Source organism: Rhinoderma darwinii, chromosome 5, assembly GCF_050947455.1.
Source record: "Rhinoderma darwinii isolate aRhiDar2 chromosome 5, aRhiDar2.hap1, whole genome shotgun sequence".
In the NCBI taxonomy this organism is placed as follows: Eukaryota; Metazoa; Chordata; class Amphibia; order Anura; family Rhinodermatidae; genus Rhinoderma; species Rhinoderma darwinii.
This window is the reverse complement of record NC_134691.1, coordinates 142,440,087-142,512,175: the sequence shown is the minus strand read 5'-3', so window position 1 is coordinate 142,512,175 and position 72,089 is coordinate 142,440,087. Positions and strand designations below refer to the sequence as shown.

The 72,089-nt window shown below is 39.5% G+C and overlaps 1 protein-coding gene and 1 long non-coding RNA gene across 4 annotated transcripts; both read right to left on the bottom strand.

The window, feature by feature from the left end:
* Window positions 1–23,450: 23,450 nt before the first annotated feature.
* Window positions 23,451–51,451, bottom strand: LOC142651632 (uncharacterized). 3 transcript variants are annotated; one of them, XR_012847657.1, is made up of 5 exons: window positions 51,367–51,451; window positions 47,795–47,871; window positions 43,591–43,737; window positions 34,620–34,770; window positions 23,451–23,916 (listed from the first exon to the last, which is right to left on the bottom strand). It is a non-coding gene; the product is annotated as an uncharacterized LOC142651632 (long non-coding RNA). The 3 variants fall into 3 exon arrangements; XR_012847658.1 differs by lacking the exon at window positions 51,367–51,451 and adding an exon at window positions 48,593–48,661; XR_012847656.1 differs by lacking the exon at window positions 51,367–51,451 and adding an exon at window positions 48,593–48,644 and having other exon boundaries at window positions 47,795–47,903.
* A 494-nt stretch (window positions 51,452–51,945) lies between these two features.
* LOC142652511 (protein FAM200C-like) lies at window positions 51,946–54,298 on the bottom strand. Its single transcript, XM_075828162.1, has 2 exons — window positions 52,783–54,298; window positions 51,946–51,992 (listed from the first exon to the last, which is right to left on the bottom strand). The coding sequence occupies exons 1-2, from the start codon at window positions 54,296–54,298 to the stop codon at window positions 51,946–51,948; spliced, it is 1,563 nt and encodes a 520-aa protein (XP_075684277.1).
* Window positions 54,299–72,089: the final 17,791 nt, after the last annotated feature.

Sequence of the window (72,089 nt, the reverse complement as noted above, 5' to 3'; positions counted from 1 at the left end):
TTCGCTGGCCACTCCATTACAGATAGAATACCAGCTGCCTGCTTCTTCCCTAAATAGTTCTTGCATAATTTGGAGGTGTGCTTTGGTCATTGTCCCGTTGTCGGATGAAATTGGCTCCAATTAAGAGCTGTCCACAGGGTATGGCATGGCGTTGCAAAATGGAGTGATAGCCTTCCTTATTCAAAATCCCTTTTACCTTGTACAAATCTCCCACTTTACCAGCACCAAAGCAACCCCAGACCATCACATTACCTCCCCCATGCTTGATAGATGGCGTCAGGCACTCTTCCAGCATCTATTCAGTTTTTCTGCGTCTCACAAATGTTCTTCTGTGTGATCCAAATACCTCAAACTTCGATTCATCTGTCCATAACACTTTTTCCAATCTTCCTCTGTCCAATGTCTGTGCGCTTTTGCCCAAATTAATATTTTCCTTTTATTAGCCAGTCTCAGATATGGCTTTTTCTTTGCCACTCTGCCCTGAAGGCCAGCATCCCGGAGTCGCCTCTTCACTGTAGACGTTGACACTGGCGTTTTGCGGGTACTATTTAATGAAGCTGCCAGTTGAGGACCTGTGAGGCGTCTATTTCTCAAACTAGAGACTCTAATGTATTTGTCTTGTTGCTCAGTTGTGCAGCGGGGCCTCCCACTTCTCATTCTACTCTGGTTAGAGCCTGTTTGTGCTGTCCTCTGAAGGGAGTAGTACACACCGTTGTAGGAAATCTTCAGTTTCTTGGCAATTTCTCACATGGAATAGCCTTCATTTCTAAGAACAAGAATAGACTGTCGAGTTTCACATGAAAGCTCTCTTTTTCTAGCCATTTTGAGAGTTTAATCGAACCCACAAATGTAATGTTTCAGATTCTCAACTAGCTCAAAGGAAGGTCCGTTTTATAGCTCCTCTAAACAGCAAAACTGTTTACAGCGGTGCTAACATAATTGCACAAGGGTTTTCAAGTGTTTTCTAATCATCCATTAGCCTTCTAACACAGTTAGCAAACACAATGTACCATTAGAACACTGGAGTGATGGTTGCTGGAAATGGGCCTCTATACACCTATGTAGATATTGCATTAAAAACCAGATGTTTGCAGCTAGAATAGTCATTTAGCACATTAACAATGTATAGAGTGTATTTCTGATTAATTGAATGTTATATTCATTGAAAAAAAATTGTGCTTTTCTTGCAAAAATAAGGACATTTCTAAGTGACCGTAAACTGTTGAATGGTAGTGTACGTGACAGAAATTAGTTTCCTGTAAAAGAAGAATATTCACCTTAGCCCTCTTCAACAGAAAAAATATCTGGCTTCTTTTTGCAGGAGAATTACAACCCTTCACATTAAAGGAGACAAAACGTATAAACGGAGAGGACACTATGTCTGAAAAAGAGTGAGTGCAGGGAAACTCTATTTGCCCATGTACTGTACAAGCCAAAACGATAGAACATGAAATGGAGAAGAAACCGGGTTGAAAGCGGTGGAAACTTTTTAATATGAAGAGTTGCAATGTTAGCACCATTGTCTATGGGGAAAGGGGGAGGGGAATGTACATCCTGATCTACTGTATATGACGACCCTGATAAAATATTGAAGCTTGTAACCTGTCATAATAAGGTTAAAAAAAAAGGTAAAGTAGGAAACCTATAGAACACAGACCAACAGTTTTGGAGCAAACATGAAAACACATCATGGTAACATGACTTAGTTAAAAATTTTGGCCCACTCCTCTTTGCAGATCATCTGTAAATCATTAAGATTTCGAGGCTGTCGCTTGGCAACTCGGATCTTCAGCTCCCTCCATAAGTTTTCGATGGGATTAAGGTCTGGAGACTGGCTAGGCCACTCCATGACCTTAATGTGCTTCTTTTTGTGCCACTCCTTTGTTGCCTTGGCTGTATGTTTCGGGTCATTGTCGTGCTGGAAGACCCAGCCACGAGCCGTTTTTAATGTCCTGGTGGAGGGAAGGAGGTTGTCACTCAGGATTTGACGGTACATGGCTCCATCCATTCTCCCATTGATGCGGTGAAGTAGTCCTGTGCCCTTAGCAGAGAAACACCCCCAAAACATAATGTTTCCACCTCCATGCTTGACAGTGGGGACGGTGTTCTTTGGGTCATAGGCAGCATTTTTCTTCCTCCAAACACGGCGAGTGGAGTTAATGCCAAAGAGCTCAATTTTAGTCTCATCTGACCACAGCACCTTCTCCCAATCACACTCAGAATCATCCAGATGTTCATTTGCAAACTTCAGACGGGCCTGTACATGTGCCTTCTTGAGCAGGGGGACCTTGTGGGCACTGCAGGATTTTAATCCATTACGGCGTAATGTGTTACCAATGGTTTTCTTGGCGACTGTGGTCCCAGCTGCCTTGAGATCATTAACAAGTTCCCCCCGTGTAGTTTTCGGCTGAGCTCTCACCTTCCTCAGGATCAAGGATACCCCACGAGGTGAGATTTTGCATGGAGCCCCAGATCGATGTCGATTGACAGTCATTTAGTATGTCTTCCATTTTCTTACTATTGCACCAACAGTTGTCTCCTTCTCACCCATCGTCTTACTTATGGTTTTGTAGCCCATTCCAGCCTTGTGCAGGTCTATGATCTTGTCCCTGACATCCTTAGAAAGCTCTTTGGTCTTGCCCATGTTGTAGAGGTTAGAGTCAGACTGATTAATTGAGTCTGTGGACAGGAGTCTTTTATACAGGTGACCATGTAAGACAGCTGTCTTTAATGCAGGCACCAAGTTGATTTGGAGCGTGTAACTGGTCTGGAGGAGGCTGAACTCTTAATGGTTGGTAGGGGATCAAATACTTATTTCTCTGTGCACAATGCAAATAAATATATATAATTTTGACAATGTGATTTTCTTTTTTTTTTTTATATAATCTATCTCTCACTGGTAAAATTAACCTAGCCTAAAAATTCTAGACTGTTCATGACTTTGACAGTGGGCAAACTTACAAAATCAGCAAGGGATCAAATACTTATTTCCTCCACTGTATATATATGTATATATGGACAGAGAGAGTGTGTGTGTGTGTGTATATAGTGTGTGTGTTTATCTAGTGTGTGTATATATATATATATATAGTGTGTGTATATATAGTGTGTGAGTGTATATATATATATATATATATATATATATATATATATATATAGCAAAAGAAGATATGCGGCACTCCAATGAAGAAAATGGTGGTTTATTCAATTCCAATACAAAAGCGACGTTTCAATCCTACAATAGGATCTTTATCAAGCATAGTGACACATCTAGCATTACAAGCATATATAGGGCTGAGATCACTTTACATAATTGATCTCATTAATAAACAAATAAAGTGCTTGGTGTCAAAATCATTATCAGCAGATAATTTAAGGTATCAATAAACATATAAATATGATACATAAAGTGCTAATGTGCATCAACGATAATTGTGAACTACAATACAGCATACAGAAAACGTTAAAAACAAGTGATTAGGACATAATCATTTAAGCCTCAGCTGTGTCAAAATAAAGCATCACAGATCCGTTCACCAATCAGAACTTCAGGACTTCGTTTAACATGTCAGGTCATTGAAATCCATAGCGAAAAATAGCGATTAAGTATAACAGACTTTCGTCATTGTAATAGGAGGGTATTGTTGTTGATCCACACCTGGGTATGTGGATCTCTGCTCACTATTGCGTGTTCAGAACGATCGCACCCCCGAGGTTTCCAGAATCCACTGGCATCATCTTTATGTGCACAGGATATTCCGTCAACCACATACGTGTAACGGACCAATAGTACCTCTTTTAGCAACATAATATAAATACAAATAATATCACAATATCTCCCTGTCACTTATCACCAAAAAGGAGACTAGAAATAAACTCCATGTAAAAAGATATTTTATTTAATGTGTTCATAGGACAAAAAACTCGTAATATAGCAATATATAATGTCTGTCAAACAAATTCATTAGTATCAGATATAGATATGAAAGATCCCGAAGTTCTGTTGAGATTGGTGTTTGGATCTGAAAGAAAGAAAACAATATATAAATATAAAAAGTAAAATTTAGTGCTAATAGAAATAAACATATAGATAGATAATACCAATGTGTCATAAATTGTCATAAAAAGGAGAGCATTAGAGAACCTCAAAAATAAAGCGGAGAAGCGAAAGCATCACATGGTATTCCTATCTACACTGAATTCTACATTGAGGCCGGATGGTCTCAACGAGTTCAATGAGAATATCCATCTCAGTTCTTTCTTATGTAAAGCCATATGTCTATCACCACCATATTGTAATGGCGGGATATAATCAAGGATCATAAATGTAAGATCCCTTTCATTGTGTCCATGTTCTGAGAAATGTTTGGCTGCAGGCAAATCAAGTTTCTTTTTTCGAATCGAAAAACGGTGGTTATTTAAACGAGTTTTAAAAGCGCAAGTGGTCTCACCCACATATAAAAGGCCGCAGGGACACCATAGAACATATATGACCCAATCAGAGTCACAAGTAAAATTATGTCTGATGTTAAACTTATGACCAGTTAGTGGATGTGTAAAAGTGTTGTCCTTACACATTAATGAGCAGTTAACACATATGTGGCACGGGACATTCCCTGGTTTTAAAGACTTTAGTAAGGATTGTGACCCTTTTTTGCATACTGACACCCTAGTCTTAACCAATTGGTCACGAAGATTTTGTGAACTTCGATAAGACATTAGAGGATTATTTTTCAATTCCTCGATGTGCCCAAAACTGTTGCTAATAATAGACCAGTGTCTATTCACAATCCTGGAAAGATCTCCACTAGCTTCATTGTAAGTTGAAATAAAAGGAATACGTTTTTTTTGTTGTCTCTTTTGTGTGAGGGAATTTGCAGACTGGACTAGACTATCCCTTGTGACATTACAAAGCTTATTTTTATGAGATAGCAACAATGATTTAGGATATCCTCTCTGTAGAAAATTATTTGTCATGGTACTTAATGATTCATCCAAGTCTTCCTGTTTATCAGTGTTACGTTTGGCCCTAATCATTTGACTATACGGTAGGGATTTGACCATATTTTTTGGATGACAACTGTCAAATCTTAATAAAGTATTTCGATCTGTTTCTTTCGTATACATTTTTGATTTTAGTGTATTATTGTCAATCAGTACTGTGACATCCAAAAATTGGATGCTATCCATCGAATATGTCATAGTAAATTGGATATCTTCATCAATAGAATTAAGGAATAAGTGAAAGTCATTTAGTGTAGTAACAGTATCTGTCCAAATGAGGAAGATGTCGTCTATGTAACGCCACCACCTCAACACATGTGAGAAGTGGTGGGATACATAGATCGACATCTCCTCCATGGTGTCCATAAAAATATTGGCATAGGTCGGAGCCATGTTGGACCACATGGCCGTACCTCTCAATTGTATGTAATAGCTGTCATTAAATGAAAAATAGTTGGAGGTCAAAATGAGCTCCACCAAACACATAACGAACTCGCATGAGGCGGCATCATAATCTGAAGCCATCAATTTACGTCTCACGGCATCAAGACCATTACAATGGCTGATTGACGTATAAAGAGAGGTTACATCAAAGGAGACCAAAATAGATCCCTCCGGTAAAGTAATGGTTCTTAATTTTTGCAATAAATCGGTAGTGTCCCTGATGTAGGATTTAGAATTTATAGCAAAACCCCTCAATACTTTATCTACAAAGATGGATATATTACTCATTAATGAACCTCGACCGGACACAATAGGGCAACCCGGGGGATTAGTCAAACTTTTATGGATCTTTGGCAATAGGCATAAACAAGGAGTAACAGGAAATTCCACAATGAGGAATTTATGTAGAGATTGATCAATCGTCCCTTCTTCTAATGCTAAATTGATAAGTAATGTAATTTTATTTGTAATGTCTTGTCTGGGATCACCTCTTAATACCTTATAGACATTGATGTCTGATAATTGTCTATTACATTCCCTCATATACATAACCGTATCCATAACCACGATTGCTCCGCCCTTATCGGCGGGTTTTATCGTAAGATCATGGTTATGGATCAAATCCTCTAGTGCTGTGATGTCAGATGTGGTCATGTTAGGTTGTTTAAACTCATGATCATGTGTCTGAACCCTAAGCATATTAATGTCTTTCTGAACTAATTCTCTAAAAGTCGCTATCGCATGTGCTGTGACAGGAGGTTGAAACAAACTTTTATTAAATAATCCCAATTTATTTAGAGATAACATAGGAATGGTGTCATGAACCACTACATTTCTAGGTTGCGTATCAGACCACACCTTCAATTTAATAGCTCTAATGAATCTATACACATCCCATTCTAACTGAAACCAGTCAACATGTTGGTTAGGGCAAAAAGAAAGCCCTTTAGACAGTAACTGCAACTGCATGTTAGATAACTGACAACTAGAAATATCTACCACTATTTGGGCAGAGTCCTTTTGTTGCTGTCTTGTAATGGTTTCTGTCCCTTGTGGTATGCCAATTTCTGAAAACGGATTCTTCCTCCCTCTGTTTCTCCTGCGGCCTGCTCTTCTTGTATTCTTCTTTTTGAACTCTCCACCGGACTGGAATCTAACAAATCACCCTGTGTGATTCTTGGAAGATTTTTCAGGGAATATTCTTGAGTGTGTACATGCCTTTTATTAGCGAACTGATCCCGTGTTTTTCTGTCGCGTCTAGGGGCACCTCCCGCATAATTCAAGTGGTTATGCCACGTGTAGACGCGTCCTGATTGATAATCCAATTGATCACGATACCATTTCTTTTTCTTAGTTTCTTCGATATCCATCCTTACTCTATTAAGTGTCGTACGTAATTTATCCATGTGGGTATTGAATTCCTCCACCTGTATCAGTGTTTTCAAGGTACTCTCCAGCTCCTGCACCTTTTTCTTCAAAGCACCCAAATCTCTCTGTAGGAAGTCCATATTCAACAATATAGTTTCCAAAGCATATTTGCTGGCAAGTTGTTCGCGTTTGTTTCTAAACGCTTCATGTTGCATGTGCATGGTAGATTTAAGTTGGATTCTCATCCCACGTGGGATCATGTTGTTCTTATAGTACTGTCCGAGTGTAAGTAGATGAAGTTCAACGTTGATCAATCATTTTGATTCGAATTCCAGATTTCTCTTGATGTCAGTTATAGAAGGAACACTCAAAAATGATACATCACCCTCCGCTCCATTTAAAATTCTCACAATATCCTCCTCAGTAAAAACAGTGGTATTGGCTGAAGTCATCCCAACAGGTATATTCACCTGCTCCATAGAAAAAACGTTAAGTGAAGTTGAAATCGTGGTGCAAGCTAATAGGATCCAAATATGCAAGGAGAAAGCAGCAGCACTCACATGGAAATCAATGAACGGGTGCCCAGCAAAAACGTCCCGATCCTCGGACGAAATGTCAGATATAGCAAAAGAAGATATGCGGCACTCCAATGAAGAAAATGGTGGTTTATTCAATTCCAATACAAAAGCGACGTTTCAATCCTACAATAGGATCTTTATCAAGCACAGTGACACATCTAGCATTGCAAGCATATATAGGGCTGAGATCACTTTACATAATTGATCTCGTTAAAAAACAAATAAAGTGCTTGGTGTCAAAATCATTATCAGCAGATAATTTAAGGTATCAATAAATATATAAATATGATACATAAAGTGCTAATGTGCATCAACGATAATTGTGAACTACAATACATCATACAGAAAACGTTAAAAACAAGTGATTAGGACATAATCATTTAAGCCTCAGCTGTGTCAAAATAATGCATCACAGATCCGTTCACCAATCAGAACTTCAGGACTTCGTTTAACATGTCAGGTCATTGAAATCCATATATATATATATATATATATATATATATATATATATATATATATATATATATATATATATATATAGTGTGTATGTATATATACACTACCGTTCAAAAGTTTGGTGTCACCCAGACAATTTTGTGTTTTCCATGAAAACTCACACTTATATTTATCAAATGAGTTGCAAAATGACTAGAAAATATAGTCAAGACATTGACAAGGTTAGAAATAATGATTTTTATTTTAAATAATAATTTTCTCCTTCAAACTTTGCTTTCGGCAAAGAATGCTCCATTTGCAGCAATTACAGCATTGCAGACCTTTGGCATTCCAGCTGTTAATTTGCTGAGGTAATCGAGAGAAACACCATGCTTCCAGAAGCCCCTCCCACAAGTTGGATTGGCTTGATGGGCACTTCTTGCGTACCATACGGTCAAGCTGCTCCCACAACAGCTCTATGGGGTTGAGATCTGGTGACTGCGCTGGCCACTCCATTACAGATAGAATACCAGCTGCCTACTTCTTCCCTAAATAGTTCTTGCATAATTTGGAGGTGTGCTTTGGGTCATTGTCTTGTTGTAGGATGAAATTGGCTCCAATCAAGCGCTGTCCACAGGGTATGGCATGGCGTTGCAAAATGGAGTGATAGCCTTCCTTATTCAAAATCCCTTTTACCTTGTACAAATCTCCCACTTTACCAGCACCAAAGCAACCCCAGACCATCACATTACCTCCACCATGCTTGACAGATGGCGTCAGGCACTCTTCCAGCATCTTTTCAGTTGTTCTGCGTCTCACAAATTTTCTTCTGTGTGATCCAAACACCTCAAACTTCGATTCGTCTGTCCATAACACTTTTTTCCATTCTTCCTCTGTCCAATGTCTGTGTGCTTTTGCCCATTTTAATCTTTTCCTTTTATTAGCCAGTCTCAGATATGGCTTTTTCTTTGCCACTCTGCCCTGAAGGCCAGCATCCCGGAGTCGCCTCTTCACTGTAGACTTTGACACTGGCGTTTTGCGGGTACTATTTAATGAAGCTGCCAGTTGAGGACCTGTGAGGCGTCTATTTCTCAAACTAGAGACTCTAATGAACTTGTCTTGTTGCTCAGTTGTGCAGCGGGGCCTCACACTTCTCTTTCTACTCTGGTTAGAGCCTGTTTGTGCTGTTCTCTGAAGGGAGTAGTACACACCGTTGTAGGAAATCTTCAGTTTCTTGGCAATTTCTTGCATGGAATAGCCTTCATTTCTAAGAACAAGAATATACTGTCAAGTTTCACATGAAAGCTCTCTTTTTCTAGCCATTTTCAGAGTTTAATCGAACCCACAAATGTAATGCTCCAGATTCTAAACTAGCTCAAGGGAAGGTCAGTATTATAGCTCCTCTAAACAGCAAAACTGTTTACAGCGGTGCTAACATAATTGCACAAGGGTTTTCAAGTGTTTTCTAATCATCCATTAGCCTTCTAACACAGTTAGCAAATACAATGTACCATTAGAACACTGGAGTGATGGTTGCTGAAAATGGGCCTCTATACACCTATGTAGATATTGCCTTAAAAACCAGACGTTTGCAGCTAGAATACTCATTTAGCACATTAACAATGTATAGAGTGTATTTATGATTAATTTAATGTTATCTTCATTGAAAAAAGCTGTGCTTTTCTTGCAAAAATAAGGAAATTTCTAAGTGACCCTAAACTTTTGATTGGTAGTGTATATACACACATACATATATATATATATATATATATATATATATATATATATATATATATATATAGTGTGTGTGTATATATATAGTGTGTGTATATATCGTGTGTGTGTGTGTATATAGTGTGTGTGTGTATATAGTGTGTATGTGTGTGTATATATATATATGTATATATATAGCGTGGGTGTATATAGTGTGTGTGTATATATAGTGTGTGTATATAGTGTGTGTATATAGTGTGTTTGTTTATATATATATATATATATATATATATATAGTGTGTGTGTATATAGTATGTGTGTATATAGTGTGTATATATAGTGTGTGTGTATATATAGTGTATCTATCTATCTATCTATCTATCTATCTATCTATCTATCTATCTATCTATCTATCTATCTATCTATCTATCTATCTATCTATCTATCTATCTATCTATCCATCGTGTGTGTGTGTGTATATATATATATATATATATATATATATATAGTGTGTGTGTGTGTGTATAGTGTGTGTGTATATAGTGTGTGTATATATAGTGTGTGTTTATATATAGTGTGTGTGTATATAATGTGTGTGTGTGTACAGTATATATAGTGTGTGTGTATATATAGTGTGTGTATGTATAGTGTTTATATATAGTATATGTGTGTGTGTGTGTGTGTGTGTATATATATATATATATATATAGTGGGTGTGAGTGCAGAACGCTATAGCCGTTGTATTTATTTTACTCGTAGTTTAAACATGGCAGATTTTATCAATGGATTTCGTTGTGGAAAATCCGGAGAACAAGGGCTGGTCCACACGTATTGGAATTGCTGCAGACAATTTTTGCAGCAATTCCGCAGAAGCTATCAGAAATTCCGCGGCGGAAAAAACGCACCATTTCCTGCGTTTTTTTGCTGCAGAAAATGGTGCGTATTTTGCTGCGTTTTTCTCAATGTTGGGGGATGGTGACAACTCCTCTGAAAAACGCAGCAATTCAGTCCTCTTTCCGCAGCCAGGATTGACATGATGCGGTACGAAAAATACGCACCGCAGGTCAATTTCTGTTCAGAAATTTGAGGCAGCGTGTGGACGGGATATGATAAATCTCACCCACTATGCTGCTACTGTATTCTGCGTATTTTCTGTCCGCAATTCCAGATGAAAAATATGCAGCAATTCCGTTACATGTGGACAAGCCCTAATGCAGTAGCAGCAGAGTGGATGAGATTTAAACAAATCTCATCCACAGGCTGCGTAAATGATAAGCGGAAAAAACAGTTATATTCTGCTAGCAGTAGGTTAATATTCCAATACCACTTTCTTCCTATATTAGAAGTAAGTCTCTGCTCACACTGGACACAGGTTTCAATTTTTTTTATTAGATTCATGGCAAATATGACTACTTAGATTGTAAGGGAACTCTCCCCTTTTGTTTCAATGATATTTAATTTGCTACTTTTATGGGCAGGGAACTCTCTCCTTTTGTTTTGTTTGTTTACTTGTTTTGATTGTCGTTTTACTTGCAAGGTGTTGCGGAATATGTTGGCGCTATATAAATAAAGATTATTCTTATGACGCATTCTGATATATCATATTGAGTTAAATTGGGTCTGTCAGATTTCCTTTTTTTGTACTTGGCAGAATAGCGCAGCAGACTATGCTACTCTGGCAATCATGCGCTACCGAAACATGATGGAATAAAGCCATCAACCCAGTGTGAACCATTCCCGAGGAACCAACATTACTGCACTGTTCGCTTCCTTACACTAAGTACTTGCTCCTGGATAAAACATTTATGGTTGAAACCCAAATAGAAATATATTTTCTACAGTTTCTACCTTATATTTGTGTAATAACCTCAGATGTTTTTAATTTTGATACACACAGTTGAATATAAAGAATTTTTCATGCTTAATATTTATAGTTCCATCTAACAGAGAAGAAAACCAAAATGTTTCTGCTCTATTTTCCAGCCATACAAGGCTACTGAAATGTTGAACATCTGGAGTGTATGTGATGCCTACCCTACCTATCAATTACCTGTCAGCTCTTCAGGGGAACTCTCGCTGGCCTACAGGCTATTACAGTAGCACCATTAGTGACTTTTGCTTTTCTGGGCTGTTTCCAACCCTGTCTGTAAGTCTCACTCCAATGTGCTCTAGAGACTAAGATTCACATAGAACATTCACATATTTTATTTAAAAGAACAATGCCTTGACAGTAGAAAAAAAGCATTAAGCCAGAACTGATGTAGCACCGCACAGATATCATATCCTACACCACTTTTTACATTTTATGTCCATCTTTCTTCGAATTGTTAAAAAAAAACTGCTGTTTTACTTGAAACAATGTTACACGCCAACGGGAAAACTATGTTTTTCACTAATGCCTATTTGTGCTGGAAGTCACTATTATAAGTATTTCTTTGAGCTCTTTGCTGACTTCTGTTATATTTCACAAAGGTGTATACAGCTTGAGGCTTCATGATCACAATCATACTGAGGATCTGTATAATAGTATTGGTTTTTCCATAGGGTCATCAGCTTACTACCGTATCAGAATACAGTAGCATACAGAGATTTTGTTTTATGCAGCATGCTTCATTGAATACTGTATATTAAACTACGGTAAGTTCTTTTATGTCAATGCATCTAGGGAAAAGCTTGGTTTGTGATGCAGGCCACAATACGGTTCTGTTTTCTGCACCATATTATGGGTCGAAAATGCACATGATTTGTGCTTCAGGCCTCACGCACACAAACTTCTCATGTAAAAAATGACTTGATTATCTATATCTAAAAATTTGCTGCCAATTTTTATGTGAAGGATAATTTGAATGGATTATCAGGAGTTCGAAACTTTTTTGTTTATTTTATAAATATGGCTGTTTAGTTCTCACACCATTCCATTGACGGAAAAATAAAAAGTTATGACACTTGGTACGCGGGGAGTGAAAAGCAAAAACGCAAAAAATGGCTTCGTCCCGAAGGGGATAAGCCTTGTGTCAGATTTTCAGTAATAGAAATCTCTCTGCAGTGCCAAAGGTGTCTGAATTGTCTGTATTGATAATTAGTGGTGGTCCAAGGTCACAGATATCACCAATGTGATCTTCTCAACGGTACATATGATATATCTGACAGAAAGCTGTCCCCTGTTTTAGCCTGCCATAAGCTTTTGCAAAATTCTGTTGTGCCATCAAAAATAATTGTGCCAAGCAAAAGTGCCCCTGATAGTAATCCTTAATACTAAGTGGCTCAAAATATAATTTTGGTAAGTAGATAGTGCCCCTAATAGTAATAAGCAATATAAAAAGTTAGATGCAGGAACAGCAGGGACAGTCCGATCCCCTCAAAGGTACACAAAAGTATGCAAAAGCGGTAACAGCACACAGACTACAATTCCAAAAGCAACCTGCAGGTTTATTCACCACATGTGACACGCGACGTTTCGCTCTCACTGTGTAGCCTTTATCAAGCGATTACAAATGAAGTAGTGCCATATATATGTATATATATATATATATATATATATATATATATATATATATATAGTCAGTGCAATGCAATTACAATCAACTAGTTCAATAACATGAAATCTTAACAATACAGTATGACCATCCATATTGTCTCACAATCAATCCATATATTATATAATAAAGTGACAAGTGCATCAAAGTGTGTTATTCAAAAATCATTAAGAAATACCATAATGTGTATGTGCATTCAAATACAAATAATGCAGACTTAGTCTAAGACTTCAATGCAGAGAACAAGGATTATCAAAAGGCGCATATCTGTTTACTTTCCATTGATACCTAATATGGCGTTCCGTTGCCAGGTGATACGTCTGACACTACAGTGAGGGAGCCCTCTACCTTCCCAAGCTTTTTTACTGTGGGGTCAGTACATAAACGCGTATATATGTATCAGCTGGTTCATGGCATCTTGGACAGTGTTGTCAGTATTGCAGAATAAACGTTATTTTACAGTACTAATTGAACACCTGGCCACGATCTACTCGGCACTCGTTGGCGATCTACTCGGCACTCGTTGGCGATCTACCTGTTAATCGCAATCGACGGGTTGCCAACCTTTGCTCTATAGGTTATGGCATCTCAAGTTTCAATGTGGGGACCTTTTCTATCCAGTCTTTAGCAACCATTTTAAAATTGTACTAAGCCTGAATTCGGTTGAACATTTTAACCAATATTTCAATTTAGCAATTTCAAAAACAATTTCCATACAAAATCTATTTTCTATTGTACTTGCTTTGATTTATTACCTCGCTTGCTTTGATTTACAGTAATTTGCATTGGTTTAAAAAGGATTTTTAACCCATAAAAATTTAAATGCCCATATATTAGTAAATCATAAGGTATGCAGATGCTATTTTTTTCATCATGGACAACCCCTTTAGCAAACTTTGACTGCAAATTATAACTTCCGATTTACTCATAAATGATCATGTTTAAGAGGAAGGTGGAGATCCTCCTTGAGGTTCACACGTCTTTTTAAGCCAAATTTTTCAATCTTTTCCCTCTATCACTAACATGGGAAGTCATTCTAAATACTGTGTTCCATTTGTATTCTATTTTTTTCTCATTGCCAGAAGCAGTTTCAGATTTTTAGGTTATTTTGCATAATCTTCCCTGTTACAACAGATGTGAAACAGAGTTGTATGTTAGAAGTTGACTAATATTTTAAATCTACAAGACTTAAAATGTCAAATTCTACTTTGTTTTCAGGCTGGAACCACCTAGAAGATTGCATCAAACAAATGAGGATAGAAATGGAGTGAGTCAGACTACCACAGATGTCATGACGCAACATGTTGAAATGAACTGGCAGTCACCAATGAGCAGCTGGATCTTATTTACAGTACTAGCTAGTACTGATCACTTTATTATTAATTTCATTAGTCCATTCTCAGACTTTTCATGTGGGAAGTCCGTTTAGCATGCAGCAAAAAGAACATTTGTACAGAATGTTTATTGTGGGAAACTAGTAAGTAAACAAATTACAGTAGCTCAAACTTATTTTCTGGAAATTTTAGAAAAAGAAGTCCCATTTCTGAGATGATGCTTAAAGAGGCTCTGTCACCAGATTTTGCAACCCCTATCTGCTATTGCAGCAGATAGGCGCTGCAATGTAGATTACAGTAACGTTTTTATTTTTAAAAAACGAGCATTTTTGGCCAAGTTATGACCATTTTTGTAGTTATGCAAATGAGGCTTGCACAAGTCCAAGTGGGTGTGTTTAAAAGTAAAAGTCCAAGTGGGCGTGTATTATGTGCGTACATCGGGGCGTTTTTAATACTTTTACTAGCTGGGCGCTCTGATGAGAAGTAACATCCTCTTCTCTTCAGAACGCCCAGCTTGTGACAGTGCAGATCTGTGACGTCACTCACAGGTCCTGCATCGTGACGGCCACATCGGCACCAGAGGCTACAGTTGATTCTGCAGCAGCATCAGCGTTTGCAGGTAAGTCGATCTTACCTGCAAACGCTGATGCTGCTGCAGAATCAACTGTAGCCTCTGGTGCCGATGTGGCCGTCACGATGCAGGACCTGTGAGTGACGTCACAGATCTGCACTGTCAGAAGCTGGGCGTTCTGAAGAGAAGAGGATGTTACTTCTCTTCAAAGCGCCCAGCTAGTAAAAGTATTAAAAACGCCCCGATGTACGCACATAATACACGCCCACTTGGACTTTTACTTTTAAACACACCCACTTGGACTTTTGCAAGCCTCATTTGCATAACTACAAAAATGGTCATAACTTGGCCAAAAATGCTCGTTTTTTTAAAATAAAAACGTTACTGTAATCTACATTGCAGCGCCTATCTGCTGCAATAGCAGATAGGGGTTGCAAAATCTGGTGACAGAGCCTCTTTAAGATGGCTTTAAGAGCATTCCAAGCTGAGCAAAAACAGCTTCCATTTTCAAGGATAGGGTTTGAAGGACTGTACTTGAGCTACAAGGACTAATAAAACCACCAAAGTTTTTTCTTTAATTTCTTTTTTTTTAATATTTTGTCTTCTTCCGTCAGTTATTATAATAATGGTCAGTGGCAGTCACTGTTCTGGCATCCTAAGATACGTTCACACTAAGGTCACTTTCACACAACAGTATTCTGGTCAGTATTTTGCATCAGTATTTGTAAACCAAAACAAGGTTCATAACACATTAGACGTGCAAATCCATTTAGGCTCTGTTCACACAGAGTTTTTTTGCCACTTTTTCTTACACGGAAACCGAGTCGGAAAATGCGCCAAAAAACGTCCGAAAACGTCTCCCATTGATTTGAATGGGAAGCGACATGCCCTATCTTTGGGCGTTTACGTCTCTGACCTCCCATTGGGAAGTAGAGAAAGCGTTTTTGCTGCATTTTTGCCCACGGCACTCAATGAAAAACGCCACGAAAAATGCAGCAAACGGCGTGCAGGCAGATATAAATCTGCCTCAAAATTCCAGACGGAATTTTGAGGCACAATTTTCAGCCTGCAAAAAACTCAGTGTGAGCATACCTTTAGGCTGGGTTCACATGACCTATTTTCAGGCGTAAACGAGGCGTTTTACGCCTCGAATTCCGCCTGAAAGCACGGCTCAAATACGTTGGCAAACATCTGCCCATTCATTTCAATTGGTTTGCCGATGTACTGTGCCGACGACCTGTAATTTTACGCGTCGCTGTCAAAAGACGGCGCATAAAATAACAGCCTCGTCAAAGAAGTGCAGGACACTTCTTGGGACGTAATTTGAGCCGTTTTTCATTGACTTCAATGAAGAACAGCTCCAAATCACGGCCGTAATTGACGCCTCGCAAAACGTGAGTACGAGCAATTACGTCTGAAATGCAGGAGCTGTTTTCTCCTGAAAACAGCTTCGTAATTTCAGCCGTAATTGTCGTTACCGTGTGCACAATCCCTATTAGTTTTTCTGTTTATGTTCCATTTCTGGTTTTGAATTACAAATACTGAAGCAAAATACTGACCTAAAACTGCTGTGTGAAAGTGGCCTAAGGGTAAATTCACACGTGGCAGATTGTGTTGCAGAAACTTCTGTGACTGAAAATCAGTTCCATTCATCTGAATGGGGTTGTTTTTGCAGGAGGTGCATGGATTTCTGAAAGTTCCATTCAGATTAATTAAACTTATTTTCAGTTTCAGTTTGAATCCACCCTAAGGCTGGATTCACACGAGCATATTACGTCCGTAATTGACGGACGTATTTCGCCCGCAAGTCCCGGACCGAACACAGTGCAGGGAGCCGGGCTCCTAGCATCATAGTTATGTACGATGCTAGGAGTCCCTGCCTCGCTGCCGGACAACTGTCCCGTACTGTAATCATGTTTTACTGAGAGAATCTAATGAGTTGAACAGCCGGGAATGGAGTATGTTACAGCTGACAACCGCTGCTGATGGCGTGGGATTAGCTCCTGAGTACATTTACTTGGGGCACAGATTCATTGTGACTAGATGTTTTCCTACTCCCCTTTAAAATGTAAAGTAAATAATATTACTATGTGCACACACCGATCAGTGGTACCCGGAGATGAATAGGAGTCTGGAGCAAGGAGGGTAAGTATAAAGGCCGTTATCTATTGAATTAATCCAAAAGATAACGCACAAATACTTTTTTTTTTAAATGTGTAGGGGGGCCCCTTTGAGCCTCCTGCACTTTCTTCACCTGGAGCAAGTGCCCCAGTAGCCACCCTAAAGCTACACCCTTGGTTATGTCCCTGTATGTGTTGTTGAGTGTTTATTCTTCATTTTACACTGCACTAGGTATAACACAATGTATCCGTTTTGCCCAGGGTGTTCCTTTACATGTACATTTTACACTAAAGGGGTTGTGCAGGCATGGTATGTTTTTGTTAACTGATGACCTATCCACAGGATAGGTCACCAGTATATGAGTATATAGCACAGCTGCTATGCAGTGTACGGAGCAATCCGCTTCCTGCACCGAACATTACATACAGTGCACAACAACCGGTATCCAGAGTAAGTTGGAACAGCTGATCGGTGCGAGGTCTGGGTTGTCGGACACCCACCAATCCTATACTGATGACCTACAGATGAAGCCAAGTTTATCTTCACTCTAATAACTTGCTGCAAAGTGATATCACACAACAAAAGCCATTGAAAAAGTCAAATAAACTTTCTTGACACTGTATTTAATGCGTTAAAAGCCCATATAAAGGTGGCTACATCTGTATCCTGTGGATAGGTCATCAATATTAAAAACTGTCCCGTGCCCGGACAACTCCTTTTAGTAGGTTCTTTTCACATTGTGTTTAGGGTATACATCGGAGGTACACGTAGGAAAGGCCTCCTAACGTATATCTAGGACAGATGCCCCCGTGCCATAAAGTTGCATACGTCACCCATAGAACACCATTGTAAAATAAACGTATATTGTGCAATATATACATTTTCTTTGCATTGCACGGCTGCATAGGATAGCGCAGCAGGTATCGCTTTCCCATACAGCAAAATCAAACGTACCATGGTATACCAACCCGGCATGTACCAAAAGGTCACTCTTGACATCTGTCTGCCCCATAGGGTTCTTTGCACATGTGGTGTACAATGGCAGTGTCGATAAACACTAATACAGAATACACAATTTCCCATAACTTTGTTAGATAATTCTAAATGTATAATATGTGCAGCAGTTTCAGGATATTCTGAGATCAGCTATTAAACCATAACAATGACTTTCCTAGTCATCGGTAATCACAACCTACCCCAATGGAGTAGTTATAGTAGGTACAGAGGTTGCAGTCACAGCAAGGCATGAGGGAGGCTGATGGACCTTCTATCATAAAAAGTACAGCATGGTCGCTGGGTGGACTCTGGTAGAGATTGCACTTCAGGTACCTCAGGCTACGCTGCCTGTTAATGATAACATAATGCTGCTCTGCCTGCAAAAAACAATTCCCATCACACGCTTGTTACGTCGATTCTTTAGCATTTTTTAAAACTTCCCTGCAATTGCAAGAAACTTTTATTAGAACAACATATCCCTGCTGCTTATTGTGCATCTTAACATGTCAGGATTACTGTACACTATCTGGAGACAGGAAATCATTGTACATTTAATCTTACATCTAAGAAAACTTTCCTTCATAATAATTCCTGTAATGATGTGAAGATTAAGATAGCATTTCTATATTAGGTGAAAATTGTCATAATAAGAAAAAAAAGTTCCATGTAACGTTCATATTGCATAATTTATCGCTTGGCTGGGTCCTGGGAATTGAATTTTCTAGGTTTTAGGTCAGGTCATGCGCTTAAAGTAACCTTAGCCTGAGTTAGATAAAGCTGATTATAGTGACAAATTTATGTATTTGTAGCATAATCTTGTGCCTGTCACATATTAGAATGCTTTCACACACACAGATTTCTGACCAATCAGAGCGATCTTACAAATTTGGCCTTTCAGATGTGGTTTACACACTACAATAATTTTGACTGGCAGACAATATTTCGTCATATCAGTTCCTGGGCTGTTAAGCAGATTTCAATCAGATCGATTAGCCATTTACACACACCAATTAGATTGATATTGGTTTGATTGGACAGAAATTGGTCAGATAACGGTATATGTAAAAGTTATATTATGGTAATAAAAGTGAATCTATACACCCTTTTGTATCCCAAAGTTTGCTTTGTCAGCGTTTTGCCAATGGGCGAAGCAGAAATACAAATCTACTGTATAGTTCAGCATTTCAGCCTCCATTGACTTATATGTGGTAAATAATAGAAAACTTGCCCGTCAGTTAAAACGCTGACGAGGTAAAAAGATTTACTCATCTCTAGTGATAATAAAATAATGTAATTGAGCATGTAATGTAAAGTAGACAGTCACTGTATACAGCAAAAGTAAAGAACGATTATCTCAATTGGCATAAGAACAAATGTGTATTGAAATATATTACTTCATTTTTCTTAGTTTTTCTGTTAATTCGAAAACAGGTTGTGGGTAATGTAAATATATATTCATGTGAGACATATATTTTTTCCTCTTTTCCATACATTGATAATATACACAAATTATACAAAATAACAAGAGGTTTGTTTAAATCCCTTAGAATTTGGCAATTGAAAACGAAATGTTGAGGCAACAGCTATCAAGCAGAAGGCAGCCAGAGTCTGTGAACAGAAAACTAAGATCAACAGCCAAGCTCATTAATAACATAAGAGACCCTCATGCTGTTCGAAGAAAATTCTCAAATGTAAACAAAATGAGGATCCTATGTAAATGGAGCGGAGAAGGTGACACGCTTATATTGTACTTCATTCGAAAATTACAATCTGTATCAAATTGACTGTAGTATGTGTATTTCATGTGTATATCTTTTTATGTAAGGCAAAAAAAGAAAGGCACAGCCTCTGGATAAGGGGTGCACATCCTCACGGGAGCCCCCGAGTCCCACAATTATAGAAAAATTCAAGTATAAGTAAAAGTGAAGGTCTTTATTTGCCCACATGCAACTCTTTAGCCCAACTCCATGGGGCCATTATCAAGCAGTGTCACATACAACATGTGCTATATCTCTTACTCAATTGCATTCAGAGATTTATCAATCATATATTCAAAAACGAAAAAATATTATGAACAATACATGACAAAAAAATTACAGTCAATACATAATATGCCATTGTTTATATGCTTAGTAGTGCTTTAATAAGTGTATAACAAACATCAATACAGTTTAAAAAAAATCTATATTTCATTGATTAAAAGTGTATCATAATTCATTAACACCATCTGTATACAATTAGTCGACATATACCGTTATAAGACTCACCCATCCATGGAACCCCATTGCAAATCACCTCACATCATGTGAAAATTGGAGTCTCAATTATTCCAATTATTCCAGCGCATGCGCATAGGTGCCGACACACTGCATAATAAAGAAATGTCAAAAGCTTTAATCAATTCCCCACGTCCACAGTGCGTAGGCTCCGGAGACTAAACGGCGAATCACACTACCGTCACTCACAAGATCGATGAACCAATCAGTTAAAAGAATGCCGTATCACGCATCCACTACAGTAGTATCTAAATAGAGTGTACATCTGTATAATAGTAACACTATTGGGCTTATCATTTTATTGTCATTTTAACTGGGTGCCAGGGAATATATAGAGCTAGTTGGGCTGAAACGTTGCATATGGGTGAATAAAGACCTTCACTTCTTGTTTAAGCGGAGGATAATAATTAGCCTTCCGATAACAGCAACAGGGGGTAATTTGGCTGCCGAACCCAGCACTAAACATTGAGCAGCAATATTTTAAAATAACAAAAAAAAATTAAAAAACATCTGGAGCAACTACAGTTGACTAGAAGTCATCTGTTTAAATGTGAGTATTTTAGAAAACCTATTTTAAAATACCCTTTCATGGCATTCGGAGTTAATAGTAAGGGGTCTTTGTTTGGGACATTAATTAATTAGCCAGAACCAAAAGTGGCTACAACGAGAATCCATCTCTATCTCTCTCTGGAGGACCCAACATGGACTGCAGTGAATATGAAATCTTGCTGTTGGATTCTCCCAATGATTACAGCTGATTCATGGACATCCCAGTATTGGGTCAAACTGTGATCATTTTCTCTTTGGGGATCACTTCTAAGAAATCAGCATTGTAAAAAGTGGACAAACCCTTTAAGTAAATGCAACTGTGTCATGTAAAAGGTGGCATTAGACAATGTGTCCTCGAACACTGTTTTGCATCACCTTTTGGATCCATACACAGTGCTACATTCATTCAGATCTTGTTATTTCTTAGTAGCGATTTGCATTTTATTTTTAGATTAAATGTAGCTGGCTTTCATGTAGACTTTGTTCCAGACTATTACAGCATATGTCTTCTTAACATAATGACTGTTAGTAATGGCAAGGAGCCTAATATTATCCTGGTTCTGTTTATCTTTTCATCTTTCCAGTGCGACGTTTACTAGTGGCGTGTAGTCGATACCTTTCCCAAGCCACTGACTGTGCACTTCAGCGCATCCTTTCTAGGTAGAACGTAAAGAGGTTCATTTTACTCTATCATCCTTTCATCTTCCCTGGCAACTCCGGCTGTTTTTATGTTGTTTCGTTTCATACACTTGAAAGGAAAAAGGACATACAAGCTTTTCGGTGAAGCAGGTCCAATTTGGCACAGAAAGTAAAATGAAAACCAGAATGCAATTTTGTAAAAGTAAATAATACCAAGTCCTTTGTAATTTGTCATAGAACCAATTAAGTTTTATTGATTTATACTTGTGTCTCTATTTTATAAGACAATTGATTTTGTGCTTCAGGAGTTTTTTGTATTCTTAAATTGTTCCTGATTTTTAGCTATTTGGAGATGTTTTGAAAGCGCTGTCATCCGATAGAAGAAAACTTTATCCAGACTCATACATCCAAGTGGGTGTTATTTTCAAGTTGTTATAGACTCTGTTTATTCACCATGCCCATATCATTGTATAACTCGTATGAATCGCTGTTTAGTTCTCTAGAAAAGCCGGTTGTCAATCCTGCGAGAGCTGTGTCGGTGGTCACCCATCCAGTTTGTTCTTCAAGTTGATGTAAATGAGAAACAGCTGGAAAAAGGCTTTTAAGAATTTGACAGGAGAGGATAACCCATGGTCTTGATATACAGGTTATCTCTAATTTAGTGAGGCGGTGAGAATGCACTTAAAATAAAGAATATCCCTTTCTCTCTCTGGTAAATATTTATTTTATTGCAATACAATGCACCTACAATAATGTTGTAAATAGGCATATATTTCCATCTATAAACATTATCGGCAGTCTGACTAGTCATTCGCTATTGCCTGGCACTGTTGGTCTACTATGCAACTGGTGAATTATGTACCAACAGCCTTAGGGCGCATGCACATGGAGAAGCCACATGTATTGCCTTCTGTGGCGGGACATAGAGTCGTTATTATGGACCCTTAGGCACTCTGTATGCAACTGTATGATGCTTCCATAAGGCATCATATAGGGAGTATACCTGCATAGTACAACATGATGAAACACATAAAATTGTAGGAACACAGGTGCCAAATTGTAGTTCTCCCCAACACAGATCAGTAACACAGTATTGTGAATGAGCCTTATTGTTATATTTCTTTAACCCTTTAAAGTGAAACTGCCAGCAACTTTATGCTATCCTCTCTGAGGGCAGAATATAGCAGTGACAGATTTCAGCAGTCTGTGACTTATGTCTGATAATTATGTGATTTTTGTCAACTTGCATTTTAAATGTTGCAGCATTCGCATCTGGCTGGGAGGAAGGAGTTTGATGTTTCCATGAGCTGCTGCTCCCATCGCCAATGATTGCCAGGTTTCTCCCTATTAGGCTAGGTTCACATCTGCGTTGTGCAATTACGTTGTTCTGCTCCGTCAGAGGAGCAGAACAAGGGAATAACGGAACCAATGGTTCCATTGCACAACGGACACTGCCAGTTGGCGAAAAAACCCAGTGACTTTAAAGGGTTCCTTCGGCTTACCGTCGGGGTGTCCGTGATTTTTCCTGGTCACAATAGCTCAGTATGTTGCGCAATTGTCTTCGGTAGACTCCGGAAAACCCTGCTGGATGTGCAATGGAGGCCCCTAACGGAGCCTATGATGCAGATGTGAACTGAGCCTTATTGTGCAAAGGGAGAAAGCAGTCAATCATCGGCGGCTGGGTGGGGAGCACGACAGTTCATGAATACGCTAAACTGCTTGCTCCCAACGGGATGCAAGCGCTGCAACATTTAAAATGTTAGTTAACAAAATTCACATAACAATTAGACATAAGTGACGGACCCCTGTGACAGGTCGCTTTTAAATCTATCCTTTCCAGTTGTTTTTTTTTTAACAAAAATTGCATGTAAAACAACATGTGTACAAGGCATCAAGATAAGAAAATGGAGGACAATATAATTATAATACAATTTAATGTAAACTATATGTAAAAATACTATTTATATAATTCTGAAAAATGAGAACATTGAAGGCAGTATTAGGCATCAGCCCCCATCATTTATTGTTTCCTCCCAGGTCACAATCAGATTTGTATAAAGCAACATGTAAAGTTAAACAAACAGGAAAGTAAAATGCGATTATCAATTCCCACAAACTTAAGCATAAGATTACTGAGTATCAAAGTAACAAAACACAGCAAATGATATCTAATGTCTAAGTATAGTATTGTCATTCAGAGGGAAGATCAGAAAATGCTAAAATTGTCTCTGGGTATTTTGATTGTTTTCATCCTACTGCACAACTGGCTTTCATCCCAGCATACTTTCCACTCTTCCCAAGTGGTCTTCACAAGTGTGCCTTTAAGTAGTGTACTGATGAGCCAAAAACCACCTAAGTAAACAAAGAGAATTAAAGGAGTGAGTAGAAGAGTTACAGGAAAAGGAGAAAGACTTTCAAGGCCCGACTAGAGTCAGAAAGTCTAGACTCCAGATGTGACTATACAGCAGAAATGAATTTTAAAATGGACCTAATGCATTTATCTGCCAGATGTCACAAGGCCCAGAAATAAATCCTCAGAAATGGTGACATAGTTGGCTCTGCACTTTCCAAGACATTTATCTTAACAGTTATGATGTAAAAAAAAAATGTGGAAAAGCATTAGATCGTTCTCTGACATGAAGGCCAAGAGATACCAAGAGAATCATTGTGTAAAGTCTCCAACTCTTTATATTGTGTACAGCATATAGGAACAAGCTGTGAAAAGGAGAATAATTGTGGTTCTTGATGGTGACATTTGGCAATCTTATATTAACAACTGTCTACATATGGAAACTAAGCTTATATTAATAAGTTTTGCTGAAAATCCAAACGTATTAAAATGTACTGATGGTTTACAAAGATGATAGATAGATAGATAGATTTGGAATGCTGCCTAATTTGTCTAGGTTGTTGGTCCTGACCCCGGTAGGCTTGCACCCATCCATTTTTGGCGACTGTGCGGCTGTTTTTTGTATAAAGATAGATAGATAGATAGATAGATAGATAGATAGATAGACATTTAGCCAGATGGTAGCATCATATGATAAAATTCATCACTTCATGTCATAAGCTTATTGTTATGACACAAGGGATGCAGTTGGGCACCAGTCACAAAGTGAATCAGCTGTACCATTTGCATTTACTGTAGTTATAGTAACACCCAGTGCCCATTGCCTGTTTTGGGGGCCCATACTGTGTATCTGTGTAAACAGAGGCACAAGCAGGTTTTTTGCACAGTCAATACTCCACTAAAATGGGCTCTTTCACCTTTGCTAGTGGTCGGTGTTCATAGTCACTTAACGACCCCTTAACGACCGCCAATACGCCTTTTCACGGTGGCCGTTAAGGGTACTTATGCCAGAGCGCCGCCTTTTCACATCGCTGTGTCATAAGCCCGCCACGGGTGTCCTGTGCCGGCTAAAGCGGGTGTCGGGTGGTCTAGAGACAGCCGGGCACCTGCTGTAATGGGCGGGATTGATTTCAACATCGATCTCACCCGTTTAACCCCTTAGGTGTGGCGCTTAATAGCGAGCGCCGCATCCAAGTGGTTTTGGAGGGAGGGTGCTCCCTCTCTCATCCCATCGGCACCCTGCAATTGCAATCGCAGGGTACCGATGGCTTCTATGGCAGCCAGGGGCCTAACAAAGGCCCCCAGGTCTGTCTATAGTGGATGTCTGCTAAGCCATGCCCGAGGCATGACCTAACAGGTGCCTGTCAGTTTTACACTAACAGTCAATAATACGCTGCCATACAGAAGTATTGCAGTGTATTATAAAAGCGATCAGAAGATAGCATAGTGAAGTCCCCTAGTGGGACTAAAAATAAAGTTATCAAAAAGTTGAATAAAGTTAATAATAAATAAACAAAATACTTTAACCCCTTAGTGACCAATAATACGCCTTTTAACGTTCGTCACTAAGGGGCCTTAGGCTAGGCTGACGCCTTTTCACGTGAGCCTAGTCTAAGGGCTCTGCTGTCTGAAGGCCGTTTAACCCGTTAAATGCCGCCGTCAATAGCGACCGCGGCATTTAACTTGTTTACAGAGGGAGATGCGCTCCCTCTGTCACCCATCGGCGGCCCGCAAATGCAATCGTGGGTCTCCGATGGGTTGTCATGGCAGCCGGGGGCTTGATAAAAGCCCCCAGGTCTGCCCTGGGCATATGCCTATTAGGACGCGCCGGAGGCACGTCCTAATAGATTGCCTGTCAGATTTACACGGACAGGCAATAATGCTCTGTTATACGAAGTATACCAAAGCATTATATCAGCAATCTGAAGGTCGCACAGTAAATTCCCCTAGTGGGACTAATGAAATAAATAATAAATGTGAAATATAGATTATTAATAAAAATGACAGTAAAAAAATAAATAAAACCATTTTTTTCCATAAAAAGTGGTTTTATTTAGTAAAAGTGTAAAAAATCAATAAAAGTACACATATATGGTATCGCCGCGACCATAATGACTCCATTAATAAAGTTAGTATGTAATTTAAACCGCAAGGTGAACACCGTAAAAAAACAACGCAAAAAACAATGGCGAAATTGCACATTTTTTCCTTTGCCCCCCAAAAAAGTCATAATAAAAATGAATCAATAAGTCCCATGCACCCCAAAACAGTACCAATCCAAACTACGTCTCGTAAGTGCAGAAAACAAGCCCAAAAAATCACTACATTGATGGAAAAATAAAAAAGTTACGGCTCTTGGAAAGCGACGATGCAAAAACAAATCATTTTAGTTCAAAAGACTTTTTATTGTGCAAAAGTCGTAAAACATAAAAAACTTCTACATATGTGGTATCGCCGTAATCGCACCGACCCATAGAATAATGGTACCATGTTATTTACGCCGCACAGTGAACGGCGTCAATTTAAAAACGCATAGAACAATGGTGGAATTTCAGTTTTTTTTTTATAATCCCCCCAAAAAAAGTTAATTAAAGTTACTAAAAAAATTATATGTACCCTAAAATTGTGCTATTAAAAAGTACAACTAATCCCACAAAAAACAAGTCCTAATACAGCTATGTAGACAAAGAAATAAAAAAGTTATAGCTCTTTGAATGCGACTATAGAAAAACGAATAAAATAGCTTGGTCATTAAGGCCTAAATTGGGCTGGTCACTAAGGGGTTAATATGAAAAAGCAAAACAAAATGTAAAACATTACACTTATTTGGTATTGCCGCGTCCGTAACGACTCCACCTATAAAGCTACTTTGTTATTTAACCTGCACGGTGAAAGCTGTAAAAAATAAAATAAAAAACACTGCCAGAATTGCTGTTTTCTGTTCATCGTGCCTTCAAACAAATTTGATAAAAAGTGATCAAAAGGTCGCATGTACTCCAAAATGGTACTAATAAAAACTAGAAGTCGTCCCGCAAAAAACAAGCCTTCATACTGCTGCATCGGCATAAAAATAAAACAATTATGGATCTTAAAACATGATGAAACAAAAACAAATAATTTTGAAAAAAAAGTGTTTTTACTGTGTAAAAATAGTAAAACATACAAACTCTATATAAATTTGGTATAGCCACAATCGTAATGACCCACTGAATAAAGTTATTATGTTATTTATACCACACGCAAAAAAAGAGTGTCGAAATTTATGGATTTTTTTTCCATTACCCCGCAAAAATGTTAATAAAAGTTAATCAATAAATTATATGTACCCCAAAATGGTGCTATTAAAGACCTTATACAGCTATGTCGACGCAAAAATAAAAAAGTTATAGCTCTTGGAATACAACCATGGAAAAACTTAAAAAATAGCTTGGTCATTAAGGTCTAAAATAGGCTGGTCATTAAGGGGTTAAAGGGGTACATTAGTGTTTTGTTTTCTTTTGTATTTAAACTTCTTGATCTGTTAACTGCTGCAGTGGATAACTTGTGTTCTGTGTATTGGTATTCTATCGTATACACCGTGGAGGTCATATAAACATAAATGTGAATATACATATTAGTCTAACTTCGCATCTGCGTCAGATGATCCAGGTCAAAAATATGGAGGGATGGTTGGAAAAGGGAGGATCCTGTAGGGCGCTGCTGCATGGCTGTTTGTAAAATCCAACAATGGTAGACGGAATGATAAGAAGATATGTTTATTATAAAACAATAATGGCAACGCGTTTCAACGCTGTACTAGCGTCTTCCTCAGGCCATTAAAGTTAAATACAAAAAGGGTTTCTTATATATCAGCGGGAATTTGGGTACACAGGAAGGAAAAAGGGCCAAAAGGGGAAAGGTCAAAGGGTGACCGTGACGTCAAAAATAACATCTATATCAGGAAATTTAAAACAAGTTAATTATATAAAAAACTAAAAGGAATAAAAACCATCACTGTTACTTTATAGGAAGTTACATACAATAGTAAAAGAATGCGTCTATCAAACATGGTTTAGAAGATCGACGGAGGGGATCGATGAGACCCACACTTTAATCTATATAGACATATATTGTTGATAAAAACACGAATAGGGTGTAAAAAAAATGTGGGATACAATATAAAACATAATAAGTCGCTGAGTATGAAATGTAAACATATAAATGGATGTTATGAAGGGAGAGCGTAATATCGCTGATTGCTGTATTATTGTGGCAATATAAGTGAGCATCTTTGTCACTGGTATCAGTAAAGCATATTGAGTGAATAAGAAGATTTTTTTATTATTGAGGAAGGATAGAATTACTATGAATAATGGTAGCATACAAATGGATGTTATGAGTGGAAAGGGCGATATCGCTAGTTGCTAGGTAATTCAAGCTACGCTGATAGGCGTTTCCGTAGTTTAGGCAACCACAGCAGCCCGTGGTATAGGGTGCCTATTGCTTATTAGATAGATTAGGCTGAAAAAAGGGGGGACTGTTATTGCAAGTAAAGATTGATGTAAATGTTGGTGAATAGTTTATTGGAAACATACGAATTAGTCTTTAGAAGTGAAAGCAGAACTATCAAGCTGCTTGGGAGACGTTAATTAGCGTCTCCGTAGTCAAGGCAACCGCAGAGGCTATCACGGGGGGAAGGAGTTAGTTTTCTACACTGTCAGGGGAAAAGGAAGAAAGTTGAAGAACGGTAAGTCATAAAGGAATTATTCTTTGTTGGTGCAGGTTCATATGTTGCAACATACGTTGTATGATGTTGTTCCCGTACGTGTGATTATCCAAAAAAGACAGATAAATTCAAAGAGCCATTGGAATATCAATTTTAAAGGGATAAAGCTGTGTTTATACATATGGGATATATATATATATATATATATATATATATATATATATATATATATATATAGCAACAAAAGAAAACAGCAGCACTCACTAGAGAAGATGCACAGGTGCCAAGCAAGCCATCCAGATCCAAGGACTAGGTAGTATATAAAAGTAGAGATCTTGCAGCACTCAAAGTGCAATTGCTTGATAAAGGTCCTATTGTTGGACAGAAACGTCGCTGTTTGTTGGCTGAATAAACCACTTTATTTTCACCACTTTGAGTGCTGCAAGATCTCTACTTTATATATATATATATATATATATATATATATATATATATATATATATATACATATATATATATATACAGTGAAGGAAATAAGTATTTGATCCCTTGCTGATTTTGTACGTTTGCCCACTGTCAAAGACATGAACAGTCTAGAATTTTTAGGCTAGGTTAATTTTACCAGTGAGAGATAGATTATATTTAAAAAAAAACAGAAAATCACATTGTCAAAATTATATATATGTATTTGCATTGTGCACAGAGAAATAAGTATTTGATCCCTTTGGCAAACAAGACTTAATACTTGGTGGCAAAACCCTTGTTGGCAAGCACAGCAGTCAGACGTTTTTTGTAGTTGATGGTGAGGTTTGCACACATGTTAGATGGAATTTTGGCCCACTCCTCTGTAATCATCTGTAAATCATTACGATTTCGAGGCTGTCACTTGGCAACTCAGATCTTCAGCTCCCTCCATAAGTTTTCGATGGGATTAAGGTCTGGAGACTGGCTAGGCCACTCCATGACCTTAATGTGCTTCTTTTTGAGCCACTCCTTTGTTGCTTTGGCTGTATGTTTCGGGCCATTGTCATGCTGGAAGACCAAGCCACGAGCCATTTTTAATGTCCTGGTGGAGGGAAGGAGGTTGTCACTCAGGATTTGACGGTACATGGCTCCATCCATTCTCCCATTGATGCGGTGAAGTAGTCCTGTGCCCTTAGCAGAGAAACACCCCCAAAACATAATGTTTCCACCTCCATGCTTGACAGTGGGGACGGTGTTATTTGGGTCATAGGCAGTATTTCTCTTCCTCCAAACACGGCGAGTTGACTTAATGCCAAAGAGCTAAATTTTAGTCTCATCTGACCACAGCACCTTCTCCCAATCACTCTCAGAATCATCCAGATGTTCATTTGCAAACTTCAGACGGGCCTGTACATGTGCCTTCTTGAGCAGGGGGACCTTGCGGGCACTGCAGGATTTGAATCCATTACTGCGTAATGTGTTACCAATGGTTTTCTTGGTGACTGTGGTCCCAGCTGCCTTGAGATCATTAACAAGTTCCCCCTGTGTAGTTTTTGGCTGAGCTCTCACCTTCCTCAGGATCAAGGATACCCCACGAGGTGAGATTTTGCATGGAGCCCCAGATCGATGTCGATTGACAGTAATTTTGTATGTCTTCCAGTTTCTTACTATTGCACCAACAGTTGTCTCCTTCTCACCCAGCGTCTTACTTATGGTTTTGTAGCCCATTTCCAGCCTTGTGCAGGTCTATGATCTTGTCCCTGACATCCTTAGAAAGCTCTTTGGTCTTGCCCATGTTGTAGAGGTTTGAGTCAGACTGATTAATTGAGTCTGTGGCCAGGAGTCTTTTATACAGGTGACCATTTAAGACAGCTGTCTTTAATGCAGGCACCAAGTTGATTTGGAGCGTGTAACTGGTCTGGAGGAGGCAGAACTCTTAATGGTTGGTAGGGGATCAAATACTTATTTCTCTGTGCCCAATGCAAATAAATATATATCATTTTGACTATGTGATTTTCTGTGTTTTTTTTAAAAATATAATCTATCTCTCACTGGTAAAATTAACCTAGCCTAAAAATTCTAGCCTGTTCATGTCTTTGACAGTGGGCAAACTTACAAACTCAGCAAGGGATCAAATACTTATTTCCTTCACTGTATGCAGAAAACAAAAGGGATATATATATGCAGGAAACAAAAGGGCTTTTATGTTTACAGCATTACTTACTTTAAATGAAAGCTTATGCATTGCAATCAGGGTGGCGTGGAGCTTTTATATGGACTGACAATTGGATAAACATCAGTCTAAGGAAGATTCAGAGATGTCGTTGAGACCTCGTGGGTAATGTTTGCAGCTTGAATATCCAATAGTTCTCCCTTTGTTTCAATTTATGAAATCTATTGGGAACATCAGATGAAATGTGTTCAATAGGGGTAATATTTATGGTTTCAAATTGTCGGTTGTGTGTGGAAGCACAGTGTCAGGAGAGGCTATGTTTAACGTATTGACGTTAAATCTGTGTTTGTTGATTCTGGTGCGTAAACATTGTGTCGTTCTGCCAACATATTGTTTTTATGTTCATTTCCAGGTCAAAAATGAAAGAAATAATAGAGCAGCATGCTGCGCTATTTTTTCCGGTAAAATGAGGGACATCCTGACGGAAACTCTATGGAACCCATTAAAGTCAATGGGTTCCGTCAGACGTTGTTGATGTCCGTAATGTAATATTTCTTGCACTTCCATTTTTTTTCTCTGTTCCTTTGACCAAATAGAAAAATATAGAAAAGGAACACAGATGTGAACTCAGCCTTATCCATTTTACATGTTATAGCCACATGAAAATAAGGCAAGGGCTCGATGGCAATTCTCATTTACTACAACTGTAACTTTTATTGTTTCTCTATGAGGGTAAAAGACGAGTGTTAATCGCAAGAGTTCCAATATAATTGTAAGTCATCTAAGTCTTGTTTTGATGCAATTTTACTGCAACTGTCACAAATAAAATTGAATTAGAAATTTGCGCACATCATTTTTTCTAACTAAAACCAGATAGTAAAACATTTTCTTTATTTCTAATTTGTTTTTATTTTCTAATAATAATATTTTCTAATAATATGTTTAAATCTATTATCTGTGCATGATTATGGGGGCAGCCATCTTGCCCAGCAGGTGCTCTGCTCGATGTGCTTTACAGCAGCCACATAGACTATAGGAACCCTTGCACAGGAGGGGACCATTTGACTTCTTTGGGAGAGTTTTCTAGGCATGCTCTCTGGGTGTTGTTTCCCAAATGGTGTCACTTTTGGGGGATTTCCACTGTTTTGGCACTGCAAGAGCTCTTCAAACCTGACACGGTGCCTAAAATATATTCTAATAAAAAGGAGGCCCCAACATCCACTAGGTGCCCCTTTGCTTTTGAGGACTGTTCTTCAGTCCATAAGCACGCTAGGGCCACATGTGGGATATTTCCTAAAACTGCAGAATCTGGGCAATAAATATTGAGTTGCATTTCCCCCGTAAAATCTTCTGTATTACAAAAAAAAAAAATTAAAAAGAATTTTAAATTTGTAAATTTCACCTCTAATTTGCTTTAATTCCAGTGAAACATCTAAAGGGTAAAGAAACTACCTAAATGGTATTTTGAATACTTTGAGGGGTGCAGTTTTTAAAATGGGATGACTTATTGGGTGTTTCTAATATATAAGGACCTCAAAGCCACAACACAACTGACTGGCCCCTGTATAAATAGCCTTTTGAAATTTTCTTGAAAATCCGAGAAGTTGCTGCTAAAGTTCTAAGCCTTGTAACGTCCTAGAAAAATAAAAGGATGTTCAAAAAAACGATGCCAATCTAATGTAGACATATGGGGATGTTAATTAGCAACTATTTTGTGTGGTATAACTGTCTGTTACAGATACATTTAAATTTAGAACAAAGATCATTTGTGCAATTTTTTGCAAAATTTTGGTGTTTTTCACACTTAAATACTGAATGTATCGAGCAAATTTTGCCAGTAACATAAGGTCCAATGTGTCACGAGAAAACAATCTCAGAATTGGATAGGTAAAAGCAGGCCACTGTGCAGGAAGGGATAGGAGGGGATTTGTGTGCATCAGCTATATTGTCAGTGTTGGTGTTTTATACCAGTCCTGTCTCAGATGATAATAAGATGTCTGCTGAGAAGTGATCTCTACAGAACAGGAAGTGTCAGTCAATTATGGGAACTAAGTGGAGTGAAAACTGCAATATTTCAATATTTTTTTTTAAATCTAGATAATAACATGGAAAATTCAAAAAAGTCAACAAAAAAAATATTTAAATAATGTCATTTTCTGATGATACATTCCATTAAACTCCTTGCTGCAGCAGACATTTTTCATTTTTTTGAATTTTTCTATTTTTCCACATTTCCGCAATTCAAATGCCATAACTTCTATATTTTTCCGTCGATATTGCCATATGAGGGCTTATTTTTTGCAAGATGAGTTGTCGTTTTTCACTGCGCCATTTTGTTGTACCATATAATGTAAAAAAAAATCTTTGTGGGGTGGAATGGAAAAAAAGATTCGTTTTAACATTCACCCTGCGGCAATAACGACATGTTGTTCAATTTTTGTGGAAGACAAGGGGACCAAAAAATAGCATTTCTGTCTGTTTACATTTTCTTATTTCACGGTGTTCACTATGTGGGTTAAATAATGTTATATTGTAATAGTTCTGACTTTTACTGAGGCGGTGATACCAATTATGCTTTCTACAGTACTTTAGTGTAAAAATGGGAAATGTTTTTTTTTTTTTAACGTGTAATATTTTTTTGTAAATACAAAATATTTTATGAAACTGTTTTTGAAATTTTTTTTTATTAGTCCCCCTAGGAACTAGTATTTCACAGGATACTGTGATACTTATGTGTTTATTACCACCTCCTTTTAAGCCCTGCCTCTGGCAGGGCTTAATAAGTGCACAAAGAGGGCAGACCTGGGGCATCTAAGTGGTAAAATGGCCAGGATATGAATTATCTTTGATCCCAGCTGTTGCAGTGAGGTGTCAGCTGTAACAAGCTGAGTCTGAAGCGGGTACAGTCGATTATGACGTAACTGTATGTCAAATGTCAGAAAGGGGCTTATAGCCGGGATCCCAGGTCACTCTAAGTGATATAGCAAATTTATATCAATGATGCCTAACTTATGAATATGTGTGACGATAGGGCTTCAGTCTTCTTCTTTAAAGATTATAATTTAATCCTCATTTCATTCCTCCAGTTTTCTTCTAATACTTTGCTTCTAAAGTTCAAAAATAGCATAATGGCTTGACCACATTTAAAAAATGAATGTCATGTCAAATGAATTTCTACTTAATTTTTCTGTAACTCAGTCTACATGCAATATCTGGCATACATAGTTTCTGGTAGGCTGAGCAACTGACAGAGAAATTTCAGGGGAAAATTTATGTGAACAAAATATTATCTCAAGATGTATCATGTTAAGGCAGTGTTATGTAACATTCACACTACAGATGTCTCTAAAAAGACTGCACATAAACATCGTTTCAGAGAATACTGTGCGATATATCAGCTGTGATTACATTTACAAACAGCCAGCATAAACAGTTGTTTAATGCAGGCAAGTGCATGAAGATATGTTGGCAGGCGTTTGAAATAGAATTTGATGTTAATAGAAATAGAAGTAGTCAAAAAAAAAAAGTCAACACACTTTAAGTATCTTTTCAAACACTTTCCTTTACTGTTTTGTTTGATTTTGAGTTATTTTGGGATATTTCACTATTTGCACACATTGTTGATTTCAAAATTTTGCTGGTTGGTCTGGGATATAGACAGATGTTTATCGCCAATCAGCTGACAGACATGTGATCTAAAAGCTGTGCTTTAGGGGTATGTCAATACTGTCAGGATATGAAAAATTGAAATCCGCTTTAGATTTTGCTAATAATCCACTTTCGAAATTCACAACTGAAAGTCTGATTATTGCCACGGATTGGCATGCGGATCCGCACAGGGATTAGTTGAAATGGACAAATACCTGAAAATAAGATTTGCTTCCCTGGAGTCATAAGGGACTAGTTGGCATCAGATGTTTTCCAATACCGCGATCTTGAGGACTCTGATTATGACAGCTCCTCAGTTGCTGCTAAACCCACCAGCGACCATTATATAAATCCGATCACTCGCTCCTATAATAAAAAAACACAAAGTAAAGCACAATCCCCAGTACTTAAGTAGCTTGCAAACATTTAAGCTAATGTAAAAGAAGTCAGACACAGGGTAGAAGCTCTGTAAGGGGTGCAGACAGCCATAATTCAACACAGTGAAGCACCGCATAATAACCTGACGTCACAGCAGAAGCAGGTCAACCATGCCTTCCTCATCCTGGAAGACCAGGAAAACAAGAGCAAAAGGAAATACATTAGATTCTGTGGAATTCCAGAATCAGTGGCGAACGAAGCTCGGAAATCTGTATCATACAAATATTTGGCTTTCTCCTAGGGGCTGTCCACGCCATTTCAATAATCATCTAATGCATACACAGAGTCCTGTGCTGGAAGCCTGCTCCCACAAAAGCTCCCAAGGGATGTCATATGTTGCTTTCTCAGCAACATAGGCACCTTGGCCATTCTACAAAAAGTGGGGGAAGTATTGGAAATCTCTCATGAGGGGAGCAAAATTAAACTTTATCAAGTCCTGTCTACAAGTACCCTTGCCAAAAGAAGCATCTTAAAACCCCTAACTGTTGCACTCTGTGTTAAATGACACCCAGTGAGATGGTTATTCCCTTTTCGGTCTTGCTACATCCAAAGATGGACGTAAAATCACCATCAGAAGGCCTTGAGACCTGTTAAAAGTCTAGATGACACTGGATATTACACCAACGGAAATTTCTTCATGGCTTCCAACCCGACTTATTAGGGTATGCTCACACGCAGTGTTTTCAGACGTAATTTAGGCGTTTTACGCCTCGAATTACGCCTGAAAAAACACCCCTAATACGACTACAAACATCTGCCCATTGCTTTCAATGGGTTTTACGGTGTTCTGTTCCCACGAGCATTAATTTTACTCGTTGCTGTCGAAATGCGGCGCGTAAAATGACGGCTCGTCAAAAGAAGTGCAAGACCCTTCTTGGGACGTTTTTGGAGCCGTTTTTCATAGAATCTATTGAAAACAGCTCCAAAAACGGCCATAAAAATGCTGCAAAAACGCAAGTTGCTCAAAAACGTCTGAAAATCAGGAGCTGTTTTCCCTTGAAAATATATGGTCAGTGATGTTGGCAGCAGTGCTGGAGTCCCCCGGCAGAGCATTAGCAGAGATGTGAAACCCCTGAAGTCACTGACCATATATGGACAGTGACGTCGGCAGCAGTACTGGAGTCCCCAAGCAGAGCATCAGCTGATGCTCTGCCTGTGGACTCCAGCATTGCTGCCAACGTCACTGTCCATATATGATATATATTCTTATAGAAAAAACGGTACCATTGTAAAGCACTGCTAACATCAAAGAGGGATCCAGGTAAATAAAATTGACAGCTTTATTGGAAAAGCAAGAGGCTACGCGTTTCAACACCGAACAAGCGTCTTTATCAGGCCAAGTGAACAGAACAATAAAATGACTATCTTATATAGTCAGTGTGGTGATATGTAAAACTCTTGACAAAGAAAAAAACCACCCGGAACCCAACCATCTGTAGTGATTGTCGGTAATGGAGCAGCCGCAGGCTGGTATTATCAGGCTGGGAAAGCCCAAAAACCATGGCCTTTCCAATCCTGGTAATGCTAGCCTGCTCCTGCTATGTTGTATCTGGCTGGTTATGAAAAATATGGGGGACCCCACGTCATTTTTTAAATAAAAATAAAAAAATCCTAAAAAAAAGACGTGGGGTCCCCCCCATTTTTCACAACTAGCCAGATACAACACAGCAGCAGGATGGGTAGGGCCACCATTTTTGGGCTTTCCCAGCCTGATAATACCAGCCTGCTGCCGCCCCAGTACCCGACCGTCGCTAGCGATATAGAGGCATCCAGATTTAAAACCGTTTAATGCATCTCCTGGGAGCTTTATCAGCGCATACATTATATTGATAGAAATACTGTGGTGTGATAGGCTGCCTAAGAGCGTCCAATGCAGATGTGAACACAGCCCAATGCTGACAATAATAATAAGGCTGTATTATTACATCTATCACCAATGTGGCTACGGCTAACGGTTTGCTGACTCAGCCTACTTGTGCTGGCCCTACCCACAACATGGGGCTATGTTTAGAGTTTTTTCCAGGGCCACTTTAAGCTCCCAATCCGCCCCTGCTAAGGTAGTAGTAATGAAGTTAAAAAATACACCAACACAGAAAAAATATTTTATTGAAATAAAAACCAGGATGAGAAAGAGAATAAACCAGTATTATTTATATGAGAAGTGCATGCAGGAGCATGGGGTTATGCAAGTAAAGTCGCTGATGGAGAGATGGGATTGTTGGTCAAATGACTTATAGATCTAATTTCAAATTAATGCTAATGTTAGGATATAGAGGAGTATTGAGCTCTTTTTTTTTTTTCTTCTGTTATGTTTCGTGGCTGTCTATGTTGTTTTGATGTTGTTTTGTATGATACAGGGAGTAGGGTAGGGTAGGGTAGGGTAGGGAGAGGACATCTTTAAGTCCACTTGAAATATGTTTGTATTTTTTATAATTGATTTATAATGTGAAGATTGTAAACTAATTTCTGACTTTATAAAATTATAAAAAAAAGTCCTTGGATCTGACATAGTCCATGAACCGATCCTGTAAAAAAACACACAAAAAAATATAAGTAACACTAATAAGTAGAAAAGCATGCTTACCTTCCTGGGTCTGTGACAGTAAACTATGCGGTGACAGTTTTAAGCTGTAATTGGTTAGTTTACATTACATGATCCAAGGTTACCTCAGTTCATTGGCCTACTTTTAAAAGTAGGACAATGTACTGATGTAACTAGCGGGTTGTAATTTGCTCCAGTCAGGAAAGGGGGCCGCTGCAGGAGTGTTTTGTTTTTTTCAAAAAAATAATAAACTGTGACCTGATCAATAACAGGGGAAATGGGCCCCAGTGTTCATGTGGGGGGACAGGGCCGCCATCAGGAATTTCAGGGCCCCATACAGCTAAATTTTCTGGGCCCCCCTACCGTGGCACCGCCTGTTAACGGTACTCCGTCCAGCACTATATCATGCTACCCAGGACCGCCATCAGGGAGGTATTAGGGGTACTGATGTGAGGGGCCCGGCCAAACCTAATTGAAAGGGGGGCCGGGCGGGAGTTTGCGGGTGCGCACGATGGGTCGCGCGGGCGGTGTTTGACGGCCCCCATGACGAGAGGGGGGGGCCCGCAGCTCACGACATTCTTTTGGTGAAAAAAACGGGCCCCATTGCAGGGGCCTGTTTTTTTCTACCAAAGGCAAGTCGCGACAGTTGCCGGGCCCCCCTTTCAATTAGGTTTTGCCAGGCCCCTCACATCAGTACCCCTAATACCCCCCTGATGGCGGCCCTGTGGGGGGATGGGGAGGGAATGTTAATGGGGTAGCACTGAGCATTTGTTTTAGGGTAAGTTCAGATGTAGCGTAAACACTGTTGATTTTCCGCAAAGGATTTCACTGCAGTGTAAGGCACCGTGCAGTTCTGCGGGAGAATTGCGGCCCCATTCATTTCAATGGGCCCATGCAGACGGCCGTGGTTTCCACACTCCGTTCATTCGCCAGGAGCCTGGACCACAAAAAGATAGGACATGTCTTATTACAGCCGTATTTTGCGGTCCAGGCTCATAGAAATGAATGCACACGGCCACGTGCACGACCCGCGATTTGCGGACAGCCCGCGGATGACACTCCGCGGCCGTCCGAACCGCAAATCACGGCTGTGCACACCACTATGGTCGTGTGCATGAGGCCTAATATAGTATCAGCGGATGAGATTTGAATAAAAATCTCATCCACACACTGCATAAAAAACCCGCTGAAAATGTGCGTTTTTTTTAATCCGCAGCATTGAAAAGTTGCGTTATCAGGGGCCTCAGCACTAAAAGTGCCTAGGGCAGCACCAGCTCCAAATACGGCCCTGGCTGTGTCCCCTTCTATGTTTTCCCTCACAGAGGCACTGCTGTGCCGGTAAAAACAGTGAAGGGGTTGCAGTGCTAGATAAGGATCAGTGAGGGTCCCAAAGGTCTTACTCCCCTGACCACAAAGTGGTGGCCCACTAAGCGATATGCCACCACTTTATAAGATGGGAACACCCCTTTAACTTTTATTATTATCAATAGGTAAAACTCTATTGATTAGACCAAGGTCTGTAAAACCTTATTGCATTTTTTAGTCTTTGGACAGGTGGACTGACAGTATACCTCCTTTACACGCTGCATCTGGTCCACAGAGTACACCGTATATAAGTAGCTTCCTCCAAACCTCATGGTCACGCACTGCAGCCAATCACAAAGCTTTACATCACTACCTCCTCCCCTTAGATCTATATTTGTTAATCTGTCAAAATCAAAAAAGAAAGGGCCTCATGGTGCAGAAATTCCAATAACAATAGAAGAAAACTATACAGGTGTAGGTGTAACCCTCACCTGGGATGGTTGTGCGATATCCAGGCACAACTCTGATTACACGCAAGGAATGATGTAGTTGCAGCTGCTGAACAACATTGGCTAGGAAATCCTGAAGAGGGCTGCAGATTAGTTCACTTAGGCAAAAGGGGGCATATAGGCTCCAGTGCTGTTAAAGAGACACTGAATAGCGCCCTATGTTCATACAGCATTCCCTATAGGGCGGAATCCCCATATATGGACACAGTGATATCAAGGACTTCTGAAGCTGAGTCCCCGGCGCTGTGGCTGGTGTTTCCGTTCCAGGAGAAGTCCCTGACTTCATTGTCCATATATGGCCATTGAAGTCAGGGACTTCTCCTGGAGCGGTGGCACTATCTACAGAAAGGTAGGGGGGTGCTATGTAAAAGGGTCCTGTGTAGAACTACCTACAGGGGGCTGTGTGGCATAACCTACAGGGGGCTGTGTGGCATTACCTATGGGGGGCTGTGTGGCATTACCTACAGGGGGCTATGAGGCATTACCTACAGGGGGCTGTGTGGCATTACCTACAAGGGGCTGTGGCACTACCTACAAGGGGGGCTGAGTGGAACTACCTACAGGAGGGAGATGGCAGTATCTATAGAGTGCAGTGTGTGGCATTATCTACAGAGGGAAGTGTGTGGCAAAAATTTTACAAATAAAATTCATGCAAAACGGGTCAAAATCGTCCGTTAAAAACGGAAACACGGCCCGAAACAGAAACGGAATGGATGCAAAATGGATGCAAAACGGCCAAGAAAAACGGACCAAAACGGCCGTTTTTATCGGCCGACACTCGGACCCTGTCGTGTGAATAGAGCCTAAGAGACAGCGCAAGCATGCAAACATCTGTGTGCACAGATTGAAATATTATGCTGTCTGTATCTGTCTCTTAAGAAACATATGTATGTATAGCAAGATAATCCAATGTCAAGGTAGATCCTTAGTCTTTACTGTTTTAGTGATCGTAGTCACTCTGTATCTCCATTCAACAGTTAATTTGTATGAATGACCTGTAAGGATGTAAGGATCTGTCTGTTTACAGACTCCAGTCCAAATTGATGTTAGATTAATTTCAATATCAGGCATTCAGTCGTTTTAAACACCGCCGTCCATTCGGATACATATACATATGGGTTGCTGACAATAGACCTCTGCAATATTTCCTTAACTTTGCTGCACGACTCCTCTACCTCTCCTCTCATTCCTTAAATGTTTTGGCTTCGTTCACATCTGCGTTGGAACTCCATTCATGGGTTCCGTCTGAGATTTCCGTCAGGGGAACCCATGAACGGAATCCACACTTAAACAAACAGAAACCACAGGTTTCCTATTGCATCACCATTGATTTCAATGGTGACGGATCTGGTGCAAATAGTTTCCGTTTGTCTCCGTTGTTTAAGGGTTCTGTCGTTTTGACGGAATCAATACCGTAGTTGACTGCGCTTCTCATTCCATCAAAACGACGGAACCCTTAAACAACTGTGACAAACGGAAACCGTGCCGACCCATGTTAGTCGGGGGCGGGCGGCACTCGCCCCATTTACGAGCGTACTGACAGGGTTTAAATAGCCCTGTGTCGTACACTCAAGAGTGCAGTCTACCTCCCTCACCACTCCACCGACGAGGAGCAGCTGAGTCGTGCCTCCCACACCACCAATGGAGCTCACCTCTCCAGTGGGACCTCACCCTCCACCAACGACCTGCTCCTGTCTCCTGCTCCGGCTTCTGTCTCCTGCTCCAGCTCCTGTCTCCTGTCTCTGGCTCCTCATCACAACGACACACTAAGTATCAATTGTAGCCACAGCTACTCTTAACCCTCTGTCTCTCCCTGTCTCCCCTTGTTGCCCCTGAGTTTGCCCTTGAGTTCAGTCCCTAGTTAACCCTTGCTGCCCCTGAGTTCTATCCCTAGTTAACCCTTGCTGCCCCTGAGTTAACCCTTTCCCACCTGCCTGCACATTACCTACACCCCTGTTCCCGTTGTTAACCCTTTACCAGAGTATCCCCCTGTTAACCCTTTACCTGATTAACCATTAGTGTACAGGGACAGGTATATTTAGAAGGGAGTGGGACAGAAATAATGAGCGTGAATGTATTGCAACGTAACTTATATGTGTGTTTAGGTAAGTGGGTGGTGGTATAGATTAGGATTGTTATACCTTGTTTATACTGTACCACGTATAGTGTTAGTGTATTCTGTACACACTAAGTTATTATGTGTATTGGGATACACTGATACTATACTGTGATTATTTACTGTGTTTGGTGTATTTTTATATCTAAGTGTGATTACTATGTTAATAAATATTACCCTTATTTATTTACAATCGTATTCCCCTACTGAGTAGCAGAGCAAGTAGACGAACGTTAATACAAGAAAAAGGGTAGGGGAACGAGGCATAACCCTAGTGACCCTGATTATAAAGGAGGTAGTAGTGGTGGGCGACACGAGTAAGTGAACCCCGCTATTACCCCACCCACTTTTACATTAACATACTGAATATCAAACAAAAATGAAAGACCATTAATTTCACTGTCAAATCGTCGTTGTATATTTGAAGAAGGTTTTATTTATATTTGAAGAGTTTTTGACTGTATTGTTTCTATGTTAATTCTTCAAAATTTTTGTTGTAAAAGAATAATATTAAACAGAAGAGAAATGATTACATAATCAGTTCCTGCAATGTGTCCTTGGCATCAGCTGTAAGATTTCTAAGCACTTAATTTATTTGATTTCAGTACTATGTTTTTAAAGGGTTCCATACCCAAAAGCATATCATTTAAATTTTATTAAATTGAATATGAACAACTACATTTTAATTGCCTCTTTTGTATTCCTTCTGCTACATTTGTGAAGTTATATCTTTTGCATTATGACTAGCTATTCTAATAAAAATATTTTCTTGTTTAATAGCTTTACTGTTTTGGTGATTACTTCCAGCTTCTATTGTTCTCTGATGTCATTCTAATTTGAGTAATTATAAAAAAATATATTTCTGTCTTAACTGATCAGTCATATACTAGGCCTTCATTATTTTACACAAATTAGTTGTTTTTTTTTGTAGACTATGTAGGAAATTAAATGTCTTGTTAAATTTCGTCCATGGCTAATATTCATTGAAGGGACCTTTTTGTATAATGTTGTGTAATTAATATGTAATAGTACATATGGAGCATTTCTGTTAAAAGAACCCCAAGTTCATACATTTGATGAGTAAATCCTGCATGACAGAAGTGAAGATAATTACCCTTTTTTTTCAAAAACTAACCTTTTTTTAGCTTTGTTTATTAGTATGTAATATGTAGTAGATTTTGACAGCTGTAATGAATGAGAGTTAGGGCACATTCAGATGTGGCGGAATTGCTGTTGAATTCTGCTGCGGACAGTCCGCAGTGGAATTCTGCAGCAGCCGTTTTTACATTTGTTTCTATACATTCTTAGGAAACTTAGTTCAGACGTTGCGGAAAATAACTGTGTGGAAATTAGGCTGCGGTGCAGAATTTCCCCTCCGCAGCATGCTCATTATGTTGCGGAGAAGCAGCGGAATTTCACTGCGGATTTCAGCATTTGCATTGCAAAAACTGAAATCTGTGGCAAGTCCGCTGTGATATCCACAATGCCTGAATTACCTGTCAAATATGAAAATGTTGCTGCAAATTCGCAACGAATCAGCAGCAACATTTTCGGCGGAAAAATTCCGCCACGTCTGAACATGGACTTAATGGTCAGAAAAGTGTCATTAAGACTAAAACCATTTTCAAAATAAATAGAGTCAGGGAAGACAGGGAAGAAGCATAAAATGGTATTGCTATCTTGCCTTATTAAAGTCTCCAGCAGTACAAGCAGTCCAGTAGAGCTGTCATATGTCAATAAATCCTAAATCTCTAATGATAACGAGATGACTGCTGACACTGTCCCAGCCTACACAGCAAAGCTGAAAAGTGGGCTGCTGAAAACAGGAAACATCCGGCTACAGCGTGTGCACCTGTGGCTAGTGTAAAAACTTAAATATTTCAGAATTTTTCCCATGGTCACATAAATAAAAAAATAAAATAAAATATATATATATATATATATATATTTATAATAATATAAACTTGAATTAAATAATATTTTTGTTTTAGATGATCCCTTTAAGGTTCTAAATATTTTAGTTTCCTGCCGTCCTTCAGAAATAGAACATCACACTCTCTCCAAAATTCTATATATGTTCTAAAAACAATACACAGTATATGTGATTTAAATAACATTGAAGTAAATGTAATTTACTCAAATATATTATACTTTATTCTTCTACAAAATCTGATATGTAATGTCTTAAAGAACTTGTCACGTCCTTGAATGCAGTTGTGGCTGCCCTTTGGGTCTACAATATACTGAGTGATTCAATCACCAACTGCACTGACTACCTTGAAGTTCCAGCTACTGATCACAGTACATAATGCCACTCTGTGGCATTCCTTATTTGCTTCTTAAATCACAGCGCCAATTAATTTTTCCAAATCTCTTGATGCAATTACAGTCTTTGTGTGAAGTTTCAATCCGCTTATGGAACACTAATGGGAAAAAAAGAACATTTTAATTATGTGTGTGTTTCTGTGTGTGTGTGTGTGTGTGTGTGTGTGTGTGTGTGTGTGTGTGTGTGTGTGTGTGTGTGTGTGTGTGCGTATCTTTGTGCTTTATGTTTAAAGCATTGCAAGTTATTCACATGATATCTAGTAAATCAGAACATTATTTAGATGTATTTTACCAAATCCATTAGGTTTCTTAAAGAGGCTCTGTCACCACATTATAAGTGCCCTATCTCTTACATAATGTGATCGGCGCTGTAATGTAGATAACAACACTGTTTTTTATTTTGAAAAACTATCAATTTTGAGCAAGTTGTGCATAATTTTAGATTTATGCTAATGACTTTCTTAATAGACTACAGAGCGTGTTTTACCTTTTTTATCAACTCGGCGTTGTAAAGAGAAGTGTATAACGCTGACCAATCAGTGACCAATCAGCGTCATACACTTCTCTCCATTCATTTTTAGCAGTACTCGCAACACACGCTGTGCAGTCACATACTCCCACATTAACTTTACCGAAGTGTCTTGAGAGTGAATAAACATCGCTTTCAGCCAGGTCGCTATGTCTATTCATCACTCCCGACACTTCAGTAAAGTTTCTTGGGGACTTACTCACACAGCACAGCGTGATCTCGTGAGATCACGTGTGCTGTGATTCACAGAAACTTTACTGAAGTGTCGGGAGTGTGAATAGACATTGCGTCCTGGCTGGAAGGAATGTCTATTCACTCTCAAGATACTTCGGTAAAGTTAATGTGGGAGTATGTGACTGCACTGCGTGCTCTCGCGAGATCACGCTGTGTTGCGAGTACTGCTAAAAATGAATGAAGTGAAGTATATGACGCTGATTGGTCAGCGTCATACACTTCTCTTTACAACGCGCACTTGGTAAAAAAGTAAAAACACGCCCAGTTGTCTATTAAGAAACTAATTAGCATAAATCTAAAATAGGTGCTCAAAAATTATCGTTTTTCAAAATAAAAACCACTGTTTTTATCTACATTAGAGCGCCAATCACATTATGTAGGAGATAGGGCACTTATAATGTGGTGACAGAGCCTCTTTAAATTCAACGTGACCTTATTCTTCCTGCTATCATGTTAAGATGCTACTTGATCTAAGAAAAAATCCCTTGGGATTTTATTCAGCGTTAACAAAGTTAATTTATATCATACAGTCAATACAGTGCCATGGGGCATAACAAATCATCTTGGGGCCACATGATGTCCACACTGTCATGCACGTGCATTTCCTTCTGCAGCTGGTGTTGTTGGGTCTGCGCATAGGGCGGTCGCCCGCTCACTTTTTGCATCTTATAGAGCCAGCCCGCACACCCAAATACTTCCTCAGCCTATCCTTGTAAATCCCCAGGTATATTATTCAGCTTCAGTGGACACACCCTGCCTAAGCAACTTTGGTGCAACATAGTTGTGTTCTGGGTGCTGACTTGGCCTCCAATTTCTCCAGATCTCAATCCGAACAAATAAGTTCTATCAATGGAGGCCCTACTTCGCAACTTACACGATTTGCTGCTAATATTTTGGTGCCAGATCCCACAGGAAACCTTCAGAGATATTATGGAGTCCATGCCTCGATGGGTCAGAGCTGTTTTGGTGCCATGAGGGGACCTACAAAATTTTAGGCAGGTGGTTTTAGTGTTATGATTGATGTACATACAGTGAAGGAAATAAGTATTATATCCCTTGCTGATTTTGTATGTTTGCCCACTGTCAAAGACATGAACTGTCTAGAATTTTTAGGCTAGGTTAATTTTACCAGTGAGAGATAGATTATATTTAAAAAAAAACTGAAAATCACATAGTCAAAATTATATATATTTATTTGCATTGTGCACAGAGAAATAAGTATTTGATCCCTTTGGCAAACAAGACTTAATACTTGGTGGCAAAACCCTTGTTGGCAAGCACAGCAGTCAGACGTTTTTTGTAGTTGATGATGAGGCTTGCACACATGTTAGATGGAATTTTGGCCCACTCCTCTTTGCAGATCATGTGTAAATCATTAAGATTTCGAGGCTGTCGCTTGGCAACTCGGATCTTCAGCTCCCTCCATAAGTTTTCGATGCGATTAAGGTCTGGAGACTGGCTAGACCACTCCATGACCTTAATGTGCTTCTTTTTGAGCCACTCCTTTGTTGCCTTGGCTGTATGTTTCGGGTCATTGTCGTGCTGGAAGACCCAGCCACGACCCATTTTTAATGTCCTGGTGGAGGGAAGGAGGTTGTCACTCGGGATTTGACAGTACATGGCTCCATCCATTCTCCCATTGATGCGGTGAATTAGTCCTGTGCCCTTAGCAGAGAAACACCCCCAAAACATAATGTTTCCACATCCATGCTTGACAGTGGGGATGGTGTTCTTTGGGTCATAGGCAGCATTTCTCTTTCTCCAAACACGGCGAGTTGAGTTAATGCCAAAGAGCTAAATTTTAGTCTCATCTGACCACAGCACCTTCTCCTAATCACTCTCAGAATCATCCAGATGTTCATTTGGACACTTCAGACGGGCCTGTACATGTGCCTTCTTGAGCAGGGGGACCTTGCGGGCACTGCAGGATTTGAATCCATTACGGCGTAATGTGTTACCAATGGTTTTCTTGGTGACTGTGGTCCCAGCTGCCTTGAGATCATTAACAAGTTCCCCGCGTGTAGTTTTTGGCTGAGCACTCACCTTCCTCAGGATCAAGGATACCCCACAAGGTGAGATTTTGCAGTGAGCCCCAGATTGATGTCGATTGACAGTAATTTTGTATGTCTTCCATTTTCTTACTATTGCACCAACAGTTGTCTCCTTCTCACCCAGCGTCTTACTTATGGTTTTGTAGCCCATTCCAGCCTTGTGCAGGTCTATGATCTTGTCCCTGACATCCTTAGAAAGCTCTTTGGTCTTGCCCATGTTGTAGAGGTTAGTATCAGACTGATTAATTGAGTCTGTGGACAGGAGTCTTTTATACAGGTGACCATTTAAGACAGCTGTCTTTAATGCAGGCACCAAGTTGATTTGGAGCGTGTAACTGGTCTGGAGGAGGCTGAACTCTTAATGGTTGGTAGGGGATCAAATACTTATTTCTCTGTGCACAATGCAAATAAATATATATAATTTTGACTATGTGATTTTCAGTTTTTTTTTAAATATAATCTATCTCTCACTGGTAAAATTAACCTAGCCTAAAAATTCTAGACTGTTCATGGCTTTGACAGTGGGCAAACTTACAAAATCAGCAAGGGATCAAATACTTATTTCCTTCACTGTATATACAGGCATACACAGCACGCATACACATAAATGACATAAACACAAATGTACATACAGAAACAAACACACATACATACCCAGACACATATGCAATAATAAAAAGAATTGTAGGACATTTCAGATTTACATAGTATAGTGTTAACATTCTTAGCGGCCTCAAGTACAGGGACTGAAATGACACTTGATATTGATTTTCTTTTCAAATTGTGGTTTTAGTATTCCAGGTGCGGCTGCAGGACTCTTAGGCTAGAATCACACATGCAGTTTTTGTGAAAGTATTTTTAACCAAACACAGGAAAGGATACAAAAGAGAGGAGAATCTCCTTTATACTTTTCATTATTTCTTTATCCCTTCCTGACTTTTGGCTCAAAAAACTGCATTAAAACTACACTAAAAACTGCATGTGTGATTCCAACATTATTATGAACTATTACCCAAAAGGCTGAGAATGTTTCAAGGGATTTTTCAGCAAAATAATTGAACTTTGTCTTGCAAACTAAAAGTATTTTTATATTTCTTTATTGTACATAATTTTATTTGTACATTCAGCTAAACTGAAGCCCACCTAAATACCAGTTCACTTAACATGCAACGGGACACACCATATTACTGTATGCAAGTGATTCTTCTCATTGCCATGTGACAATAACTACGCCATGTAGCATTATGTGTAATGTGTTCTACATAATGTCATGTCCTGCATGAGTATTTATACACCACAGAACTATAAAGTTGCAATTATAGAATTTTGTAATTTGAGTACCAGTTGAGGTCTTTAGCATTAGGACCCAATCCAGATTCCTGCGTCTGCCAAGTAGAAAGAATTCTGTAGCTCCAAAACTAGATTTGTTAAGCACAGTAAATAATGAAACCTAATTATTGATGAGAAAACTTAATATTAACAACATGGATGGTAGTAGGAATATATTATATTTTCTGTGGAAGGGAAGAAAAACACACACAAAATAATAATAATAATAATAATAATAATAATAATAATAACAATAATAATAATCATGATAATAATAATAAAAAAAAAAAAAAGGTAATTGATTGATTTAGATTGTTAAAGTGGATCTCTCATTATAAAATACTAACGCTATTCAAGGGCAGCATATTATAGACACAGGTCTCCTGTACTTGGTTCCTTGTATGTCTTTCCCTTTTATTTATTTCGCACCATAGTGGCTCTGTAAATAATTCTGATGCTGTAGTAATGAACCTATGTAATTTCACAGAGCCAATAGTCACAATGGAGCACATTGACTTATAATGGGTGCCTCAGGATTCCATCGGGCTTCCAGATGAAGGCTCTAAACACTTGTGTGAACACTCTGTTCCCTAGTATGAACAGAGCTTAACATTTTGATAAAAGTCAAAAACATTATTGTAATCAAACAGCACAGAGGAGCTGCACAAGGGAAGCAATATTAATAGCCCACTAAGGAAAATGAAGGAACACAGTTATGGACCCCCGAATTAAAAAATACCAAACTTTTTAATATACAAAAAATTTCAATTCTTCTCTAGTCCTCCGTTGAAGACCTTGCACAGTCCTTACCACTAAAGTGTGTAGTTGATATGTTATCCATAAACACACCGTAGACTTGGGTCTGTCAGTTTTATTTTTCTAAAAAGAAAGAATAGCGCAATAGTCTACATTATTTTGATCACCAAAAAGCAACAGAAACCTGACAGAACAGACCCTAACAGTGTGAACGTAGTCTACTATAGTAAAATGGCATCAATCACAGATATAGGCTAGTTTATATGAATGCCACTATTTTGGCAAGTGTTAGATGCGGCTCACCTAACAATTTGCATTTGCAAATTAATCAGTACCTTTATCCCTCTTTTATTTGCCATCCCCACATTTATAGATTGATAATTATTGACTAGTAACCAACTTTATAATTTTACTATGTATTATTGTATTTTGCAAGATTGTATGACCTTTTTGTACAAATATATCTTGTCATCAATTTTCTGTTATTTTTGGTTTTAATGTGCGAACTATACTATAAAAATGAAATTTATTTAATGATACATTTTAAATGAAACAAGACATGACATTGCGTAAGTGTATATACCACATGTGACATGTATACATACTGTAAAAACGTCTTCAGAAATAGGGATTAAATTGCTCCATGCTAAAGAAAACTTGGCTCAGCTCCTCTCCACATGTTTTAATTAATCTGGATTCTGCATACGCAAGTAAGGGTAAGCGGTTCAGCTCTGTGTGTCCCATATAATATACACATATTAATAAAGGAGACTTTTCACGATATTTAAACTATGCATCCTCTTTGATAGGGGTCTGCCCTGGGACATAACTATGCATTAATATTGCATTTGTTTAGCCAAAGCTTTTGCTACTCTCTTTGATCTAGTCTCATCTAGTAAACTCTCCAGAGGCTTCCTGATAGAAGCATATAACAGAACTAAGAAAATTAATGGGAATTTTGCTCATCACTGGGAATTATCTACATGAATGTCTATTTTTTACAGTGTTATTGTATTTTTAATGTTTTAGAGCTTTAATCCATAATAAGCATCAATAATAACACACTTACTAAAATCAGTAAAGTTATTGAAGAGACCCAGATTGTGCTACACATGTGAAAAGCCTGATTTGCAGTTCTGTATCTATTCTGACTAATAAACATTTTAATGTTACATTTTAATGTGTGACATTATAAGGTGTTTGACGTGAAGTAAGGTCAATGGCTGTGAAATCCCAGATAGCCAATGTGCCCATGGCTCTATTCACATCTGCGTCGTGGCTTCTGTTTACAATTTTGGAATCTTACACACGGCGGATACTAGCAGCGTCCGACAGACCCCATTGACTTACAGTAGGGTCCATCGGGTTTCATCAAGGTGTTTGACGTTTTGATTGATACAAAAAAAATGCTGCATGCAGAGCCATTTTCACCATTAGATTTGGCATAATCTGCAACAGAGGCCCCAGAGTGGAGTCTCCGAAACAGATCTGAACATAGTCTAAAATTTGCAGGTAGGCCTTAAGTTTTTTAAGTTCTTTTAAATTGATACTTATTTAAGTTCTTTTTGTCTGGCTACTAATAAAATACATCCAACTGGCTTCTGGAAAGCTCTATCTGGCACTTAAAGCAATATGCCTATCCCTAAATCGCATCTTTAAAAATTCTCTTCTCCACTGAGACTTCGAAATAAGACTCTCTCTGATCTGCTGCAAATCCCTAACCTGCGAAATTGATAACTACCATCTCTAGTAACAACGATAAACTTCAATAAAGCAAATTGCTATCTATATAAAAGAATATTTTATGTCAAACAACAAGCATTGAAATATACTAGTAATAACTTGCTGTGAACTTCTTTAAGATGTAAAGTTCTTCTATGGTCTTTGGTGCACCTTCCCTTATATAATAGAGAGTTGCATTTACAGCAATCCCTAATATATATTACCTGAATAACCTCCTTTATGAGGGGAGTTATTTTGTTTATAGGGGAAATTAGGACAAAACAAGTTTTTATTATTTTGCTGCTCATTGTTGTGATGTCTGTAAAGGCATCATTATAGATTTCTATCTTCATTGACAGAAAACAGGAACAAAATAGTAATCCCCAAACACCCGAAGCAACGCTTCTTCTTTTTCATGTTCTCCATGATCCAATCTGTTTACAAAAAAATCCCTCATGCTTGGAAGATCTCTACCTGACCAGCCAATTCAGCCATGCCGCCCTACCAACTAGACCAGCCTCTTTAATTGCCTTGTTACCGCATCTGATTGTTATTATGCTACTACATCAAATGGGCATTTGGCTGTTTCCCGATACAAGTCTATTGTACACCACCTTCGAGGACACTTCTCACACGTGAACGTCTGACGTTATATGTTTTTATATGTTTTATTTGGTTTGTACATATCTATGGTTTTGTATGTTGCATGTTATTTTGGAAAGCTAATAAAACTCTGAAGTTGAAATAATAAGTATTGTGTTGATGGGTTTTATTTCCTCAGGTATACACTTCCCTATTACCGAAAATGCTCCCTCAAAGAAAGAGGGTAATTTGGCGATATATTTTAGAATTACTGGTCAAAATGTGACACAACCATTGCTTTAGAGCAGGGGTCAGGAACCTTTTTGGCTAAGAGAGCCGTAAACGCCACATATTTTGAAATATAATTCCGCGAGAGCCGTACAATATGTTTAAAGGGCCATTGACAGATCAATCGCTCCAATGTTCACTTAGTACAGCAAGGAATGCTCCTCCCTGCTGTATAAAGCCACAACTGGACTGAAACAATGGTAATTAGCAGTAAAAAAATTAAATAAATAACTTACATTGTGAGCTTGCGATGCATGACATCAGTCCAGCAGTCTGGCTTCTTCTTTTTCCTGCGCATGACTGGAAGCTGGCATTCTTCCCACCTGATGTTGAGAGAATGCCAGCTTTGAGGCATTCGCAGAAGAAAGAAGCTGGAATGTTGGACATGTCACACAACGCATTGTCAGTTATGTCAATTATCTATTTTATTATTTTACAGCGAATTATTGTTTAGGTCCAGCGGTGGCTTAGTGCAGCAGAGAGGAACACTCCTTTGTGTACTAAGTGACCGCTGGAGCAATTGTATCTGTCAGTGGCCCTTTTAAAAGTGTTGGTCTTACAGAAAATGAACAAAAAAGAGAGGCTCAGACCCATAGGGAACTAAAGCATTTACTACTTAAAGTGGTACATACAAGCAGGCACACCCAGCGTAATAAATAATTGAACTTTATTAAATAGTCTCACTGTACATAAAGTGCACACATTGACTTGTATTTAATTTTAAAGAACAACAAATCTCCGAACTCTTTTTTTTTATAACATAATAACGTTTTAATGCTGTTGCTAACCAACGATGAATAGAATACTTCCTACCGTTAATGTGACTTCTGGTGCTGCATGGATTTGCTGATGGCTTTGTAATCTGGTTCATACGTGGTGAGCAGGGGCGGACATACCGCATGTGCAGCCGGTGCAGCTGCACAAGGGCCCCGCGTGGGAAGGGGGCCCGTTCCTCTGCTGGCCGACTCAGTTCTCAGCTGCGCGATGCTGAGGACTGAGACAGAGGCCCGTGGACAGTAGCTGCGAGCCCATCAGCGGGCCCCCCGTGGACAGTAGCTGGGCAAAGAAAATGTGGGCAAAGAAAATAAAAAAACTATACTCACCTCCTCCCTCGCCTCCGTTCACCCGCCGCAGCCCCCATCCTCCTGTCTCGGTCTGTGTTACAAGTGTACAAGGCTGCACTGGTGACGCGCTGCCGATGGCACGTGACCGCTGCTGCCAATAACTCCTCATTGGTGTGCTGCTGAGGACAGTAGTTCCACAGCAAATCGCTGTTGAGGGCATTGATTGGCTGCAGCGGTCATGTGCCATCGACCGCGCGTCACCACAGCAGCTTTGTAAACACAGAAAGGGATAGGGGCTGCGGAGGGGGAACGGAGGCGCCGGAGGAGGTGAGTATAGGTTTTTCATTTTCTTTGCCCACATTTAGGGACTTAGTTTAGATAAGAATTTAACCCGGAAAAAAATGTGTTACTTGTGTTCTAAACTGGTAATAAAATGTACAATATAAATCTTCCTTCATAATTTTTATTAGTAAGGTTTATTTTTATATGCATATATATGTTTAGGTAACTTTGTCGGTATTGGGGGGGGGGCGGGGGGGCCCTGGCACATTATCTGCACAGGGGCCTTTTGCAGTCTGTGTCCGCCACTGGTGGTGAGGTTTAGCTTCATGCAGGCGTTGAGACTTCCATCCGTTAAACGTGAACGTATGTTAGTCTTGATGTGCTTTAGATGTGAGAAAGACTGCTCGCATGCATAGGTAGAGCCAAACATTGTCAGTACAGCAATACCCACACGCTGCAGTGTTTGGTATGTGACAGGAAGTGCATTCCATGTTTTGACAATCAGCTGGTCTGCATGTTGGAGTTGTTTCATTTCTCTCCACTTGTGTTTGCTTGCCAACTCTGCTTGCTGTCGTGCAAGTTTTTCCAAATCTTCATTAAGTGATTTAAACTTATTCACCCACATGTCTGAAGCCTTCAGGTCAGCAGCTTGTAGCTCAAAATCTCTGATGGAGACACCAGGGATATAACTCAGGTCAGTGCTGTCCAGTGCACACTCATGTGGATGAGTGATGAACTTAAAAAGACGAGTGTGCTCACGAAATTCTCCAAAGCGCGCTTTGAATGATTGCAGGAGATTGGATGTAAAGCCTGATAGCTGCTGAATATCAAGATGTTGTGCAGGGTCATTTGCTGTGCATGCATCTTTAAACTCTCCCAGTTTTTCAAAGTGTATTAAACTACCTGTTTCAATGTCTGCGATAAACAGTTCCAGCTTATTTTCAAATGCAAACACAGCTTGTTGAAGCGATAAAACTGTATTACCAACGCCTTGCATTTTCACATTGAGCTGGTTCAGATGTTCAGTCATATCTACAAGATAGAAGAACTTCAGGAGCCACTCAGTGTTGGACAACTCAGGATGGTCAACGTTTTTCATTTCAAGAAAAGTTCGTATTTCACTCAGACAAGCTGCGAAACGGCTGAGCACCTTCCCTCTTGACAGCCAGCGCACGTTGCTGTGCAGAAGCAGACCAGGATAATTATTCCCAACTTCATCCAGGAGTGTTTTAAACTGGCGATCATTTAAAGCACGGGCAACAATAAAGTTGACCACCTGAATGACAAGTGACATCACCTCACCAAGCTGCTCACCAAACATCTGAGCACAAAGTGCCTCCTGATGTAGGATGCAGTGAAAACTAAGGATAGGTCTTTTTTCATGTTCACGAAGAAGCGCTACAAATCCTTTGTTTTTTCCTACCATGCATGGAGCACCATCAGTACACACTGAAATAAGTTTATGCATTGGTAGATTTTTTTCTTTAGTGAACTCAGTGAATGACTTGAACAAATCATCCCCTCTTGTTGTCCCTTTCAGAGGCAAAACAGCAAGACTTTCCTCATGTAACGTGTCACCGACAGCATACCTTGCAATGATGCTGAACTGAGATATATGGCTTACGTCAGTTGATTCATCCAAAGCAAGAGAAAAGAACAGAGCTGTATTTATGTCCTTCACTTGGGATGCCTCAATCTGATTTGCCATCATGATGGCACGGTCATGAACTGTTCTTGCTGACAGAGGCATGTCTTTTATCCGTTTGATAATCTTGGCTTTATCCGGAAAATCATCAAAAAGTTCATTGGCAACATCAAGCATAAATGTTTTGGCATACTCCCCATCTGTGAATGGTTTTCCGTTTCTGACAATTGCCAAAGCACCAACAAAGCTAGCCGAATTTAAGTCACCTTGTTGGGTCTAAACTCGAAGTTGCTGCTGACTAGCTTGCACTTTGCACAGCAGCTCTTGACAGGCTTTCTTCCTGCTGTCCCCTGCAGGATATTTCGATGCAAATGAAGCATGGCGTGTGTCAAAGTGGCGCTTTATATTTGACCGCTTCATGGATGCAATTTTATCATTGCATATAAGACAAACTGGTGAACCTGCTCTCTCCACAAAGGCAAATTCGTCTGTCCACTCCTGCTGAAAAGTACGATACTCCTCATCCTTCTTTCTTTTAGCCATCTTCTTCACTAACTAGTTATATTCGTTGTGCTCTGCAGCTCCGACTACCGGGTTGATCCCTGCATCTTACGTCACGCTGCTCCCTCTCTCTCCATAGAGGTAAATGGAATCTGCTGGCAGCGTATGCGCACCAGTGGCAGCACGACGTAAGATGCACGGTTCAACGCGGAAGTAAGAGCTGCGGAGCACAACGAATATAAATGGAGGGGGTTATGAAGCTCATGTCTCCTCGGTTCAGCAAGCGCCGAGGAGGCAGAGCCGGCGGCGCATGCGTGCTAGAGTGAAAGTATATGCAGCGATCCCACACAGATACGTCATCGGGTGGAATCGCTGCATTATGGGAGAAGGTAAAAACAGGGGCTAGCGCCCCAATAACATATAGCACGGGCGCCGTTCCTGAGCGCTTTATTACAGCTCTGGGAGACCTCCAGAGCTGTAAAGAAGTGCTCAGAACAGATTTTTGCCCTGATAGTGGTCCTTTAAATCAATTTCTTATGCCCACAAGAGATTAATTTAAAGCCCCCAAGAGTGTAATATGGGTGGCAGATGTTTTTTAAGGCCATATTTTTTTTTTTTTTTTGGGGGGGGGCTATATAATGGATTATGTGGGATTATTTTCAGGGGTGAAGTGGGAAGGGGGGGTTGGTGGGACACACTGTATTACACAGCCCCTTTATTGATGCAGCTCACTGCTGCTGACCATGAGGCTGTGTAACAATTTCCATGTTATAATGTTCACATTCAAAGCAGCAGCACAGCCAGGGGTTTCTGGAACGTCCAAGGGAGACACAAGGGAGGAGGCAGATGCCGCTTCACTAGGGGACGCAGGTGCGTGCTTGCAGACGGCGCGGCTATGCAGGGAGTTATGGGAAATGTAGTCCATGCTCCCTGCCGCTCACCACTGCCGCCAATGCTTATCAGGCCATCAAAGAACTACCAATATCAGCGTGCACGGCGGCCTGATGGAGCGCGGTGCACGGGCTGATGGAGCGCGGTGCATGCATCCTTCCCATAGACAGGTAGGAGCCCTGTCTGCGAGCCAGATACGGCCATCAAAAGAGCCATATCTGGCTCGCGAGCCATAGGTTCCCGACCCCTGCTTTAGAGGGTTCTCCGCTTTCACAATATCTGCTTGCTAGAAGAGCCCTTTGAAAATAAACTAATCACAAAGTGTCCCTGTTATCTGTTAAGTAACCTGGCAGTAAGTATTTACTTTCCCTGTAGCACTACCACAGGAGAAATTAAGCATTACACAATGCCCATTCATATCAATGAGATGTCTGTGTAATGCAGGACAGGATAAGTCCTCCAGAGTGATGCTCTTTGTATCCACTCTCCCTGGATTAAAAGATAATGTTCCTGAACAGAGGACCACCCCCTTTATTAATTCGGAATTCCCTAATAGAGATACAAAAATGAGTTTTCTAAACTGGACAACCCCTTTAAAGAAGATAACATAGATGGGGCTATGGTTGTTTGTGGTGTGGCAAAACATTCACAGTCTCCTGAACTAGAATTGCCTGTTATCCAGTCCTCGGACACCTCCTCATCCAAAAACACTAGTTGCATTGCGTTTTAGAACATTGGAGTAAAAGAACACCTAAAGAACTTAGAAGGGAATGAAAAGTTTAGGTATTTAAATCTCTACATTAGATCAAAAAGGCAAAATTTGAAGCTCCTTGGCCTCAAAACAAAATTTATAATTAGGCCCTCCATGGCCCCCTAAGGCACCAGGACTGGGTGCATCTGCTACCTAGGTGCCCCAATAGCTACATCCCTGTTATATTCACCACAGCATGAACGTATGACAAAAATAATTCATGGTACTCATTTTACATGATAGTAGTATGAATAAATACGAAACAAAGAGAAAACAAAGTCGCCCTATCTACAATAGTCCTCAAGATAAATAACAGCTAACAAGACACATGGCAAAGGGAATTCACCCATAAGATCTTTATTAAAGAACCACATTTTAAAACCAAGAGATATGTGGAAACTAAGACTAAAGGCAGTCCACAGTCTTATAGAACCTTCTCATAATCCAGAGAATGAATATATATTTAGATTCCTTTGTAAATCTGAACTTATTTTCATGACTTGCCTTTGAAGTAGAACTATTACATGTCAGTAAGAATTGAGTAAACAAACTTGAGCTATTTAAAAACAATCTAAATAATAAATCTTCTAGATTGTATATAAAATATAACATATATTAAAACATATTCATGAAAGTAAAAAAAATAATAATAACGTACAAAAGAGAAGTAGGAAAGCTTTGGAATGTAGTGTAGGCTCTATCTAACATATGCAACTCTAAAGAATGTCTGCCAAAGAACAACAATGTATATCCTAAATCGGTTTTGTCACCATAGTGTGCTGTCCTGTTTAAGGACAGCAATGTATCGGGACGGGTCGGTTCTACTATTATCCAAAAAGGAATACAGAAAAAATATTTTGTCGCTCGACTATTACCAGCTAGCAAAAAATACAGTAAACTCACAGTCACATTATGGTGCCAGGTTTTGTCACCCACTTTCCCTTGCAGTTCCCTATCTATTTGTTTGCTAATGTAGTTATGAGTTAAGAGGATGGGGATAATCAGGACTGGGCCCCTTCTCTCCAAATTCCGTATAGCTGCTCTATGGGCTGCCTCTTTAGTACAATTCCCCTTTGTGCAGCTAGGTAGGCTAGGTTGCTAAAGCCAAATAGGGTAAAAATTAAACACTAAAGATATTGCTAAATATTACCGAGATAGCAACACAGTAGCAAATTTACTAAGACTGACGTTTCATACTCCAGTCTTAGCTTTCTGCTCCACTGGAGTAAGATCTGATAGAGGTACACGCCTCGCAATAAATCTGTTGCATATGTCTGCTGGCCATGCGCCATCTATTCCCTCATATTGGGCAGAAAATAAAAAAAGGTATACCCACCTCACCACTACTTTTCACATCTCCCCTATGAGTCTCCTCAGATTTTCTCTGCATGCTGCGGGTCACACAAGGTCCTGAGCCCGAGCACCCTCAGGGCCTTACATGTGATGCAGTACATAACATTCTGAGTGCTGCATCACATAGAACGTCCTGATGTTGCTTGTTTTTTTTTTTTAATTGTCTGATGGGGATTGGGAAGGTAGTCAGATCGGGGTGGCAAGGGCCTGGCACAGGCCTCTACTATGCTAAACCCCACAGAGGGAAATCTCCGCTATCATTTACACCAGTTTTCTGGTGTAAATTATAATAAATTTGTCAGGCCACTGTGGCCCGCCCCCTTTTACACAAGTGGCTCTTTTATGCCTTTTCTACACCCCAAAAATGGTTGATAAAGTCCCTCATAGTATCTGGAAATGTATCACTTTATTGCTACTGCAATTTCAAAAATGTATTATGCTCTGTAAGGATCACAATTAATATTTCAATCAGAGATCAATTATTTATATAGTGAATATTTAAAATAATTATTCAGTGTATGCATAATATTCATGATGTTACTAACTCCAAGGTCATCTGATGGTCTCTCAGTGTAAATGAGGGAGAATTGAAAACACATAGCTCATTCTACCTTCATTTTAGCCTCCCAAAGAGATGTTTCACCTTTTTGCACTCTCTTTAAAATGTCTCTGAACCAGATGGCTGGTTCCCAATTTCTCAGCATGATTGTGACTGACAGGAGATTTTGATAAACCTCTGAAGAATTAAGTCATCTCGCAGTCACCTTCTCTGTCTGACCTTTAACATTGCACGCTTGCCACCATTATATTGCTGAATTGCAAACAAAAGATTATTAGCTCTGACTTTCTCTTGCTTCTAAGATAGCAACAAAGCTGAACACAGAAGCAATGCAATGCCCTTTGGTTTCATTAGAAAGGTACAAATGTCAGCCATTGTAAAGACAAACATGAGGCAGCGAGTGATAATAAAAGATTTGCCTTGTAAGACTGTTCTGTTTAAGTTCACCTGCACCGATGCAGCAATAAACTATTAATTCACCAACTATAGGATATTAGAGCCTTGTAAAGATGATTACTGACTGCCCAATAGGACTGGACATCATACATATATATATATATACTGTACTATGCAAAAGTTTTAGACCGTTGTGGAAAAATGCTGCAAAGTAAGTATTTTGACCAAATCCCCAACTCCATTTGCTGAAATGTAGTCCCAAACTTGCAAGGATCCTCCACCATGTTTCACTGTTGTCTGCAGACATTCATTATTGTGCTGCTCTCCAGCCCTTCGGCAAACAAACTGCCTTCTGTTACAGACAAATATTTCAAATTTTGACTCATCAGTCCAGAGCACCTGCTGCCATTTTTCGTCACCCCAGTTCCTATGTTTTCATGCATAGTTGAGTCGCTTGGTCTTGTTTCCACATCAAAGGTATGGCTTTTGTCCGCAATTCCTACATGAAGACAACTTCTGCCCAGACTTCTCCGAAAAGTAGATTAGTGTACATGGGTCCCACGGGTTTCTGTCAGTTCTGAGCTGATGGCACTCATGGACATCTTCCGATTTCAAATGGAAGTATGCATGATGTGTCTTTGATCTGCTAATTTCCTTGGCCGACCACTGCGTCTACAGTCCTCAAGGTTGCCTGTTTTTTTGTGCATCTTCAAAAGAGATTGAACAGCACATCTTGAAACCCCAGTCTGCTTTGGAATCTTTGCCTGGAAGAGACCTTGCTGATGCAGTATAACTATCTTGTGTCTTGTTGCTGTGCTCAGTCTTGCCATAGTAGACCTGTGACATAAAACTTTCTTCCACAACATTACCTTTGTAGCAGAGTTTGGCTGTTCCGTACCCAGTTTTAAGCCACATATGAAAATTCTGATCATTATCACCAGTTTGGTAAATTAATCATACACATGACCATAATCCTACAAAATCCATAACTTTGTGTAGCTAGAAGAAATGATGCTGTTTTGAAGGCAAAGAGTGGTCACACTAAATATTGATTTGATTAAGATTTTTCTACAATTCATTCACTTTGTATTTTATTTGATAAAAAAACTATTAAACACTTCTATTTTTGAAAGCATTCTTACTTTGCAGCATTTTTTCACAACTGCCTAAAACTTTTGCACAGTACTGTATAAAAGTATATATATATATATATATATATATATATATATATATATAATCCAAAAAAATGAAGAGGCAGCACTCCAAGGAAATTGGTGAAAAAAAGTGGTGTGTTTATTCACCCCAGGCAGGCAACGTTTCGATCCGTCTCTATGGGATCTTTGTCAAGCCTTGAGCGTTAATGCGCAGCGGAGCCGTTTCTCCATTGACTTCCACTTAAATTTAGAAGTGTTCGTTTAGACGATGCGTAAAATTCCGCTGCGGAGCATAGGCTGCGGAGCGGAATTTGGTGTCCGCAGCATGCTCTGTCTGTTGCGGAGCAGTGGCGGACTGGTTGCGGACTCATGGCGGAATTTCTCCATTGACTTCAATGGAGATTCTAAATTCCGCAATGAAGTCCGCAGCTGTCATGCACATGTTATGTGTGCTGCGGATGCGTCTTGCTTTTTTAACATGACATTTCTTCATTCTGGCTGGACCTATGTATTTCTAGGTCTACAGCCAGACTGAGGAAGTCAATGGGGCTCCCGGAATTACGGGAGCGTTGCTAGGAGACGTCAGTAAATAGTCACTGTCCAGGGTGCTGAAAGAGTTAAGCGATCGGCAGTAGCTGTTTCTGCCCCCTGGACAGTGACTACCGATCCCAATATATAGCAACCTGTAAAAAAATAGAAGTTCATACTTACCGAGAACTCCCTGCTTCTGTCTCCAGTCCAGCTTCCCAGGATGACGTTTCAGTGTAAGTGACAGCTGCAGCCAATCACAGGCTGCAGCGGTCACATGGACTGCCGCGTCATCCAGGGAGGTAGGGCTGGATGCCGAAAGAGGGACGCGTCACCAAGACAACGGCCGGTAAGTATTAAATTCTTTTGCTTTCACTAGGGAAAGTGCTGTCCCTTCTCTCTATCCTGCACTGATAGAGAGAAGGGAAGCACTTTTTCCGCAGTCCGCAGCAGCTAGTCCGCATCAATTTACTGCACATTTTGGGCAGATCCGCAGCCGTAATCCGCAACCCGGATTAGGTGCGGCATTGATGCGGACAGTTGCGGAGGAAATCCGCCACGTGGGGGCATGCCCTTACTCTTTTTCTCATTTTATATATATATATATGTATATATATATATATATATATATATATATATATATATATATATATATATATGTACAGTGAAGGAAATAAGTATTTGATCCCTTGCTGATTTTGTAAGTTTGCCCACTGTCAAAGACATGAACAGTCTAGAATTTTTAGGCTAGGTTAATTTTACCAGTGAGAGATAGATTATATTTAAAAAAAAACTGAAAATCACATTGTCAAAATTATATATATTTATTTGCATTGTGCACAGAGAAATAAGTATTTGATCCCTTTGGCAAACAAGACTTAATACTTGGTGGCAAAACCCTTGTTGGCAAGCACAGCAGTCAGACGTTTTTTTGTAGTTGATGATGAGGTTTGCACACATGTTAGATGGAATTTTGTCCCACTCCTCTTTGCAGATCATCTGTAAATCATTAAGATTTCGAGGCTGTCGCTTGGCAACTCGGATCTTCAGCTCCCTCCATAAGTTTTCGATGGGATTAAGGTCTGGAGACTGGCTAGGCCCCAGATCGATGTCGATTGACAGTCATTTTGTATGTCTTCCATTTTCTTACTATTGCACCAACAGTTGTCTCCTTCTCACCCAGCATCTTACTTATGGTTTTGTAGCCCATTCCAGCCTTGTGCAGGTCTATGATCTTGTCCCTGACATCCTTAGAAAGCTCTTTGGTCTTGCCCATGTTGTAGAGGTTAGAGTCAGACTGATTAATTGAGTCTGTGGACAGGAGTCTTTTATACAGGTGACCATTTAAGACAGCTGTCTTTAATGCAGGCACCAAGTTGATTTGGAGCGTGTAACTGGTCTGGAGGAGGCTGAACTCTTAATGGTTGGTAGGGGATCAAATACTTATTTCTCTGTGCACAATGCAAATAAATATATATAATTTTGACTATGTGATTTTCTTTTTTTTTTTTTATATAATCTATCTCTCACTGGTAAAATTAACCTAGCCTAAAAATTCTAGACCGTTCATGTCTTTGACAGTGGGCAAACTTACAAAATCAGCAAGGGATCAAATACTTATTTCCTTCACTGTATATATATATATATATATATATATATATATATATATATATATATATATAATGAGAAAAGGAGCAACATTGAAGTTGCAACAACAAGAAGGAAAAGTTTTGGAACTGTGGATAGACATGTTGTAACTTCCGTGGTCGCTGACGAACTCCTTCCATCCAGTTGATGCCCTTCTCTCCAGAGATGTCTGCACATACGGCCGTCCTGTTCCACAGTGACCACCAGGGTGCGCTCGCGAGTTCAGTCCAGACTTAAGAAACAAAAGCGCACGCAGGTGAGAGATTGTGCTGATTGCTCCCGGAGCACCCTGGGCTATAAGAAGGGCCCAGCCCCTTCCTCCCATGCCTGAGGGTCGTTGTCGTACCCAAAGTTTATCTAGTGTCTTCCAGTTTCCAGTGTTTCCCGTACCTGTATCCTTTATCCCGTGCTATCCTGGTCAAGTGCCGTGCTGAGCTGTAGTCATGCTGTGCTGCATACCATGCCTGTCCTGCTACATTCCACTTGACATCTGCCTGCTGCCTAGTCCCAGCCGAGCCTGCCTTGCTACTGTCCGAGCTGCCACAGGTACCCTATAAGAACTATAGACTGTTACCTGCGCCCTGTTGGCCAGCTGCCATACCGCCAAGGCGGTATGGTCCAGTGGGTCCACGAACCCAACGTGACACATGTTAATGATGTGCAAATGATAAAACAAAATAGAAACAAAATATACCAAACATCTCGATTTATTCAGTATCGAGTATGAGTGCCACACGCAGAAATACACGCACTAATACGCCTTGGCCATCAATGAGGTTATTAATGATTTCTGAGGAAAGTTATGCCATGCTGAATGCACTTGGACACGCAAATCATCAAAATTGGCTGCTGGCAGCAGCAACTGCTGCACAATGACATCCTAGATGTGCTTGATGGGAAACAAGTCCGGACATGCTGCAGGCCATGGCAGCACGTTTAGGCCACACAGCCTGCTCACAGTAGCATGAGCAACGTATGGCCTGTTGAAAAACCGCTACTCAGACACTTTGGGGAAATGGCTGTACAACTGGTTCCATGACCAAAGCAAGGTAACTCTGAGCTGTTAGTGTACTTGAAATGAAGACTAGAGGGGTCCAGCTACCGTATGTTATGTCACCCCACACAATAATCCTGGGAGTAGGACCAGTGTGACATTTCATTGTGAAGGCCTCTTCATGGCATTGCCCACATAGTCTCCAGACCAATCTCTGGCTATCATTGCATCTGAGACCCTAACGGGACTCATCGCTGAAGAGGATAGACCACCATTCCAGCCTCCATTGCCCTCTCTGTGCACCATGATAGCCTATGAGAGCAGTGGCATGTGGTCAATAGAACACCCATAGCTGGATATCTGGCTGGATAACTGGCTCGTAGTCAAATGTCATGCAAATACCTTCCAATGGTTTGTGTTGACACTGGTTGCCACCCTAGGCTTGGGATTTGACATCCAATTTCCAGTACAGAATTTATCACTATGCGCCATTCTTTCAGTCAAACGATCCGTCCATGCACAGGTTTGCCTCCGCCCATCTCTTGCTGTTATTCCCGTTTCTTGTTCTCCCAACCTCCAGGACACGCAACTGAAGAGTGCTGACATCTCGGCCTAGGCGCGTTGCGATCTGCCGGAGTGATATACTAAGGTTTCTCAGTACAAGGATTCTGTCCCTATCAGTTTGCGATAAGTGGCGATAACTGGCACGTCGACTAACACGAGGCATCGCACAATCATCCCACACCACGTGAACCGATTCTTGAGGCTTCATGTGGTTAAAAAACTTTGCTTTCAATCTGGCTTATATGCCCCTTCCACATGTCAAAGATTGGAGCTAGGTGCTTGAAAATTTGATCATTTGATCATTTCCATCTAATGGAACATGCCATGATTTTATTCCTCTCAGATTCTGTATGGATCTGATAGTAAAAGATTTCTGTATGCCTCCGTAGGAAATTGGAGGCATACTTAATTACAGTTTGGACCACTAAACCTGCACTAATAAGAGATTGTGTTGACAATAAGTGCCCTACTGATTTCTATCAGGTGCAATGCTGTCATGAACACCTTGTGTAGATTCAACTCACTATTTATATCACACATGGAGTCCCTATGGGTCTACTTAATGGAGCTGTAGGAACTCTGAGTACCACTGTATGGTACCGTATTCTATACTAGAAGACATGCCTCAATTAGCCCTTACTATGTAGGAATAATGCATTTTCAGTTACTTGGATATTCACAATCAGTCACTTGATTCTACTTTACTAATTGCTGAGATTATTCAGAATATATAACAGTTTTGGGTAAATTAAATAGTGTTAAATACCATTTGTGACCATCCTGACCTGACTAACCAAGATTGTGGTTAATAGATGTCCATCCAATGACTTTTAGTCTCTTTTCACACCTCCCATACAATAGGTGTGTTATTATAATGGATCAATGTAGTTGGGGGCACTAGAATTTACATGCAGTAGCTGTAGTTGAATAAAGGATTCAACTAGAAAAAAATTAGCAAAGAAGTTATGTTTGACCAGCATAGTCCAAAGACCAGTGTACGACAGGAAATATTCTTCTAGATAAAGGATTCAGTGACAAGCAGCTTACTGTTCAATTACATATAAAATAGTCAGAGGTGGGTAGAATAACCTCCTTGTATTATTTATGTTTGCTGTATAATTCCTCTCTCATCTTGAAAGTAGTAAACATAACATCAGCAAGTTTATTCTCCTGAACAGCATTTATCGAGAGCATTTTGATAAAACTTTTCTTAAGGTTTATTCTGTAAGTGTTTGTTTCGTTCTCAATAGAAGGTCTAATCCATCTTATTTGAAATGGTTACCTTAGAGGTGGGCATTTAGTTACAGTAACGATTGGACCCTTTATATAACACAATTGGAAACATCAGCTTTTTATTTAATAATATAACTATAATATACACTAATAATATAATATAATAGTATAAGTAATATTTAACAATGGTCAATACCTTCCACAATCCACTCTGACAGATATTCCAATAGTGCAAAATGCGTACAATTGACTTGTAGACAGTGGCACACCGAGATTAAGATATTATTATTATTTCTTTTTTTGTAGAGCAGCAGGTCGGGCCATGTAAGACCACCTTGAAAAGCCCTCTCTAGTCGTTAAGTGTCGTAAATAGTAGGAGGAATAAAAATAAATAAGACTGACAGCTTCTTCATTAACTGAGTTTACTTTATATTGTCATTATTGGACTGTACTGGAGTCCCTGAGTATAGCATCTCCAATTCATGAGACCACTACCAGTGGTCTGGTGTTCTACCCATCAACCGCTGCTAGTTGGCAAAGGGGGCGTATTGTTGCAATCTCCACAAAAGTGGCAATAAAACTGTTACCAAAGTGCCTTAAGGGGGTTTTACACTCGGCGAATATCGTGCAGACGAGCGTTAATTGCCAATAATTGTCCTGTGTAAACAGGGGAATGATCAGCAGATGAATGAGCAAACGCTCATTCATCTGCTGATTGTATAGTTTTAAAAAAGTAAAATATTATCGTTGTCGGCAGCACATCTCCCTGTGTAAACAGAGGGACACGATGCCGACATGATAATAACGTATGGGGTTGAGCGAAGAGAGTATCGACCGCTCATCCCCATCCATAGTTTCATGTGACAGGAGCAAACGAGCGCCGATCAACGATGTCTCGTTGATCGGCGCTCGCTGCACAGGTCGAGTTTCGGCCGTTGTAAATGGCCCTTTAGTTTACTGGATTCAAAAGATATATCGCAAAAAGGAAGCCTGCTATGAGTTATCTTCTGAATGCTCTCTTTTTCCCCCTTTGCATTGAGTTTAGGCATGCATAGTTTGGCAAACATAAAAATAACTATCTTCAGCTGAAGTTGTTGGTAATACGTGGGTCCCGTGCTGTTACAGTAAAACTACTTTTACCCCATGGTGTTCTCTGGAGCAAAGTTACACCATCATGAGCTTAGACAAGTGGTATATTTTATCTATGCGAACAAGGAAATCTTGCGAGTTGGGATATAACACTAAGGGCCCCGCCAATTATCGGGCAAACAAGCATTCACAGAACGCACATTCCTGATAATTGCCCTGTGCAAATAGGGCAAACGCTCGTTCACCGGCTGATTGCATGGTTTTAAATGGTGAAAATATTATCGTCGTTGGCAGCACATCTCCGTGTGTAAACAGGAAGACATGCTGCCGACATGATAGAAATGTATGGGGACGAGCAATCAGAGTAACAAGCTCTCGTCCCCATCCATAGCTCCTTGTGAAAGGAGCAAATAAGCTGTCTTGTTAATCGGTGCTCGTTTATACGGCCCACGTCGGGCCATGTAAGACCACCTTGAAAAGCTCTCTAAGTGCCATAAATAGTAGGAGGAATAAAAAGAGTTTACTTTATATATTTTAATATCTCTATATATCCCTTAACAGCCTCTCAAATAGTCCATGATTATCTGGAAGACCTAGAGCCCTTTTTGACTATAGGCACCACATTTATTTTGAGCCAATTCATTGGCATTAAGGCAGTTATATGAGAGTCTTTGTATGGCTACATTCACATGTGATGGTTTTTGTTGCAGATTGAATCAACATCAAAATGCATGTGAATAGGCTTTTAAAAAAAAAAATCATTACCTTCCTAAATTTTATCTATATGTCTAAAACAAAATGGCCGCTCGTGAATTTTCTCCTGGAATACATTATTTACCTTCCTCTACATGCGTGTCCTTACATTGGCTGCTGAGTAAATGAACTTGATTGGTAAAAACCTTCATAGAAAAAGTCTACAAGCGCCACCTATAGACTTATGTATATCTAAATAAAATTTAACTTTTGGGAGCATGTTTAATCAATAATAAAGTGATAGTCTACCATCAGGTATAATATTGTGTGGCATCAGAAAATTTATGTCAGACTGTTGCCAAAGTAAGAAATAGAACATAGAGATATTTAATGCATGATGATTTTTTTTTTTATCAAAGACTGCAGTCCTTTCTAGTCATATTGGAAAATCGCATTGTGAAAAAAGTATTTACAGTAAACTACAATTACAGCATTACAGCAGAATTTTAAAAGTAATTATAAAAATGCGCATATTGGTTGAAAGTAGCAGCTGTTGACATTTTCCACTCACTCAAGTATAATGATTTATTGATATTCTCTATCATTATTTGCAGGTGGAACAAACCATTGTATGTACTTATAAATCCTGCACATGAAGAAATCAAATAAAAAAAAATTATGCGAAATTAAAAGAAGGTGTGTTTTGGTATTATGAGCTCTAAATAAGAAATACAAAATTTTGACATTTTTGGCATGGGACCTTTTAGTTTTTTTTTTTTCTTGCTGTTATAAATAAGTGAAAAGCTAATTCTACACAAATTAAAACTTGACACAAGGAGGAAAAATTTGGAGCAAGGGTAGCAGAAGTATACTGAATATTGTACAATTTGTATGATCTAGCCCAAGCTTATTGCATACGCTGTTACAGACACTAGTCAGACCAGTGATGGTCCACATTATGGGTAGGTGATAATTGTATATTAACTACTAATAAACGCAGGGGCGGACACAGACAGCAGAGGGCTTCTGTGCAAGAGCTTTGCTCTCTAATAGCTCGACATCGAGTGCGTCCCTTCTGTCTCTTTACGGGTATGTTCACACGTAATCTATGTAAACACGGAGGAATTTCCGACTGGATTTTCTGTAACGGAAATACTGCAGTGCTTTGGCACGAGAAATGAACATGCTGCAGATTGAGAATTCACACCGCAGGTCAATTTTCACACTTCTTTTCTGCTGATTTACTCTGCCGCGTGTGGATAAGAATTGTTACATTTCTCATCCACTTTGCTGTTACTGTAATATTCTAAAATTTCTACACAGAAAATCCGGTCAGAAATTCTGCAGTGTTTATGCTATATGTGAACATGCCCTAACCATTAACTGTGAGCTATAGACGGTAGAAAGCTGTTATCTGCTTATAAGGTGGCAGTGGGCCCTCTTAGCAACTGGGCCATTGTGCGGCCGCACTGGTTGCACCAATGGTATGACCGCCCCTGAATAATCATATGTTAAACTACTTTTTCCAGCACACATGACACGTCCACCTCATGACTTCTTTGTATATATTGTTAATCTTTTGTTATACTGTATGCAATGGTATGTGATGTACATTATAACTTTTCAATAATTTACGGTACATAGCAATGGTTGTATGATGAAGTGATAAGTCCATACATTATTCTCCATACATATTGTATCTGTGTAGGTTATATGGGGACATCTATGACATTTGTATGTGAATATAATACTTTACTTCTGACCTTTGCAGTCTGTGTGAAATTCTTTTTGGCTTTTTGTTAGATTGGATTGTGTATAAATATTTATAAAAGTGTGATATTTTAATCTTTTAGATGTGCCGATCCCAAATTGTTGTCATATATTTCTTAGAATTGCATTTTCCAGGGAATGTGTCATCTATACATTTTATTCTAATTTAATTGAAACATACTGTTTTTCTCTAATTTGTTTTTGTTTCCTGATTTGTATATTTTTTTATTTTATTTTATTCACATGATTATGGAGGAAACCCTTTTCCCTGATCTGCTATTCTGAATTGTGAAGAGCAGTTCAGAGATTTGCTTTCCAGGAGCCACATGGCCATAAGAAGCCTCGGTTAGAAAACAATTCATAGGTGAGTTTATCCATCGCCTCTTATTAATGATGTGATCCTGTGTTATCTACCTCAGGTCTTACCTTATTGTAATTCTGCCCATGATGATAATAAGATGACTGCTGAGAAGTGATCTCTACAGAACAGGAAGTGTCAGTCTATTTTGAGGGTCAGGGGCCACTGTGAAAACCGCAAGATTTAAAGAGGCTCTGTCACCACATTATAAGTGTCCTATATTGTACATGATGTGATCAGTGCTGTAATGTAGATTACAGCCGTGTTTTTTATTTAGAAAAACTATCATTTTTGACGGAGTTATGACCTTTATTAGCTTTATGCTAATGAGTTTCTTAATGGACAACTAGGCGTGTTTTACTTTTTGACCAAATGGGCGTTGTGGAGAGAAATGCATGACGCTGACCAATCAGCGTCATACACTTCTCCCCATTATTTTACACAGCACATAGTAATCTTACTAGATCCCTATGTGCAGCCACATACACACACATTAACGTTACTCAAGTGTCCTGACAGTGAATATACATTACCTCCAGCCAGGACGTGATGTCTATTCACAATCCTGACACTTCGCTAACGTTTGTGTGAGATTTACAGCAAGGCAAGCGTAATCTCGCGAGATTACGCTGTAAACTGTCATTTAAAACGAGATTACGCTTGCCTTGCTGTAAATCTGACACAAATGTTACCGAAGTGTCAGGATTGTGAATAGACATCACGTCCTGGCTGGAGGTAATCTATATTCACTGTCAAGACACTTGAGTAACGTTAATGTGTGTGTATGCGGCTGCACATAGCGATCTAGTAAGATTACTATGTAATGTGTAAATGAATGGAGAGAAGTGTATGATGCTGATTGGTCACTGATTGGTCAGAGTCATACACTTCTCTCCACAACGCCCACTTGGTCAAAAAGTAAAACATGCCCAGTTGTCCATTAAGAAAGTCATTAGCATAAAGCTAATATAGGTCATAACTCCGTCAGAAATGATCGTTTATCTAAATAAAAAACACGAATGTAATCTATATTACAGCGCCGATCACATCATGTACAATATAGGCCACTTATAATGTGGTGACAGAGCCTCTTTAAGTTTTGTTTTTGTTTTTTTAATATTGATAGAGTCATGTATTTGGTAATCATACCATCTGAAGCAGTTAGATATATCCTTATAAACCTGAAAGAAGTGACATAAGTGCCACTGTAGAGCTATGTAGACCCCATATTGGCTTTTTATTTAAGATAAAATTACTGATAGTTATTTAGAGATATGTTTTATAGCCATATTGGCCACTGTACAACTGTCCTTTATATATACTTCCTTGTTGGATTTGAATAAATGAAATCATTTTAAACAGCAAGAATGTAATACACTATCTGGTCAAAAGTATTTATAAACCTTGCCATCATATCTATATGAGCTTCTTGGACATCCCATTGGTGTTAACCATGGACAACCATGGGTGTTAATATGGAGTTGGACTCCCTTTTGTGGCTATAAATTTTTGTCCAATCAGCCAAAAGAGCATATTGTGAGCCCAGACACTGATGTTGGACTAGTAGATTTGGCTTGCAATTGGCATAGTTACAAAACGGTCATTAACCCTTCATGTGCCAGACTCTTGTGCTTTGCAACTTTTTGCTGTTCCATTGGATGCTGCTGATGCTATTTAAACCCTGTCTGTCCCATCAATCTTGGCTTGAGGCTCGTGTATTATTCACAGTATTCTTCCTGAATGTGAACCATGTGGATTGTGCCTCTTGCCTCCAAGTTCCTAGTCTGATCCTGATTCTGTTCCTGGTACCTGTGCTCCTGGTAATGACCCCTAGCTATTGTGTTTTATGTCCTGCTCTGCTGCTGCGGTCGTGCTCCAGTCCTGCAGTTGCCTCTGTGTACAGAGTACTGCTACATGTGACCTGTACTTGCCTATGCCAAAACTGTGATGTGACACCACCTTAACTTGGACGCCGCTCCTGATATCTCTTGGTCCTGACTGGCTACTCCTGGACTCTGTTCCTGACATCTCCTGGTTCCAAGTTTTGTGCTTATGCCTGGTCGCTGCTCTGGGTGTCTCCTGGTTCCACCCTAGGTCTGCTCCTGGTTGCGTCTGAGGTCAGCTTCATCTCTGCCACTTCGGTGTTTGCCACTTCTGGGAATGTGAGCCCTTCTGTTTGTTTATGGACTGTCTGGTTACCCCATTACGTGTTTCTGCACCCCTGTCCTCGTGTTGGTTCCACTACCCAAGTTAATATATTACGTTGTGTTATCCTGAAATCTATTTATCTGTTCCTGTATCCTGTCTGTTGTCAATAAAGGAACATTACAGGCATTCCAATCCATCCCAAACGTGTTCAATGGGTTTGGGGGTTATTTCTCTGTGTAGGCTAATTGTGTTCCTCCACACCAGGCTACTTGGGTTTCTGCACACCAAACTCATCAAAACATTCCTTTAGGAACCTTGTGTTGTACAGAGGTCGTGTTGTCACCCTGGATAAGGAAAGAGCATTCCCCAAACTATTGTCACAAATTTGGAAGCATACAATCATCTAAAATGTCTTTCTATACTGTAGCATTAACATTACGCTTCACAGGAAATAATGGACCTAGTCCAAACCCTGAAAAACCCCAGACCATTATCCTTCCTTCACCAAATTTTACAGTAGGCATTGCTGTAGGAACTATAGCATTCTCCTAAAATCCACTAAACACAGATTTGTCAAACAGACTACCAGATTGTGAAATGTGATTTATCATTCCAAATAGTATGTTACCATTGCTTCATAGTCCAGTGGCGTTGTCCTTTGTACCAGTCTAATAGACACTTGGCATTGCACATATTAGGCATGGAAACCATGGAAACCCATATTAAGAAATTCCCCACGCACAGTTATTGATTGGATGCTACTTTCAGAGGCAGTTTGGAACTCTGTATTGAGTGATGCAACACAGTATAGACGATTTTTATGTTCCACGCACTTCAGCTCTCGGCGAACCCAATTTATGAGTTGGAGTTGTCTACTGCTTCATGATTGAGCTGTTACTCCTAGATGATTCCACTTCATAATAATAGCACTTTCAGTTGACCGAAGCAGATCTAGCAGATCATACATTTCACAACTGACATGTGGCAAAGGAGACATCGTATGACAGTGTCATGTTTACAGAAGTGGCAAGACAAGTAAACTGCAACACACTTGTAGTTATTGATGCAACTATTTTATTTAACCCCTTCCCGACATTTTCCGTAAATGTACGTCATGGAAAGCATTGACTTCCCGCAAAATGCCGTATATTTACGGCAAATGTTTTTCACCGGCTGAGAAGCTGAGTCGGTGCCATAATCGCTGGATCTCAGCTGTATCTGACAGCTGACATCCGGCTGTAATGGCGGGGACCAAAATTAACTTCGATCCCCGCCATTAACCCCTTAAGTGCAGCGCTCAAACGCGATCGCTGCACTTAAGGTGTTTGCAGCTCATCGA

Bases quoted from the DNA above. Each gene is read 5' to 3' on its own strand.
- LOC142652511 (XM_075828162.1), bottom strand. From the start codon at position 54,298: ATGCTTGATGTTGCCAATGAACTTTTTGATGATTTTCCGGATAAAGCC. The intron at 51,993-52,782 runs GTGGCGGACACA...CGTATGAACCAG, and splicing joins GAAGCTAAACCTCACCACCA to ATTACAAAGCCATCAGCAAA.